Source organism: Mastacembelus armatus, chromosome 11, assembly GCF_900324485.2.
Source record: "Mastacembelus armatus chromosome 11, fMasArm1.2, whole genome shotgun sequence".
NCBI lineage: Eukaryota > Metazoa > Chordata > Actinopteri > Synbranchiformes > Mastacembelidae > Mastacembelus > Mastacembelus armatus.
The window spans coordinates 12,331,371-12,392,262 of record NC_046643.1 but is presented as its reverse complement, the minus strand read 5'-3'; the positions used below and the strand labels follow the sequence as shown (position 1 = coordinate 12,392,262).

The 60,892-nt window shown below is 40.4% G+C and overlaps 2 protein-coding genes across 4 annotated transcripts; one reads left to right on the top strand and one right to left on the bottom strand.

Moving 5' to 3' along the window:
• Positions 1 to 5,383: 5,383 nt before the first annotated feature.
• tpd52 (tumor protein D52) lies at positions 5,384 to 20,896 on the bottom strand. Of its 2 annotated transcripts, XM_026299636.1 has the most exons (6): positions 20,760 to 20,896; positions 10,811 to 10,938; positions 10,129 to 10,277; positions 9,550 to 9,651; positions 7,512 to 7,560; positions 5,384 to 7,299 (listed from the first exon to the last, which is right to left on the bottom strand). In XM_026299636.1, the coding sequence occupies exons 1-6, from the start codon at positions 20,776 to 20,778 to the stop codon at positions 7,183 to 7,185; spliced, it is 564 nt and encodes a 187-aa protein (XP_026155421.1). In that variant the 5' UTR covers positions 20,779 to 20,896; the 3' UTR covers positions 5,384 to 7,182. The 2 variants fall into 2 exon arrangements, with proteins under 2 accessions (XP_026155421.1, XP_026155422.1); XM_026299637.1 differs by lacking the exons at positions 5,384 to 7,299; positions 7,512 to 7,560 and having other exon boundaries at positions 9,546 to 9,651.
• A 1,917-nt stretch (positions 20,897 to 22,813) lies between these two features.
• On the top strand, positions 22,814 to 39,498 carry zbtb10 (zinc finger and BTB domain containing 10). Of its 2 annotated transcripts, XM_026299963.1 has the most exons (5): positions 22,814 to 23,735; positions 30,202 to 31,228; positions 35,492 to 35,557; positions 37,411 to 37,586; positions 38,254 to 39,498. In XM_026299963.1, the coding sequence occupies exons 1-5, from the start codon at positions 23,061 to 23,063 to the stop codon at positions 38,542 to 38,544; spliced, it is 2,235 nt and encodes a 744-aa protein (XP_026155748.1). In that variant the 5' UTR covers positions 22,814 to 23,060; the 3' UTR covers positions 38,545 to 39,498. The 2 variants fall into 2 exon arrangements, with proteins under 2 accessions (XP_026155748.1, XP_026155749.1); XM_026299964.1 differs by lacking the exon at positions 35,492 to 35,557.
• Positions 39,499 to 60,892: the final 21,394 nt, after the last annotated feature.

Here is a 60,892-nt window from a genome sequence, read left to right as displayed (position 1 = left end):
GACTCATTATTTCAGGCCGTTTGTGCCACAGCTCCTTCAGTTTTCTCTTTAATATGCAACTCAGAGAGTGGCGACCGACCCCTCTCTTTAAACGGAATCATCTCATTGGCTGTTTTTTTTTTTTTTTTTTTTTTTTTTCTGATAACAATCATGTGGACCTCAAGAACTCAATGACTGTCGCACTGGATTTTTACACTCTTTTTTCAAACAGTATATATACTATATGCTCTGGTCTAACTGTATTTTTAATACTGCATGTGCATGCAAAAAAGGAAATAATGGAATACATGACTTTATATAAATGTGCTCTATTTGTGCTGTGGCGTCCATGGCAGGGGTTGAAGCCGCTGGTGTCGCCTCAATATACCTTCGTTTTGCTCAAAATTGCACATTACATCGTGGTTTTCAAAATGTAAGTTTGGGATAAGAAAAGAAGCCGCTGTCTCGTGTCTTGAATTCCACACAAACAGTGTGAAAGTAGATGTGATTCCCCCATTGGCACGGACCAATTTGTCATAGTCTGAGTGCAGCTCTCTCCATCCTTGTTGAGTGTGTATTAGCAGTTAGGTGGTCCTAGGAGAGTTTGGCATGATGCTTGTGGAAGACAGATCACTAGAGGAGGCTGTACACTAAACCCTGCAGTGATGGGAAGTGTGCCAGCAGGAGTTATAAAGAAGTCTAAAAGTGTAAAGTCTCAGTCGTTCTTCCTCCACCTGCATCCCCGGCCCTCAGACAGCTCAACTGGAAACACAGAGAGCGCTTTAAATGGATAATATTTTCCATTTGTGTCTAATTAAAGGAATCAGGTGAAGAAAATGTGTAAATCTGGACACAAAGTTTGTTACTTTGGCTTTGTTGTGGCTGTAATTGACTAAGGAGGCTTTCAGGCTCTTCTCCCTGGCGTGGTTGGCACAGTATGTTGCGTTTTATATCTTTTTTGAAACCTCTAAATGTAAATGTTTGATATGTGTTTCCAGACTGTAAACTAAATCACAGATGCAACACATTGTCCTTCTCTAGATCTGTTCATGGACAGCGCATTAGGTGACACAGCTGGGTTAAAATGATCTTCTCTGACATAAACAGGGACAACGGCTGGGGGCTATTATTTCTGTGCTGCGGTTCACAGAATATTATTTCTTAAACAGGGTCAGACCAGTGTCAAAATATTGAGGAAAATTAAACGGATAGTTCAACATTTTGGGGAAATACACGATTTCCTGCTGAGAGTAAAGTGAGAATGCCAATACAAGTCCAGTGTCTGTATGTTGAATATGAAGCGGGTTAGTTTAACTTAACATGAGTACTGGGCTAAGATTGACTGGCTGCTACGTCCAGCTGCATATTTACTGTACGATCAGGTGACTGTTACTCTCAGTCAGAACTCATAAGCATATTTCCCTAAAATATGAAATTATTCCTTTGATGTGGCGTTCAGGTGACCACTCAGTGCAGGACACCAAAGCAAAGAAATACATTTTTTACACATGTAATGTCATTGTCAAATCTCTACACTGATCCCAATTCCAACAAAAGCAATTGTTTTGCAGCTGACATATACTGTACCTTTGAAAGTCCAGGGAAATTTTTTCTCCACTGCACTGGTGTGATCCCCTAGAGTTTGTCTCCTTCAATCAGCATCATTTAATTCACAATTCTGGTTCAGAAACATCAACCCTGCAGGGGGGTGTTTCATTCTGCTAAAGGTTGAAGAATTATTTACCATGCCAGAGTGCTCTGATATCTCAAATGCTGTCAGCTCTAATAGGAATACCTGTCTCCCAGAGCCTCTCTTTGCCATTCTACTTGTTTTATATTTATGTGGAGAAAATAAGTCTGGGAGCTGGTTTAGAAATATGGGATGAGCTCCAGCATCTCTCCCGCAGGCCTGCTTCCTCTGGGTCATCAGGAGTAACTTTACCTTTTTATGAACCTGGTGTCTCGTGGCTGTGGGGTGAATGAGAAAATGTTTATCACTCTGCACTGAAAAGAAACTGAAAATGGGAAAGAGCTGATGTGACATTTGGTCGGATATTTTTAAATTGGCGAAGCTATGCTTGTTTCCAGTCCACCTTTCATGCATCTGTATCATTTATATCAGTCTGCATCATTTATCAAGCAGAATATTTTAAAAAAGTGCTCAAATATACATTTAGACATCCCAGCTGCAAACGTTTGTCCTATGTTTGATCTTCTCATAGATACCTTCTGGGCAGGTCTTCTTTCACCGCACTCATGTGTTTGCTAATATTACACACCCCGAACCCCTCCACACCTACACACACAAGCATATTATAAGTGGAAGAGGTGTGAAAGCCAACTATGGCATCAGGGTGGTGTGTGCCCATGCTGCTGAACATATGTCCCTGTGGCTTTAGCGCTCGTCCTGTGATGATGTGAAAATCTCGCTGGTGGAAGCTGCTCGTGTCTCCAGGCCTCTGGGCCAAACACACAGCTTCACCAAGGAGTTTGCTAGCATCAAATATAGGCTATGTCTGTGTGTGTGTGTGTATGTGTGTGTGTGTGTGCAGCATGAGATGTTGGAGTGTGTGTTTTGAATGACCACCCAAGGTATATCCCATCTGCTCAGTGTAGCATTTACACCTCCTCCTGTGTGTGAGCTTTGTGTGAGCACAAAAAAAACTCAGTGTGTGTGTGTGTGTGTGTGTGTGTCTGTGTGTATTTGTGTGCTTTTGCTCCCTACATAGACTAATCAAGCCATTCCTACAGCCATAAATGCACATATTCCAGTGTGCAAGCTGTCATACCTCATGTATTATCAACTAATACATTAACAAACCTCCACCCTGCCTGTGTGCTCTATTATCATAAACAGTGGCATCGCACTCCATCAAATGACCAACATGGAAAACAAGGGATTTCACGTTTATGATACCAAACACTAGGTCACATTACATCTGGTTCCAGCTCATTTTACGTGACGGCAGTGTTTGTGGTGACGCTTTCCAAGCTGTAGACACCTGTCGTACGCAGGTCTGGCTGCTGCTCTGAGGTGTCTGAGCAGCAGGGTCTAAGAGCTGAGAAATCAAGGGATCAGTGAGTGATGTTTGGTTTCCTAGTGGAGCGCAGGGAGCTGTTCATGTGTAGTTGCGTGTCCAAGTCATTGAATAATTGATGAGGACGATGAGACACATGCACACAGGCTCCATCTGGGACCTCAGTTAATAAGAATTGTTGCTGTCCATGAAAAACAGTAGCTTCCCTTCGCTGTGGGGACAGAGCAGTAAGAGGCTCATATGGATCAGGTTTACATAAGCAATATAGCTTTTTCCATCTGAAAACCCAAGACAAAGAGAGATTTCTTTGGTTGCACCAGCAGATTATAAAATTGAAACAGGCTGAACAGATTCTGAGCAGTTCGCTACACAGCAGAAACATCTCAAATGTCACATGACCTGTTTTTTTTTTTTTAATAGAGCTGAACATGGAAAAAAAAAACACAATAGCTTGATCCTCATTTTGCATTGCTATTATAGAGAGCATGACGAATGACTCCCTGTTCTTTGCAAAAAGTTTCAATTTTTAATTAGAATTTTTATACTTTGTGGAATCTCATTAGATTTATTGCAAAGTGTCTGATGAGACTTTTGATACCGCTCTCGTGATTGTAGCCTAAATGTGAAGCTACAGTTGGCAGCTGGTTGGGGGGTGGATTTTGTTACTTTTGGACAGAGGCAGGCTAATCATTTTCAGCAGTGTCCAGTCTGTACTAAGCTGTTCTGACTGGCTGCTGGCTGTAGCATAACTAAACATAACTCTCAACAAAACAAACAAACAAAAAAACTAATGACAGCTAGTTCCTAAATAGGCAAACTAGTCCTTTAAACTATACATCAAGGTGCATCCACACTGCCAGTATGCACAGATGGTAAATCATTTTGAGATTTTTTTTTTTTTTTTTTAATTCTTTCAGAGCTCACATGCACCAAATAGTGTTTGAAGTGAATGTTCTCTTTCTGCACATTTAAAAGAAGGCCGGCCGCATCATAATACACACACAAACAGCTGTCAGCTTCAAACACTGCTTCTATATATGGGATTCTTTATTATTAATACAACACACCACACAAAGCTCTTGCAATATGTATCTACTCTATCACAATTACTCTACTGCACCAATGATGCTTTGTTATATTCTTTTCCACAATATTATCAAATGAATTCTATGATTATATGATGATTTTTTTCAAAAGAGAAGAATCAATGCACACTGACTGTTAACTCCTGTACCAGTTTAGGATTTTTTTTTTTTTTTTTTCTGATCCTCTCTCCGTGTGTAGAAACTGCCATTGTTCTTGTTGTATAAATGGTGTTTACTGGCAAGTTGCGTTCTGGTGCTGTTGTTGTTTGACTCGGTGTACAGTTTTAGCACGTCTCTAGAGTTATCTGACTAGAAGACTCTGGAGGCGTCTGGTTATAACTGAATAAAGGTTTTTTTGGCAGCTGTTTGGTAGCTGTTGTCTCTGGGTCTTTTCTCATCTCTGCTAAGTAAAAACAAACAATAAAAAATTCCATTGTAGTCAGATTTTATGTTTTGGTAAAGAAAAACCTTTTCATCATTTTATGGCAATGATGAGTTGACATCACCAGGGGTGGAGATGTAACTAAGTGCATTTATTGTAGTATTATATCTAATATCTCATTATGGAAAGTAAACCAGTTTAATTTCCACCCTTATCTGTGAACACATTTCTTTCATAAGACCCATTGGACTAACTGATGGTTCCTTGCTGAATATTACTGTAATGAATTGTACTTCTGCTTTTGCTTCCACTTTAAACGGGATGTTGGCATTTCCCCAGGGGCTTTACACATACTTCTTTTACAGTATGTTGTAAAGCATTAAAACCCCTGATTGGGTTCAAACAAAGAGCCCACTATCATTAGGTTTAGATTTAACTCATGATATGTGACAAGAAACCTGTCCAGCCCTGTCTATCCCAGACCAGCAAGAGGAGCAAAGACAGGAAAGTCTTGTGAAACAACTGAAACAACTTTGGCATCTGGGCATTAGCTAAAAATACTTTTATCTACTCAGTATTCTCTAGAAAGCTGGCTTCCACAGAGCTCTGCTAAATTTGACCACCAGCTGATAACAATGAGCTCATCAGGCTTTTCTTGTTCTTGGCTGCCCTCTTGTGTTCAAAGAAAACACTGCAGCTGAGTGATGTTTAGGTTTCCTAAAGCGTAATTCAAATGTGTGTTTTACCATATTAAATGCACTGATGTGTTAAAAATGTCACATATATCCAGATAATCAACAACACACTGGTGGGTCGCACTTGAGGAACACCACTTGTAATCAAATAGGATTCCCATTTTTACCCCATCAATGTTATATGTAAAGAATTTTAACACTAAGTCAGGTTACTACAGATATACTTTTATTAGAGTACATTTTAATCCACTGTTCCAGCTAGAAAGTGATGTTACATGAAGACACAGGATATTGTACTAATGTTAAAATGCCAATGTTGTCAAGGCTGAGTCAAAACAGCAACCACTGTTGTGTCAGGGTTGGTACAAAATCCCCCTTTGATCCCTGATGGTTAAAACCTCTGTCTGAATCACATTCATGTTGAGCCGGTTGTCCACCACCAGGGGAAGACTTGCACCAGGCTAACTGTGCACACCACAGAGGAAGTGTCCTCTGTTTGTTTACTAGAGGAAACCTTGGCTGTGTTCAGATTGGCTCTGTTTGCCCTTCAAGTTTTATTTAACCACCATCAGTAGCCCAGTGCATTTTAGGCAACTACAAAAGTGTCTGGTGAGACAAATCGTTCAGTAGTTTCTAGGATTTAATCATATGAAGCAGCATGAGATTGTAAAGACAACTCAGGGAAATAGTTCTGTGATTGAAAATGTTAACGCTGATAAGACCTCATTCATACATTTAACATTAGGAGATGCTGGGTCTGTATGAAAGAAGCATTTTGAGCAAATACTGTATATAATCTTGCAGTTTGTTAAGACACTTTTTTTTTTACTATTTTGCGCAATTTCGTACAAAATTTCCAAACAACAAACTCACAGCACATTATAAGGTGGGGATCACTTTCTCTATTCCATTATTATCCTGTATCAAGGTACAAACTAACATCTGTAAAATATTCTCTTGCCCTGGGAGAGGCTAGGTACCTCCCTGATAGCAACAATGGACAAGTGTTAAAATATTGATTCTGGCCATAGAAGAGACACATTTGTTTCACTCTCACCTCAGGTCAAGGTTAAGCCTTGACTGTGTGTTTGCTCGGCCTTTGCTGATCTTGGCCATTTTCCCGGAACTACTAAGTGTGGACATCATTTTCTGACAAGATTCTTAACAATGGAAAAAAGGAATGGCTTTTATTCTGAAATGTGCTTTGAAGTATTGGCAGTACTACTTTAGAGCTGTGTAACTCATCAGTAGCTCAGTGTTGTACTTATATGACACAAACAGGCATTCTAACAGTGTTAGACTACTTTATGATTGTGATGTCCTAAAATGATCATAATTATAGTTACGAAAACAGAAATCATGCATTATAAATTGGCCCCAAAAATGTAACCCATAGTAAACCAAGGAAGTCCTTAACATAACAACTCTTAACATATAACAGGGGCCATGCAGAAGCAGGAAGCCAACAACTGCCTGTTTCACATACTAAAAAAAAATGTAAATGGTTCTCTCTTCAAGTTCATACATTTCATCTCTCGATATTCATACTTTCACAACTCAAACATAAAAATGTGAATCATTGTTAATTTGATAAAGATACCAATATACTGACAGCATGTAACATGTTTGGTATCTGAGCTTTGCTGGTTAGACAAAGGCGAACAAATGAGGAGTAGAGGAGCAGATAGTAAGGAGAAAAGGAAAGTCCTGTAGCAGGGAGGATTTCTCCCACAGCCAACCAGAATAGATTCACAAATACAGCCAGCACGAGACCACATGCCAGCACCCATCCCATGTTTTCAGTTTCTACACCAGCTAAGGGCGTGCAAGTGTCAGACAAAAAGACTAGGCAATTAGATAACAAGAAAGGCTGATGTGAGTCATTTGTTTCCAATAAAAGGAAACTGGCACATAAGGGTCTAACAGGCAAGTGCTGACAGTTCAGGGGCTAGGGGGTCAAGTGAGGAGGGGTAGGTAGAGGTCAGCAGGGGTTAGGCAGGGTCTCAGTGCATCTCCTGGGTGGGCGAGGCGTCCGGCTGGTTGACCAAGGGCTCACTGGTTGAGCTGCCGTTGTCCTGGTCGCCTGGGTTGTCAGCAGATGCTGGTGCAGTCATCTTAGTCTGAAGCAAAGGGAGGAATTATATTTATTTTACCCCCCATGACACAATTCCTATGATGTGGAATACTAAGGGTTAAAATGCACAAATTCAATGAAAGTAAATTAGTGAATACATTAATGGCCCACTTATATACGCTATCTCACTGCCACATCAACAATTTAAAAATGCACATGCCTCACAGCATGGCCTAAGTGCTGTTTCTAATCTATTACCTTCAGTGTCTCCACTTTTTCCTCAAATGACTTGAAAGTTGGTGCATTCCTGTGAAAGAAACATAAAAGAGTTGGTGACAAGATCTCAGGTGGAGCTCCACTGATTAAACTGAGCTGACATGCACTCAGACAAAGGTTCTAGAAAATAAAAGGGCAGACAAGTAAAGAAAAAGCAGCAGTGAATCCACTGTACTATTAAGCCCCTGTTATCTGATGCATGATACACACAATGTAGGATTGTCCAAAAATGGCCCCATTCTTTTCTTTCTGCTCAAAAGGTGCTAAGAGGTGTTGATTTTCATGAAAACAAAATCAAGACAATACAGAATAGAAGAGACAAGAAAAGAGGTTAATCTGTTTAAACAATGAGCAACAACTGTTTTTTAAGCAAAAATGACAAAAAAAAAAAACAAACTCTAGTTCTGGTGTCTCAAAATATGAATATTTAGTTTTTCATTAGTTTACAATGTTGCAAAAATGTTTGTTTTTTTCACAAATTAATCAGATCAACAATCCACAAATGCAGTGACATAACTGCAGCTCTAATCTCACACAAACAGACCATCAAAGAATTTGCAGAGACTGGGTTAAAAGAGGGGTAGAGAGACGTTTCTTTAGATGGGTGTTTCCACACAGCTAATCGATGCTGACTTTTATCTCAGGTTTTCTGACAAGATTTTTGCTGGACCTCTGTGAGCCTGACGAAAGCGTGGTCTGGTTACACAAGATTATTAAACCTGCAGCTTCACTGATAGCGGATAAAGTGGTTCTTCACTCTTAGTATCCTCAAGCTGCATACACAGACCATTTTCTATGCAAACTACAACACGACTAAAGCCAAAGACGTTTCTATTTTCTAGTGCTGCATAAAATGTTGTTTAACCTTTACCTCTTTTATGTTTTATTCAACACTTGTAGCTCAGGGGGCACTGATGTGTCTGTCACATTAATACAAACTAGTGTGGGTCTCCTTACCTCATGGCAGGCATACTAGCCGAGTGTTGTAATGAGCGCATGCTATCCGACAGCATTATGAAGGAGAGAGGGGGCATTAGTGATGGTCGTAGCATAGTAAAGACAGTTTTCACACAGAAGGAACAAGAGAACAGACACAGGGACAATGAGCACATACTCTACCAAGTGTATGAATCCTATAAATCCTACTTTATCCTGTTAAGATCGATTGGGTATTAACACCATGGGTGTGTGCTAATCCTTTGCATTATTGGGCAACATCTTGTCATCACAGCATGCACACAAAACTGCTACAAAGCACGTACACACATAAATGCACATGACCCCTCTGATCCCTGTTATGTCACCCCCTCACTACCCGTACCCCACCCCCCAAACTAGTTGTGATCAGGCTCATCTGTCAGGCTGCACTTCTCAGCACACTGCAGCTTTGGAGGGGCCTAATAATCTTGTTTGCAGCTCATTAATCCAGAGAGAAGAAGGATGACAGGGGGAGAGGAGAGATTAGGATTTGGGGAAGGAGATCAACAAGCCATTTCTCCAAGGGAACAATCTGTTGTTTGTGTTTAAGCCTTGTTTAACCAGGAAATATTAACAATAATTAGATGCCACTGGTGCTTTGGAAGTTGTATTCAAGGAGTTCTTATTTTGAAATAACTACAGCAGATAATATTAAGTGCTGGTATGTTGTCATTGCACAAATCCAGATAGACAGCTTAACAGAAACGATGCTACAGGTTAAACAAGGATTATGCCTTGGCTATACATTAAACTGCTGCATCTTTCCCTACAACCTGAAAATGCTGTGGCACATAATGAACAACTTTGCAGAAATTCTGATAAACAGCAGTGTTATTGTGTTATTTATTTAAAAATGTGTAGTTTTGGTATGAAATTGTTTTTAAATTTCTTGTCGTATTTGTAGTAGCATGGCTGATACTGACACTACTCAGCTTTCTGAGGGCAGCTTTTGGCCAGGTGGCCTGAAAAAGTTGCAGTAAAATTATGGCTAATTAGGATTTTGTGATAAAGTTTCTGAATGTGCATTCTTTTGATGTCTCACCTGACATCCTCAAACTTTCTGCTGATGGCTGAGCCAACATTGGTGAAAGCTGCTGTGGCCTTCAGACCCGCCTGAGAGAGCGTTTCAGATGTCCTCCTATAGCTGAAAGAAAGAGAAGGCAAGAGGAGTGTTTAACAGGAACAATAGAGGCTATGAGAGTGATAAAAAAAAAAGACTGAAGACAGGCATCATGGTCAGAACTAAACTTCAATGTCTTTTTCATTTTCAAAAGCCTGAATCAGAATGCTGTTCATTTCCTATAATGTAAAACTCCCAACATAGGCCACAGGCAGCCTGATGTCATTCTCCTCATTGTTCACAAGGGAAAGTACTTTTTTCTCAACAGGGCTGACAGTTAGCCATATTTTCAGGGCATTCAGATAAAGAATAGAAATGAGAAATAATCTCATTACCAAATCAGTGATTCATATCTTGGGAGAAATGGTGGATAATGAAGCTGTTCACACGGGTTCAGCTCAAAAGGTGTCTGATAAAGTGTGTACTGGGAATGATTGTAAATCAACTGGTACGGGATCCTAACGAGAAACCTATGTAACAAGTGAAACAGGTCAAACTTACGCTGTGGAGGTAGTGACATCCTGCCAGGTTTTGGTGATGTTCTGTTTCAGCTCATTGAGAGGTGTGATGCCCAGCTTCCGCTTAATGTCTGCCAGCAGCTTCTCCTTGGCTGCCAGCACATTGGATAGAGTCTGGATCTCCTCCTCTACCTGGACACAGACACACACAGACACTTTGACCTGTGTGACATTTGAGGTTCCAAATCCACCCTTAGTAAGCTTAACCCTTACCCTGCTTTAATTGATCCAGTGCCACTGAAGAACCAAAAGAAAGAACCAAATACAGAAAGGTGAACTAAAACATAACGTTTCCAAAAAAAAAAAAAAAAGTTACAATTACGTGCTTGAAAAACAATTTCATACTATTTTGATAATAGTGATATGTGGATTTTCTACTTTTTCTCATCTAATATTATAATGTACTGTGACCTTTTAAAGAAAATAATCAATACATTAATTGGTAATAATAATAATAATCACTAACTTGCCATTTCCAAATCCCACAGCCTATTCCGTATATAAGGTAAAAAGACGCTGTTTGTCAGTGGACCGGTTCCAAAATTTAAGGCCAACTACTGTCAACCACTTTCTATTCTAACCCTTCTTCACTATTTGCAGGGACAGTTCTCTTTAAAAACAACAGGTTGTGTCCATCTGATCGTTAATCCCTGATCCCTCCTGACCTTGACCAACTCTTCCTGTAGCTCTTGCCGCTCCTCCTCTGTCATGGCGGGTGCAGGAAACGAGGGGCCCAGGGACGTCATTGCATCTTCTCCCACCTCTGGGACTGATTCTGCATGCTGCTGGGGACCTGGGAGGAAAAATAAGGAATTATCTGAAGTAATATTTTGTTAAAGATGTGTTGGTATGTTGGTGTATGACAACAAACAGCTGGCATTAGAAGTGATACTGATGTTGTTTGGCAACCTGTCAAGCTGTTTCTCTGGAGGATGAGGACAAAAACGGAAGTTGGGAGTAGATGAATATGAAACATGCCACATAGCATATGCTTTTAGATGATAGTCAAGAGGATTCAAAACACAAGCATTCCTTCTTACTGTTCAATTGCACAAAACATTCTCCATCTCATATTTTTACTTCACACACATATACAGTACACAGTGTAACCACTTGTCTTTGATTTTGACACAGCTGTGTCCAGTAGGAGCAGCAGTGCATCAATAATACCAAGAACTTTCTAGATGGAGACATACTGGGCTCAGACAGCGTGAGAGAACACAAGAGCAGAGGGGTTGTTAGGATCTGTCAGTCAAAAGGACATCAGCGGATGAGGATGTTCCAGGCCAGAAGTGAGCTGGAGTAAGGGGCCCCAAACTGTCATTTTTCTTTTCATCTGGTCTTTCCTTTTATTTCAAGGATTCAGGGTAGAAGTAAAAATAGGATAGTATTAGAAAAAGAAGAAAGGGTTAATCTAACAGCTTTATAAAACCATGCAAAGGGAAGGAGACAAAAAAGGAACTGTTGAGAAAGAAATAGGAGAAGAGGCGGCCACAGAACTAGAACAACTTGTAAAGGTCATTTAAAGGTCCAACGTAATATTTAGAGCGATCTATTAGCTGAAATGGAATAGTAGTATTATTAAATGTGTTGCCATTAGTGTGTAATCATCAGAGAATACCAATTGTTGCATTTTCTTAATCTGAGAATGAGACTTTTAAATCTACATAGGGAGCAGGTCTCCTTTCACGGAGGAAGCCATGTTGCGCTACCTCGTTTCTACAGTAGCCCAGAACGGACAAACCGAACACTTATCACCCTCACCACTAGATGTCACTAAATCTTTCACATTTTTCACATTCCCCCTTTAGGTCATGCTCAGATTAGAAAACAAACAACTACTGGGCTGCTACAGATGCAGGTCTCATAACTAAACTCACTATATTTATCCATATTCACATCATATCATTCACAGGTATGCAGCAGTAGCTTAACAACACATTGCAATGCAGCCTTTCATTGACTGGCTTCCATCCAATTGCATCTGTTACCACACCTAGCAATGATGAGAAGCTGTACTGACACAACCTACAGTCCATAACCTGCAAAGTGACAAATAAAACCGCTGCAGGTCAGCAAAGACAAACATCCTATAATGCTATTTTGAGAGAAATGTTTTACTATAAATGAATGCCAAATTATCAAAAGAAATGTCACTTCAAATTAATTCCACACACTAGTAGCTCCTTCCTAAGACTTGTTACCCTGTTACCATTTTTTTCACTCAGCTAACCCCATATCCTCTCCTCCCACCTCATTCCAAACACTTGGCAGCCATTCCTTCTGTCATGTCACTCCCAGTGCGTTTTAGCTAAGACAACTGACTGTTTGAAGAGGACAGAGATACCCAAATCACAAGAAACTGGCAATATATATCCCCACGAAGACTACAACGGAATTTTCTCAGAACTCTCTGGAGAGCTGCAAGTAAAATAACTTTCCATAGCCGTCCAATCACCTGTAAACTGTGTTAACATAAGCTGGGCTGTGCCATTACTCATTTAATTAATGTTAATGCAATAGGAAGTGTTTACTGGCTAAGTACAAGTCCAAATATTTACATGTTAACACATGCTGAAGTGAAAAATGCAACTGGAAGCCAGCTTAATTTTACAGAGGAAATAGGGGAAGGTTTTTAGTAATTAGGTGAGAAGTACACAGGAAATTCTCATTTCAGACCTGAGGCCTGAAACCACCCCCGCTGTTCCTCAGACTTGTTATGCATCATCTTCCCTGAAGCTCTTTTCCCCTCATATCTCTCACTTTCTTGTCTTACATTTGTCCTTTTCCTGTTACTGGTGATACAGCAACACCACACACACACCTGCTTACAAAGCCATAATTGTGTAATGGACACTTCCCCATGTAACGGCTCTGCATCTTTCACTAATAGGGTAGCTTTCCTTTATTTTTACATTTATTTTGATAATATACATTATACTGTTCTCAAAATGAGTTTCTTGCTGGTCTGCTTCAAACACAGAATTTATAAGATTAAAGTTAAAGCCCAGCAGAAACACATTAGTTATGTTTGTAGTTTCTGTAGCAAATTCCAGCAGGTATATGTGAGTATAGGCATAAGTTTGTCTTGCTACAGCAAACTGAATAACCACCCACATTACAGTACATGATCACCAAACTCGCTGTCAGCAAGTAAAATTGTTAAAACAGTGAAGACCCAATTACAAAACTTTTTTAGCTGTAAAATCAAAAATTTCACCTCAGTCCAAACACAAACCAAAACACTGAAAACACACACACACACTTTTGGATATCTTGTTATTACATAAATATTCAGACTGGAAAGACGTCTGGTATTATGATGTTTTAAAAAAAGCGAGAGACAAAAGTGTTTGCCTGCCTAATGTACAGAGTAGCTATAAAATTACATAATCGAAACTGCAACTGAAATAAAATGACAATCATTTAGAAACTGTTTGCCTGAAAAATCAGCTAAATGAAAGTAAACAGACACACATCTACATCCAAAACTACCATTTATCATTGGTCCCACTTCCTTTCTATTTTTTGTCATTATGTTCAGTACACACACGTACAGCACTCACATCCTCCCTGCGGCCTGTTCCTTAACTCCTTGTGATTACCTCTGGTTTTGACAGCTGGCGAGCTGGGTGGTGTTTCACTGTAGGCCGGAGAGAGGTAGAGGTAACTGGTGTTGACTCCTTGTTCAAAGTCAAACGGAGAGTGGTATTCCTCAAGAGGCTCCATGTTTACAGCTTGCAGTGTGTTGTTGATTGCTGAGGCTGCCACCTCCCTGCCACCAGCACCACCTAAGCAAAACCAGTCAAGTGCTGATTGTCTGCATGTGATCCAGGCGCGGTGCCGGCTGCCTCTGTGTCTCCTTGTTTACAGCGTCCTGGACTCTTGTGGAGTGTGTGTGCGTTAGACAGACACACTCCCTGTCCAAGTGTGTGAGTGTACGTGAGGCGGAGGTTTTGTATTGGCTTTCAGGTAGTCAGAAGGGCAGAGTGAGAGTATTGTGAAGCTGGTTTTCCATTTTCTATCTGTGCATCAGGCCAAGGCGTTGTGAACACTCTCCTCCTTCCTTGCTGTTAATAAATTACCTGTCCCGTCAGGCAAGTGTTGTGCACACACACACACCCTCACCCTTCCTCTCCACTGTAATCCCAAAGGTCAATTCTCAGTCCATTCCTCAAACATTTTACATCAGTGTCATTTTCAGTTAATAGCTACTGTTACCAGAACTAGTGCTGCAGTGATATTCAACGACACTGTTTTAAATAATCTCGGCTTGCTCTTTCAATTCACTCCGTCACTTGTTTCCAATCATCAAGCCTGTCATCCAAGGAGGGACTAAAAGTGGTCCCATTTGTGTGGGCTGGTCATGTGATGTGTGTGGGGGGGCATTAGATGAAAAGTATAATCTGCAGTGTCCCAGATTACAGTGAAGCGCTAATCCAGGGGAGCCAGTCCAGCTTGTAGCAGGAGTAATGCTAGTAAGCTAGAATGGAGGGGAGAGGATGCCAGATGCTACACCATGATTTGTGTGTACAAAACTGTACATGTACACATACCATTGCCTGTACATGTGTTTTCATTATCAATTAATCTGACAAATATTTTCTCAGTGAATTGATTAATGCAATAAAAAAAAGTCACAGTTATCTTATAACACCAGTGGCATATTCAGATTTATTTTTATCTGTTATTTTTACTTGGCAAAAATATCAATCTAATATTTTTTGGAAATGCTTTAAGCAGACAATTTTATGTTACAGTAAACTCTTTTAGACAGATAGGACATTAAGCATTGGAGTGTGTTTAAGCACCGGCCAATACTCCCAACACTGCAGTGAAGTGGAAAAGGTATCCTCGTGACACAGCAGCACTAAAGTAATAACTAAGGGTGTTTGCATGCCCTCAAAGAGCTAGAGCACTTTGAGAGAGGTAATAAAAATGAGAAATCAGGTAGTCTCATGACAGAGAAAGTATAGTGGAGGCAGGATCTTGCAAGATCATACTCTGGGTTTCAGTTTGCACCACTAGAAATGCAAAGTTATGTTGTTATGACAACATCTAAATGAATATTTAAAGGATAATGACAGCCACTAATCCTTGCAAACATTGACTCAAACAGTCAAATGGGAAACAATTAGTAGGTCAGTACACGTTAGTACAGAAATCTTCCATAATGAATGCACACAGAGTTCCCTTAAGCCCTCCTCAGCCATCATTCCTCTGTTGTTAAGAGCCACATGAACATGTTTATGTTATCTTATCCAGGAAATACCTAGACCTAAGGCAGACAGACAGGACACTCTTCTGGAAAAATTGAACCACTTGGGGGGAGAAATTCCAAACTCAACTATGTCAAAGTGAAGACAATGAAATTTTCAATTTCAGTTGTATGTAATGTAGAATTCATCATATTAATGGGAACTAAAGCAATTTCAGAGGGGATTCTTAAGTGCTGCGTATTCAATGAATGCCTTTTGCCTATGCCTACTGCTTATGTTGTTGATTTATTGTATATAACACTCTCATAATTCACAAGAAAAAAAATGATATAACAGCACTGGCAGAGGATAACTAATAAATATCTATATAAAGTCCAGCACAATGAAATTTAGAGGCTGCAGGCCATACAGGGCAGACTAATGTGCCCTAATATGCAGAGTCAGGCTCCATCGCTTCCACTCAGCAAGGTCAACCCTGGAAGTGATATACACACAGTCACTCATTGCAAACTATCAAGTGTCAACATGAACATGCACTAAAATACACCCTCTTGTTCCTCAGCTTTGTTGTGCTTGATTCAGTTTTTTTTTTAGGAGATTAAATGTGTAAAACTGTTGCTAATGGGAGTTTACCACATGGATATATCAAAAGGTCTAAGCACACGTCACCCTATGGGTCCTACCCCATTAACGAGAATCCCTCTTTACAGTAAAAGGTTAAAACTTCTTCTTCATGGACTATTCTGATCAAGACAATACAGTGGGAAAATGCTTGTTAATGATGACATAAATGATGCTTTTCACATCTTAGTTGATACTTAGACTGGACAGTGCTTCCTACCAGTTTAGCTCAACATTACTTCCACTCTGCTGCGCTCGTCACCAATGAAGCCACTGATTCATGAGAGACACTGGATTCATGTGATACTTGTTTGAAGGAAAACTGGTATGCCTGAACTGGGTAAAAACTGACAGTACTGAATATTATAAATGCCTTAAAAGTCTTTGAAAATAAATTCTGACCAAAATTTCAATGTATTCATAGATCAAAGTGTTATTGCTTTACAGGCCAAAACTGATAAGAACACCAAACACAACCCAAGTCGCCCGTCCGCCCAGACTGTAACCTGAAGCAAACAGCCGTTTTTAAGTGGTTAATGAAGCGCAGCGTGAGATCAATTACATTACAATTCATGGCGTACTCTGTCACATGCTAAAAATAAGAATCACAAGACATGGACGACCGTGGGACCAGCGAGAGTGTCCACAAAGTTCCCATGAGATATAAATCATACGACAAAGGGCAACGTGTGGCTTCACCTCAGACTGAAGACAAATACTGTATATGCACAGTACAGTACATCAATAACCAAATATGAACCTCTTTCCTTACTGTACACTTACATCTTTATCTCAATGCTACAATTTCCTTCATCTCATAAATATGCTAATCTAGGCTCTATGCAGCAGTGTCGTAAACAGTTGTTAGCTTAGCTTAGCATAAGGAGTGGAAACGGGTAGAAACTCTTAGCTAGGCTTTGTCCAAAAGTAACAAATTTCACCCACTATCACCTCCTAAGCTCTCATATTCACACACTATCTCATCAGTCAGGTAGTGTGAAAACAACACTGTGGTTTTACTGGAGGTGCCAGTGTAAACAAAGCTACCTGGCTGTTACATATAGAAAGATGTATATTACTCAAAATGTTGAATCCTTTGTGATAAGAGTTTGTGTGCACAGTCCTCCAACTGTCATTAATATTTTATCAAATTAAACGCATATTAAAAACCTGGACAGCCTTGTTTTACAATATTTCTGATAATAACAACTAAGCTGAGGAGGAAATAGCACATAACTCATAAGAGGAGACTTACTTATAAAAAGGGTAACAGACAATAAAGGGGCGTAGAAAATGGGGTTGCAAGAATTTCCAGTCTTTTGGGAATTAGTATTTAGGCCTACAGCAGTATTTTGCATATCTCATTTATCAACGTGTGCATTTCTGAAAAAAGAGTGAATTACAAATTAATTAGAAGTGTTTCAGGAATGGTTTCTACACTCACAATGTTCTCTTTTTCTCTCTGCAATGTCATGCTGGAAGAGAATCTGTGTGATATCAGATCTAACAAACAGATGAGAGCTCAGCTAGGCCAAATCTTAAGTTAATAAAAATGTTTCCATTCAAACGTACCGAAAACAGAAGAATTAAGTGGCCTGATGACGGTAGCATTTGATCAGTAGATTTTTCAGAAAATATGCCTTGATCCACATCAAATCCTTTAAGAGCTCTTTTCAAAACACCTCATGATAACCACAACTGCTGACAGACATGAAATTCTAGGTGTACTTATTGTTTTAACAAACATTGAGTTACACCTACATTTACACAAGAAAACTGTGAGCTATATTTGATCTACTATGTTGACATGAAATTAAACAGTATTTAGTGTGTACTGTATTATAACACCTCATGACAAACTTTTAAATTTGTGCACAGATGCTGTTGTATTAATCAATCAAATTGCATAAGTATGCTTTTGTAGACTAACTTAATGTGCCACAAACTTTACAGCTATCACAGTACACAAATATTCAGTTACGTAATAAGGCAAATGCACTTTGTACTATAGTTAAATAAGACGTTAAAACAAAGATGGGTGATAAATTAATAATTTAATTTACCAACTCTTATTTTGTCCATGTTTACATATCGAGATGCTGTGGATCATACCTATCCTCATAACAAATCTGTCACAACATGCAATATTAAACATACAGTATGTGAACATATTTTGAAAGTTGTTTTTTTTTTTTCAGTCTAGTGAAGCACACTCTTAATGTGAACAAGTACATAATTGTACATACAAGGATGGGGGGGATGTTGACTGCGATAGCCGAAAGCATCACTTAAATCTAATAAGGCAAAAATGTTGGCTCATAGTCAGTCTCATTACAAAACTGAGTTGAAACACAAGATTGGTTCATACGACTGACTGTCACATTTTTCAACTTTTGATTTGAACCAAAACCAGGGAGATAGAATCAGGAAGCAGAAAATACCCGAAACAGACTAGACAACTTCCAAACAATAAAAAGACACAGATTATTTTGACTTTTTTGTCATGCTAATTAAAAATCGTGGACCTGTTGTAATATAATATAAAATACATCATGAGATATGAGCTTTCAAGGATAGTACAACTCGATCATGAGGCTTTACTATGAAATGTATTGCTTATTCCTAACAGTTACAGAAATAAAAATGCAAAAACTGAACTTTTTTTTTTCCTCTACCTCTATCAGTGCCTAATCACTAAGTGGAATAAACAGATTAAACAAAACAAAGATTTTAAAAAGGGAAAGATCTGTAATAATGTGTTTCAAACAGCCTTTTTAGCTTGAAATACTGACTGAGCAGGCTGAAATCCAACAGGTGACAGTGAGATGCAGGTACCGATTGTGTCAGGATACAACAAGCCTAGATACCTGCATGAAGGTGTGACAATAAAATTAACTTCACTACCAGGTGCCATGATAGTACAACTATATAAAAAGAGAACTTATTAGTTCCTATGATAATATTTACTGGGATACAATGATAACTAGGAAGGGTTTAAATGTACTTCTGCTAGCAGATAAAGCAAATACCCCAGCCCTGTAGTAAACAACACTTTAATTTGTATTGCACATAATAATTAATACATATTTCTGCAGTTTCTCTTGATGCATCAACAACTGAGACAGTAGCTACTGGAAACCAGTAATGCTGCACAAATAAGTCATATGGTGATTTAGATAACAGTCAACAGTAGTACTAAGCACTATGGCCATAACACATTTTTTTCTAACTGTGTTAAGGCATGGTTTGGTTCAAGGCCATATAAGGGAACCTACAGAGCTACAAAAAGACAAGACATTGTTGCCTGAATTGCTGCCTGAGTTGCCTGAAATAATGTATCATGGTAAGGGAAAACCTTAAAGTATATACATGGCACAGGAATCTTAAACAACAAAAGAGGAACCATGGTCACAAGACAGGTTTGCCCTCAAAAACTGTGACTCAGAAAATTGTTCTTATGATACCATCAAGATGAAAATACATCCCAACTAAATGAAACAAAACCAAACATTAAAATTGACTTTACCAACTTGACATTTTGATATTGGTAGCAGTATGGCAAAGTATTTCTCTTATTTGTGTCAACCCCCAACATATATACAAAGACTGATAGAATTTTCTTTACTGACAAAGGCAGAAAACACAGAAAACAGAATATACAGACATCAGGAAATGCAATTTCTGCTGAGGTGAAAACTGAAGTTTTACTGAAGGGAAATTAGGTCAGAGCTGCACTTTTGAGGTTGAGCACCAATCACTTGCTTACACAATAACTGCAATATCTAGGTTTTTGATACTGAAGTACAAGGTAGGAGTGTTTTTGATCACCTAAAAAGATTACATATAAGCCTCATTTGCTACAGTTTTCTTGTACTGCATCAAAAACACAGCCACTTTCCTAAAACACAGCAGCTGCAATAGGTAAGCTTACAAACCTGTGTAAAGACAAGGAATGTGGGGTAGAAATAGGAAAGAGCAGATGGCTGCCTTGCAGGAATGGGAAATGTCTAAGGTGGGTGTAGGAAGGTGGATTGGCAGGTAGAATGCATTCACAGCATACCTATGGTTCACACACTCACCTCTTTTCTTTGCATTACCACGCTTGGCAGTCCAACACATATGTCTATGTCTGTTTGACCTCACTAACAAACCTCACAATCTTCCATACTAAGCAGAAAAGGAACATAATACTTTTAAACAAAACTTATGCATTTATATTCCAATTAAAAAAAAACATTAACAATAATAGAGAAGTGTGAGGACACATATAGTGTAAACACTTGATGTTGTGGAACATGCAATGAGCTGTCAAACAGGGTGTAACCTATTTGCACGGGTTAAGTTCTGTTATAAACATTTTTCCCTAAATTTGAAAATCCAAGAATAATTCATAGACGCGTCCGTGTGTTTTATTTTAACAACTGCAAGCCATGTGTATCTTTCAAAGAAAACTTCCTCGTTCATATTTTACTGAAGTAGATCATCATCTGGCATGTTGAAACAAATGCTGTGTAATATTGTACTTCCGCGTTATTTTTTGGCAAACGCAGGCCCACTATGAGAACAAAATAGATATTTTTTTGCAAAAGATGTATTTTCTTGGTAAAGCAAACAAAGATTCACTTAATCTAGTGTGAAAAGTAGCATATGTTCACAATAGACTAACTTTTGTCACTGCGCAAAGTTAGCTACGCTGGTAAGTTTTACGTGAAACAAGTCTTTTGAACACATTTTCGGCAACATAGTCGGAGAGACATTTCAGCAAGTCAGTTACCTTTCTCGTTATCCTCCATTGTTGGGCGTTGTTTCTAGTAGTTGTACGTCCACAGTGTGCAGGTTGTCCACTTGGCTGCTGCAGGACCTTCCTGTTCTCTCTCTCACGTTGCCAGGCAGCCCGCCGTGCGGGGTGGGGCCCGCCCTGACGTCATCACGTCGCAGTGTAAACAGAAAATAGCACGTGGATGAAGTTTCTGCACCATCAATAAGGCAGAGGGGCGACACGTCATTAGTTTTGTTTTTGTATTGAACAACACAAACTTGTAAACAATATAAAATGCACACTTTGTTTTAGATCCTTTCATGCTGTTTATTTACGTACTTTCTTTGAAAGAACTTATGCATTATAACCTACAGTGGCAGGCCTATATATTTACTCTGTTTATTTTCATTTTGTTAATTTTATTGGCTAAATGTTATATTCATAAATTCACTGAAAACAATAACCAAATGTTATTCAAAAGATTAATATTCAATAATTATTTATACAAACCATATAATATTTATGGTTAATGTGTTGATCAAATCTTGTATCTCTTTATTTATGTCAATAAATAATAGAAACAATCAATAAGCCGACAAACCTAAACAGGTATCTGTCATATTTCAGTTATATATGGACAATTACACTGATCTACTTGTGTAACTACAACATACGTAATATTTTGATCTATCTAATCTAAACTAAATAAAAACAAAAATATTAAAACGTAACACATAATAATAATGGGAACAATGTTTGGAATTCAGCCTTTATATGTCAAAAAATGCATAAATTGGTTTGTTGTTCTGATATTAGGCTACTGGATGCATTTTTGTTTATTTCACATTTCTGTATTTTCTATTTAATATAGGCTATTTGTTTTGGCAGTCACCTATACACTAACCTATACTAAACTGAATCAAGTTTAGTGGGTGCATTATCAGTTTTGTGTTTTATGTTTTGTGTCTTATAATAGACTTTTTGGAATTTGAAGATGGCCTATACGTTAAGAAGTTCATACTAAACTGGACTATTCGTATAGTTTAAAAAACAAAATACAAGCCATTATTTGTTCCAAGCTTGGGGCATAACAGTGGCAAAAACCTCTTTACTGTTACCCCTTTCTTCATACACTATTTGTACCTGGCAGGCCTTATTACGTCCTTAGAAATGTAATCATTGCATTGGGATATACAACCCCCCAATCTTATTGTAATCAAAACCTGGGTTAAACCCCAGTCTTGTTCACACTGTGTGTAAAGCCTTTAATTGGACAGCATGAAACTATACACCCAACTATGTCAAGCATTATGCACACATACACACTCAACAGAAAGAGAGAGACGTTCACATGAACCAGTGCCACCTGCTGGACCTAACACTGATGACAGGGAATAGTAAAACTGGAGATACATGTTGACACTATATTAGAATACTTTACTTTAGGCTATAACATCTCACTGGTCTCTGGGGGAGGCCAATTTCACATTTTAATCATTACACATTATATAAACTCTTTGAACCCACACTTTTTTGATTAGCTTTTATCCTACCTACCTGTTTTATTTATTGATGATTATTTATAATTTAACACATATATCATTTGGAAAACAAAAACTGTAAACAAAACCTACTACAAAGTATAATAGCATGGAGACATATGCCTATTTATTTAAAATACTACAGTATCGGAATGTTAATATAATCTTTATAGATCATTCATGTGTTATAAAAATATTTTCTCTAATATTATATAATGTATCTTTTGTAAAATAAATCAATTAAAACTACAGACTCACTACAAATTCTTATGGAATTGCTATAGAGATATTATGAGCATGTTGGTAATGCCGCTGAGTATACTTAGTATAAAGGCTAAGTGGGGCACACAAGTCAGTGTTAATGGGCTGGGAAGACACGCAAAGTCAAAGACGAGAAGCTTGCGGAAAATGGGTGCAGCCTTCAAACACAAAAGACCCCTTGCTGATCAACAGCACCCCCATCTTCCTTTAAAAGCCGCCCCCTCCCTCTCCAACCCCTTTTCTCTGGTCGAAGTGCATTGTGGGGAGGAAAGTCGTTGCCATTCGACCTCTGCGGGGCCTGCGCGGACGCAGCGAGAACCCTGAAATTCATTATGCGTTTAAAACCTTTATTTATTTCCGCATAACCTACATACTCTCACCGGGAGGGCCAAAGCGGAGAAAAGAAACGACGACGGTCCATTTCTTTCGGAAAACACGCCGTGTATACAGACTTTGTTTTTGTCGGAGGGGGATACTGTAGAGAAAGTGAAGATTCTGATATATATTAAGAAAAATGTCCGGTGAGAGAAACCGCAGGTCGTTGGCTTTCCGAGGAGGTGGATTAGCTGGGTTAACGGGCTCCAGCGGCTCTGGTGGGGGGAACTGTAACAGCTGGGAGGCCCTGGCCTGTCAAGACCGACATTTTAACGGGAATAGGCCGGATCAAGAGGAGGACAGGGATCTGGGGGCAAAAGGACAATCGCAGAAGAGAGTGGAGGGCGCTGGGTCTGTCAGCGATAGCACGGAACCCGAGGCGGAGGAAGAAGAGGACCCGGAAGGGGGCAGTTGGGCAGCCGGAGACGGAGACGACCGTGCCGCCTCGGTGGAAACGGGGGACGGGTTCAGCGAGGGGAATAGCTTGACGGTAGGGAACGGTCCCAACAACTCCGACGGCCAGGAGTCTGGAAGCGGTGCGACGGGAGGCGAGACAGGATCCAGGAAATCTGCGGTGGAGATGAGACCGCAGACGTTGCTTCAGAAACACTCACTATTCCATGCTTCGTGGTTGCAAGAATTTCCATGGCTCAAATTCTGCCAGGAGACTGGACTTATGTCCTGTTCTTGGTGTCACAACATTGCCACTAAAAACAGCGACGAGCTTGTTAATGGCAGTCGCAACTACAAACGGGCCTTGCTGCTGAGACATCACCTGTCTTCTGAGCACGGCAGAAATGACCCCACCAAACAGGTAACGTTAGCTCCACTCTATGAGGCTTTCGCTTATTTGCCTGCGCAGGAACAAACACATTTTGTCACAGCGTACATTATTAGTCGTCCTGTTTACGACGTGTAACGCCGGTTTTATCAACTTCCAAAATACTACGGCTGAGAAAGGAGGCTATTACTTAATTAACGCTAGCTAGCAGCAGCCTGCTAACCTGAGCTAACAACTAGCATAGCTGACTAGCCGCTTGTAGCGTCGCTGTCTAGCCAGAGGTAGACGGTCAGGGACGGTGGTGGAAAGCCCCTAGCAAGGATAATGTCTACTAACTGAGTTACTGCATGGCAAACACAATGAACCACTGTGAATGACACAACCTCTAAAATGTCAGTGACTGTCCATTCACCGGTCTAATACACACAGACCTGCTCCTGTATGACACCTGCTAGCCACTACCACACCGGAGGCTGTTTCTCATAGTGACGGGTTAATTACATGTCAGAAAGAATAGTTATTTATTTTGAACGCACTAAAAGCTATTTAATAAGTAATGGACGTTGGTGGTCTTGTAGAATAGTTGTTTTGTATGCACTCTCTACAACAAACCCCTTTGGTGCAGTGGCAGCTGTCTTGATTGCTAGCTTGCTAGAGGTCACACAATAGCAAGAGCTCGACCCTAGAAGCCTTTGGGGAACCGCACCCCTACCCAACCCCCCGCCTCTCGGCCTCTCATGCAGTTCCGCTGGCTCGGAGTCCCGGGTGACCTCGGCATGGTTCTTCCTCCTCCACCTCCTCCTCCCTTTGGGTCGCTAAATTAGAGCCATTGTGTTAGAATGACCCCCCAAAAGCCATAGATGGTGTCACTTGCAGGGCTGGACAAGAGGAGAAGAGTAAATCATGTTGCCTTGAGCCGGACAGTTTTCCTGACCTATATGTAACTTAATGAATAGGCTTTAATTAGATATCAGTGAATAGAATGACACTGCATCACCTGACCATGTCCTCCACAATTTTCTGAGTTAATGGGCTCTATTGCTATTGCTTAGGGGCATGTCTTATGATTAAGGATGAAGACAAGGGTACACAAGACTAAAGCCATATGTGAAATGTTTTGTTTAAGGAAACTGGCTTTATATTTGGTGAATTCTTGTCTTTATTGATGTGCATAAGTTTTTTTTTCCATTATTTTTATAGCAGCAGAGGCAACATTTCTACAGTTCAGTGACCTCATAAAAGCAAGGAGTGAATGTTTACCCATTCAGGTGTCAAAGGACATTTCTCCCATTATTCCAACTTTAAAAAAAAAAACCTGTTACTTGTTGTTCACTGTACAATGCCACGTCTGACCTCGTATCTTGAGAGTGGTCTGTGATGTCAGGGGAATTAAGTGTGGGATGTTATTTGACTCTAACTTGTGAGCGAAGAGGATTGCACTACTACATTTAGTTCTTTCCTTTGTGCACGTAATCACTAATCAGAATGACTTAGAGAACCACTAACTTGTACACATGCCTAATTGGTAAGGAGAGCTATAAGAGTGGATTAGGGGTTTGGTGTGGCTTTTCCCTAGTAACGAGACCCCAGATACTACATTGGGAGGTTATCCAGGCCATTTCCCCATATAGGGTAGAGCTGTGAAGACAAAGTCCCTGCATTACTCAAAGTTTACTCTGATTTGTTTTAAAACATTGATTTTTATTTGGATCTAGTGATTTGATTCTCCATAAGTTATTTTTTTAAACTGCCTCTTGAATAAACAAAATGTAACTACATACAGTACTGTTGAAATAATGAGCTGCAGTGTAGGTTAAGGTAGGTTGCAGTGTGAGGAGTACACTAAAGGATAAACATGGTGTTAGAAAGCAACATCTTGTTCTATTCACCTATTCCTGACATTAGTCAGGCCTCTGCTCCATTTGTTAACGCTAACTCAATTAGGTCTAGTAGACCAGGGCAGCTGTGGTAAATGTGGGTCTCTTTGGAGAAGGGGGGCTGTTGTCCTTAATTCTTTATGCACTGTCTTGTGTTCGAATTGTTCCCCATGCTCCCTAGTTAAAGTAGACCATTGGTTCATGTGATCAGATATGAGATCACATGTATTTTCCTGTATAAGTTAATTTTGTCTAGTAACCATTTTTTCTTCTGTTGACTCATTGGTTAAAGGTTATGACGAGGAAACTAGATTATTTTTATACATATGCATATGACTAGTGCCTTCCAAACATGTTAAACCTCCATTGGTTGTCAGAGTAATCCCTTATTAGCTACATAAAAAGACACTGTTCTACGGTTTTGTAGGTGCATCATAACATACAGTTGTTGTTGCATAGCAATTGCATTAGTTTCTGTTTCAGTTCTCTCCACAGCCAGTCTCGCCATACACTCCCTCTTTCTCACTCACCCACTCCTACGCTTTCTTTTTATCCTTTGTTTGAGCCTCAGTAACAAATTAGATTCCCTTCTCAAATAGAGACACCTGTTCACCAAAGCTCAGCAATCTCTTACCTATGTTCAACTCAGGTGACAATAGGGAACATGTAGTCAGTCCAAATAATGTATGTTGACCCAAAACAAATGTTTTACCTGTTAACTGTCTGTCTAAATGGGGTGCAAGATAAGGTAGTACAGCACTTTATTGATTCATGAGGAGTATTCAGCTATAAGAAGTCTATACATGCTTTTCACCCACTTAAGCATGAGTCTCTTCGCATAGGGAAGGGGACCTATCTGTTGCGGTCTGCCGTCTGCCAAATAGATGGGATGTTTATTGGGGTCCACAGGTCACAGGAATGGGGTGGAGTGGAGCCAGAGGGAGAATTCTTCTAGTTGAATCTGTCAGTGGCTCTGCCCTCCCCTTGTTTTCTTCCCCACCCTCTCTCTGCTTCTTCTGTCAGAGCATTGTTAGGAGGCCGCGAGACACTCAGTGCAGCCCTCCCACACCTTAGGCCAAACTCACACTGCGGTATTGTTCTAGCATCTGGGGACAGACGGCTTGAGTGTACAGGGGGGACCGAGGGAAGGATACAGTAGATGTATGGAGTTGGGGAAGGACCAATGGAGATGGCCTTAGGGCAGGGCTGGTCATGGGACTGGATCGGTGGTGGGTGGGGGTTGATAAGGGAGGGGACAGAGGCAAACATGTATGCGTAAAAGGTAAACAAAAACTGGCTCCAGCAGGTCATTATGTTGCATGGGGACAGTGCTGTATCACATGATCTGTTAGAGGTGTGTCTGAGTGTTTGACATGGATCGGATAGCCTTAGGACTTTGTGGTTTGTTTGGGTTTGTGGTTTATTTTTTGTGAAAGCACTATATTCTTCAAGTTACACTGTATCTTGGCTGTAGTCACTGCTTCAATAAGCCTAAATTTATGGCCATCTTGGTTTATTTAATCCACCTGTAAATCTGTTCTTATTGGCCATTCACTGTAGATTTTGAAGCCTTTGTGTTTGACAAAGATTAAAGGATTCTTCTTTCCCAGAACAATCTTGGATTCTCTTGCCCTCTCTTTTTGCCTTTATTCTTCCATCCCTGCCATGTCTGGCTCAAATAAAAAATATAGCCACGTCATAACTGGAGAAGGTTGATATTGTCCCCACATTTGCTGTTGGCTCAAGCTGGTTTTGCCTCAAGCATCTGCTGTGCAGAATTGGTCTGCTGGTTCTCCAAGCTCACAGTTCACACGTGGCACATCTGGAGAATGGATGCCGCTGCTTATGAGGCTGGTATAGAACAGCTTATACAGTACCAGACTATCCTAGCCTGACTCCAGTAAGTGCAAACATAAAACTTAGTTCTGAACAGGCAGGCAAAGTTTTACCTCTTTGGTTCATTGCCCACCTGTAAGTAAAAGATAATGTCTGTGGAGGGTCATGGGTTTTAGGGGTGATGGCTAAATGGTTGAATTGCTAATCTACTTCCCGGGTACCAAGAGTCAGAGTAAGCCTTGCCATCCTTTGACTGTAGATGTGTGTTTGAAGGTATTTTTGTTTCAGGATGCTAAATATAATTCTTCTTCATTAAGTTGAAAGTTTTTTAGGTCTAAATGTGTCAAAAGAGGAGAGCATTAGATAAAATCAAAGCAGAAAAAGCTGTTTATGTCCACCAATAATCTGACTTGAAAGCTCAATCAACTCATCTTGCTATGATAGGACACTTGTCATTTATCAGACCCAACCACAATAGCATAATGACCATACCCCTCCAGAGGCTTTGATGTGTATATCATGGAATAATTTTTCTCCCTCTCCTCATCCTCTTTGCCTCACCCTGAACCCTAGCTTTTCTGTGCTTGCGAGTGGGAGCTGCAGTGTAATAAGAGAGTTGAGTGCCGAACCCTTTCACAAAGGCCTACAGTGAGTGGACAATGAGCCTCGGGGAGAACAGACTATTGTAAAGTCTAAAATGGGGTGACCCAGCTCCTTCTCTCTACTGTGCTCGCTTTTCGTCCCCCTCTGCTTCACATTTTCTTCTCCGCCCTTTTTCTCGAGGCTCAAGGTCTTGCTGCCTCATGCTCTCACTCGCTTCTTTGTGATTGTGTTATCAGGCTTTCTCTTTTATAGTCCAACCATTTCTCATCATCATCTTTTCACACTCATTTCTATCAACTCTTTTGCTGCCTTCAGAACTCCTCACTTCACATTTTATTTTTTCTGTCCTTTCATCCGCCTTTTATTTCTTCTAGCCTGCAGAGCATGTCCACTTTCGTTCTGTCTCTCTATTCCACACTCTGCCTTTCATTTCATCCCATCTCTGCATCTCTCCCCCTCCAGCTGTGGCAGAGGATGATAAGCCCCCCTTTACTATCCTGTGTGCCCAGGCTGTGCTGGACAAGAGCTGCAGTGTGGAGGGAATAGGGATAGGGGGTGGGGGTGGGGTGGGGGCTGGGTCTGGGTGGGGACCTCAGAGAAATGGATTTAATCTGAATTACTCAAGCTGAAACCCCAGCTCTGTGTATGTGTAGGCAGCTTGGTTTGTGTGTGTGTGTGTGTGTGTGTGTGTGTGTGTGTGTGTGTGTGTGTGTGTGTGTGCGCGCGCGCACACGTGCACGTGCGCAGAAGAGATGGTGGTGGGTGGGGCCAAAAATGCAGGGCTCAAGCAATGTGAATTATTCTGGATTAGGACATCTGTGCAATTCTAAAATGAGGTGGGGAGATATGCTACTGCGTTTGTGCTGTGTGGGAAAACTACAATATAGTCTTCTGTACATTCTGGCTGAATATAAATTCTTGTTTTGTTTTTTTTTGTTGTTTATTGGGCTGGCTATTGTGTTCGGGAGTACCTACCTCAATCCAGGTTATGTGGGTCATACACATTATTAGGTACACCAGGCAAACACTAATATAGTCTAATACAACAGTCCTACAACAAGTCTCTGCTTTGTAAAGATAAGGTTGAGTTTTTGTTGAGTTGTGGTTTGAACTACATGATCATTTGGGAAGATGAAGTTTGTGCAGCTCTTTAAATGTACTACATCATAGGTAGCGGGTGCTTTGATTCTGTAGTATACACTGATTGATATTAATGTGAGTGAACATAATAATAAAGACACCTATCAATGTATTGCAATACAATTTAATTCTATCAGCTGGGATCGGCTCCAGCTTCCTCGCCACCCTCTAACAGAGAAGAGGTTATAGCTAATGCACGGACAGATGCATGTGTATGTACTCCCCTCACTTCTGCGCCGTACCAGGCTGGCCCTTTGCCCTGTTAAGCGGGAGCAGGGGAGGAGGAGTAGTGATGTTACTGGGTAGATCAATGCCTCTGCCAGTTTCCCTCCCATCCTACAGCCAGCTTGTGGCCTGTTTTGGACACTTGTCAGTGTGTTACAAATCTAATTATTGCCCCTTTCTGCCTTAAAAAGGGGGATTACTTTTGTGTATGGAAGCTAAATGTGTGTGAAATCCTGAATCTTGCAAAGCAGCTTTTCTACCCTTGCGTTGGAAGTCACATTGAGCAAAGTATTGTTTGTAGGCTCACTGTTCTGTGTTCTTTTTTTTGCTTGTGTCTCCACCAACTAAAGTACAGCAGCAAGATCTGTTGTCTTTAGGGTGAAGGTGTCACAGCTGTTTTAAACATTTGATTGATTGTTTACCTACTATGAACATAACTGTGGCCTTTCAGTCTAAAGTTACAGATACCAACAAGTTTGGACACTTTCTTGAGGGTTGTTGGAAAATGTAGGAAATCATTAATTAAAATATAAATAGAAAAGCCACCTTGTGGGAAAGTAAAATAGTTCCTAGAAAGCAGGGCCTGCTTCATTCCCTGTTTCCCACCTTGTCCACAGTAGAAGCCTGTCAAACCTGTTTCACCCCTAGAGCAGGTGATTTAGTCTCACAGCGGGAATCCCGTCTGTGCATGTGTTTTGTAAAAACAGAGTTGCAGGAAGGGAAAATATACTTGTAAGTGCATTGTGCCTGCTTTTGCATGTAACTTGTGTGACCACACAAATCTTATACGTTAACTTTTCTTTTTCTTTCACCTGAAGGAGACAGTGAGGCCCTCAGACAACACCAGCCCTTCCACTAACTGTTTAGAAGAAGACTACCGCAACAAGCCCAATGAGAACTCCTACTGTTACCAGCTTCTCCAGGAGCTGGACAAGCAACGCAAAAGTGGCATCCTTTGTGACGTCAATATAGTTGTCTCGGGTCAGGTGTTCCGTGCACACAAAAACATCCTGGTGGCTGGCAGCCGCTACTTCAAAACCCTCTACTGTCTGACCAAGAGTGAGGCCCAGGACCAAGCCACGGTCACACACCTGGATGTTGCTGCTGTGCAGGGCTTCTCAGTTATCCTCGACTTTCTCTACTCCGGGAATCTGCTGCTTACAAGCCAAAATGCCATTGAGGTGATGTCTGTTGCTAGCTACCTTCAGATGACAGAGGTTGTACAGTCATGTAGGGCTTTCATAAAGGATGCCCTGAATATTAGCATCAAGCAGGAGGCTCCTGATTCAGTAGTGGTGGACTACAACAAGAGGCAGATGGTGGCCAGAGAGGGACAGAGAGGACCAGACCGGAAGCCAAGCAACTTTTGGGCTACAAGCATCCTGTCAAAGCTGTCGATCAAAGCCAGCAACAGCCAAGGAAAAGAAGGCATGGAGGAAGACGAAAGTAGCCGGGTGAAGGAAGAGACCAGTGATATAGAGGTGACAGTGGGTAGTGAGGGCTGTGCCCTGTTGACCCCTGGAGCCTCTGGCAGCTGGACCCATAACAATGACAACTCATCTGATTCAGCAGAGACCAATGAAACACGGGTGGTGAGTGGTCAAGCGCAGGTCTTCGTCTGGAACGAGCCAGCCACCGGTGGCGCTGCAGCAGCACCGGCAGCAATAAAGCGAGAGGCAACCGATGCTGCAGCTGGAAGTGGGCGGAGGAAAAAACAAGCTACCACACGGCGTTTTGTCTACAACTTCCCACCAGAGCCTGAAGAGGGATTCGATGAGGGGATGTTCATCCAGCCCTCAGCATCCTACCCGAAAGAGGATTTCTCCTCCCTCTCTGAAAATGCTGGTGAGACACACATTTGCACATGAAACACACATCATATGCTATATACTCCCAGGACCTTTCTCTGTAATACATATGTAGCTTGATAGATCGCTTGTGAATTTCATCTTCCTTTTTGTCGCACTATTTCTCTCTAAATCTGAGCTGCTGAGGCAGCTTTGTTATGGTAAAGTAATGCACCTTTGTTACAAATGAGTCTTAACTTAAATGGCAAATCTGTATTATATGAAATACATATTTTCCTGCTTTGTCTGTAAAGCTCTATTAAGACACAATAGTTGGGGTTGTACAGGATGTTATGTAGTTGTAGTAACTTCTTATAATGACCAATCCTGCCAGATCTATTCTTTGACAAGGAAATGCCAAAGAAATCCCAGAAATGTTCTGAAAGAAATTTAATGATGGGAAATAATTAGAACCCTTTTTTGTTTACCCCTTGGCTTAAAAGTAGGAATACCAATATCAGTCATGGGCCTTTATTTGCCCGTTTACCCAATTTTGTAACTGCTTGGTGTACGGATTATGTCTATATAAACCTATCCTAGCAGTGCTGCTAGTTCGAGACACAATAAACACTCATGTAGTGTCTTTATCTCTCTGCCCATTGCCCCACCCACTTGTCGCATTCATGTTGTCCTTATTCCAGCATTTTATTGAAGCTAAATGGTGCTGACAGAAGTCTTTTATATCAAAAGCTCCTCGAGCTTCCACTCACATCCCACTCATTAACATAGCTGCTTGTTCCATATTACAAGTGCAGGATTGGATTGTGTTGTATGTCATTTTATGAAAGATTTAATATTTGATATTGCCATATGTATGTACCGTTAATTAAAATGAAATTCTGAAAGTTTGAACAATGGATGTTTTCACACAATACAATACCCCAACAAGCAGTCAATAGGGTTTATTAAAATAACTCTCATGGTCATGGCCTGAGTATTGATCCTTATTTTCTGTCCTTGATCCTCTAAGGTTTTGCAGAATTTTAATATGGTGCTGGAACATTATGCTGTTTCTTTAGGGCAGCATGGCCTCATTTATACAAATTGCTTGTCACCATATTGTGACAGATGCAATCCTGTCACACCCAGGAACACCTGCTTAGATTCTAAGAAACTAAGCTGTGGCTCTGGTGCTGGCATGATTACTAGTTTACACAATCAAATTATTGACCACAACACAAAAGTGTGGATTTTAAGGTCCTGCTGTTAGACCTTGGAGCAGGGGTATTGTCTTATCCAGCTTCTATCCAGCTATGCATAGCCAAAAAAATGACTCACTCCCAGCCATCGTCACCACTAATCACTCCCAAGGAGAAGGGGCTTACAAAAGTGACGCCCACCTGGAGTGCTTTGTATCAGCACGGAGTTATTGCCACATTGCTGCTGAGACTTGTTTTAAAGACAAGATGTAACAAAGTTTTGTTCATTTAATTCTTTCTCACTTTAACATATTCATGTCAGCTATCATGTTTTAGAGCACAAACCACCTATTTATTTATGAAATCACATAATTTGTCTTGTCCTTAACTTGAACTTTAGACCATCACAATATGATGATGGCAACAACACTGATTCACTTTGACATTTTAAAGTGTCTCATTAAATTTTTCAGGACAAAACGTGCTCTCCCTTCAGTCTTCTTGCTGTCTCTTTACCCTTTAATACCTTCCTCTTTCAATGGTTTAATCCATTGCTCCATCCATCCTATCCATATACAATGTAGTGCTCTCAGTAATCTCCTCTCTCAGCTCTTACTTTCTCCTTCTGCTGGCCCCATTAAGCATGGTACTCAATATAACCATAATGATATCACATGTTAAGTGGCGTGGTATGGCTGGGGAGGGGATGTGTGAGCCATAGTGTGTGTAGAGACAGAGAGAGAGGTACATTTTGTATGGGTGTGTATGTGAGAGAAACCCTCTCTAATGCAGGATAATGAAGAAAGCAGGGGAAACATTTCTTCCCCCAGGCCTCCCTAAATGCGCTTGAATGCTCTTAGTGCCTCCAACTTCTCTTAGGGCTCTTTCAGTGTGTGCAGAAAGTGATTCAGGGTGTTGTAATAGCCCAGATAGATGCTCACTGAAACTTTAGTTTGTGTTCTAATCTCTAATAATTTTTCTACATGTATCTTTGTTGTTTAGTTCAGTGTCTGTATTTAATATATACAATTTTGTCAAATTAAGGTGTGGTTAAGATTCTGTAGTCTATTAGTCACAGTAAAAGGTTTCAGGACAGTTGTTTATCCCTAAACTACAGCTGTGTGTTCACCAGTCCATTTCCCTCAAATGGTAGAATATCACTCATTGAACACTCATACAGAATTGCAAGTCTAACCCCTTTTAGATTATTGTTGTAAATTTGCCTCAAACCACTTCGTCTGAATAAATAAAATAATTTATATCCATCCATTATCTATACCCGCTTATTCCTATTTAGGGTCATAGGGGTCTGCTGGAATCTAAAATAATTTCTATGGTTTAAATAAGTAATGAATAAATATTTTTTTAATTGTAATTTATTTTATGAGGAAATGTATTAATTTATTTGTGTAGCCAGACAAACAGAAAGGGGGAAAATAGAACGATAGAGCCACATATATCTACAAAAAAGAAACAGGGAGCAGTTGTTTACATATTTTTCTCCTTGACCTGCTATTTTCTGTAATTATTCTCTGTTGCAGGCCGCTCGTGTAAAATCTGCGTTTTTCTTGACTAGGGTCTTATAGAATGAGGTTGCAGTTAATAAAGTGGGAAAGTGGTATTCTTGAAGTACATCTGGGTAGAAAGGTGCTGTTCTAGTTATATGTGGCGGGTCAGGACACTCAAAACCATATTAATATTATTTTATTCCACACTTCCCAGAATGTACATGGAAAGGTTGGCCCAGTGCTGTTTATGGACAAAAAAGTCATTTGTCCAAGTGTTCAATTTGTGATGGCGTTTCCCACACTCTCCCTGCAATCTAGATGTAGTTAGCCTTGGATTGCACACAGTGCTCATTTGTTGTGACTCTCTGCATGTGTGTGTCACATAATATCTGAAATGTTAGTAGTACTGTTCTAAAATATTGCTTTATAGATTAGATACAATAATGTATGCAACTATTAGTGTACAATGTCTACTACAAGTTCTTAGAGTGACCATGTGATAAACCTAACAGCTCTTATGAACAATTAGTTGTTGTTTGAGCCTTTGAACATCCACCAATATCAGTTGGTCTAGTTTCCCACAGTGATGTCACTCAGTTGGCCTTCACTTTGCTTCAGTTTGGTCACTGTGGTCATGCTCCATTGATAGAAACATAGTAGTCCAAATGGTGCTGTTCTTTCTGTTGCTTTGTTAGTTATCCCCTTTCCGAGTGTGAATTCATCAAAAAGGAAAAAATGGTGATTGCAGAGGCATTTGGTGCTAGAGGTAAACACTTTGCAAAGTCACAGGAAGGTTGGTGTTGTGGAAAATAAAAACAGCTGAAAGTGGAGGGTGGTTTCAAGTCTCCAACTTCTTTGCCATTGTTGCTTGCTCCTACCTCGTTGAGTGCACAGCCAACATTCATGGCCAGTAAATTCTTGGGTCTTCTCCAAACAACATAGTTGGATTGTTTAAAGGGTGGGTGCTGCACACAGACACACACAGAGCAGGTGAAATGCATTTGCATACACACTAGTCTCTGTTAAAGTGTGCACACAAACACACACACCCATGCATTACAACCCCCGCCCCCCCCGAATCCCTGGGAGGTGCAAAGCTGCCAGGGGCTGTTCCTTCCCTCCCTAATCCACTCTAATGCACTGGGGTTGTCCTCGCTATTCCAAATATTGACCCAGGGAGAATGGACACACATACACGCACACACTCTAACATGGGTGTGTCTTTAATGGGCTCTAAGCATTGATGCTGAAGGAACCGGACACACACACACACACACACACACACACACACACACACACACACAGGTGCTCACACACGTGCTGCACACAAAAGCTGAGCGTAAGCTGAGCCGGTGTGAGGGCCCGAGTCTGTCACTCTCTAATTAACCCCATCACTGCTGGAGTCCTGGTTACACCATCCTCTGGAACACACAGCTTTACATATAATGTGTGTGCCGGCTCTATGTTGTTAACTGAAACTTCCATTGTTTCATAATGGGGGGTGGTTAGTTATGTACACAGGGTGACGTGAGGTGTGCACCCCCAGGCTCTCAACCACCTCTCATCTCTCTTTGTCCCTCTCACTTCTCTTGCCCCCTCCTCCCCCTTTCCCAGAGCTGGCCAATCAGATCCAGTATAGCATCATCCAAGACTTACAGCAAGGGGAGTCCTGGGAAAATGGTAAGATGCGCGATTGAAGACACAAATGCTGCTTGTTTTTCTTGAATGGCGATCACCGTTAATCAACATGCGCAACTCTGCTTCCTCATTTAAAACAACCCCTTCTCCATCTGCCTGCTGCTGCTGCTTGATTCTAGCTGGAGTGTGTGTGTCCACTGGGTCCATAAGCCACACGTGATCATGGCTCTTCTCTTTACTTCGTTGTTTTCCCTGGCCAATACACGTCACTGAATCGAACTTGAAAATTTACTTGCAAATTTTCTGTTCTTTAAATTCTCTGTGAACTTGAATTGACATTAAACTGCACTTTGATGTGCGAGTATTTTATCAGTTGTGTGTTATTTTTTTTATGTTCTATGTGGAAAAATATATAAGACAATGAGCACTGCATATAGTATGTACTGTATACAAATAAGCACTTATGATTTGTTGGCATAATGAGACTTTTTTTAATCCAAAATGAAATTGGCTCCTAAAAGGTCACAGGCACAGGATAAAGCGGGTGTCAAGTGCTAGGAAGGAAAGGAAGCTCTAAACAGACTACAGTCCCATGCCAGAAAGGTTGTATGTTAACCCATATAACTGGGGAAAAATAGCTTTATATACAATGACAAGTGAAAATGTGATTTCACCCAATATCTCTAAAAGCAGAAATGAACAGCTTATTGCATGTCCAGAAGGTGCTACTGTGCTGTGTACAACATACACGCACAGAGGGAATCCACAGGTGACCTGCTTCTCATCAGCCCTCCTCCCCTTAGCAACCTGCCCTGACAACGCTGTGTTGTGGGCTCCTTGGCTCAAACAAAAAGCCCAACCCTGTTCCCCCACTCTCAGCGGTGAAGATTAGCTCTCTCTTTGGAACCTTTTCCAAATCAATAGATGATTTATTTATTTGTAAGTCCAGCTGTCCTCGGTTTTTGTTAGCATAAACAGGGTTATTGAAATTAGTGCCAGGGTGACGACAGTGTGATTTCTTACTCTTGCACAATGAAAGTAAAAGCACGTTAATACCTGCAGTTCTGGTTCTTAGTTAGTATACGTAATTAGTACCTAAACACATCTTTTACATGTTTTTTTTTTTTTTGTTTTTTTTTGGGCCTTTTCTGATATTCCTAGATGTCAGGAGCTGATAATCACATGTTACCACATACTCAGATGCATGTCCACTTGCAGAAGATTGTTCTAGATTTTGTAATAGCTTTGGGGTTTTTTGTACAGTAGTTGCACAGTTGGCATAGTCTCTAAATAAATAAGCCTGAGTAGTTTATCGCTTGCATAGCAGAAAACATTCCAGTTGCAATCACAGCTATTGCATTGCCAAAGTTTCTTACACTCAGCTGTAACATGTTGCTGCTATACATTCACTGCTAATATGTCCCTATGTCCATATCCTTTCTAACACTGCCATGGTGAGACCTTGAATATCATTAAATTGAACAGCGCAGAAGCACCAGTTACATAGCAACCGTCACAGAGCTGGATTGTGAAGTTGTACATGGCTGTCACTATACTCGGCTGTCTTTACAGTTTAACAAACTTCCATAGCTTTGAGTAAATGAGCTTTCTGCAACACATCGTCTCTAAAGGTTACCATATCCTAACCCTGTACTTTGGTTCCTGACACACCCTCTCTCATCAGAGGAACTACAGATGTAAATGTAGCTTTTATGATAAATGACTCGCTCCATGTCAAGTTTGTTAAACTAACTTTGAAGAACAAAACAGCAGTTTTTGTTTTTTTTTTTTTTTTTGTAAATCCAAAAACAAATCTTAAATGGGGTACTACTAAATCTGCCTCTTTTTGACCTTTCATTGCACCTGCATGTTTGTGTTTTTCTGTCTCCACCCAGGTGAGTCCTCACATGTAGCCCTCAATAAGCTCAAGTGCCCCCACTGTAACTACATCGCCAAGCACCGGCGCACGCTCAAGAGGCACCTGATCATCCACTCAGGCGTGCGCTCCTTCAGCTGCGACATATGTGGCAAACTGTTCACGCGCCGCGAGCATGTAAAGAGACATTCCCTGGTGAGTGCACACATGTAAATTCACAGCATCCTTGCTTTTACCACTATGAAATGGTGCCTTCTCTAACCAAATGCTACAGCATTTTGACCCTTCTTACATCACTGCACTCCACAGTGCATCTTGCAGCTTTTGCTCAAGGGAGTGAATGCAGTAAGAAGTAGAAGTTTTTGGCTTTGTAATGCAGGGAGTGTTTTAGGGTCTCTCACGAAGTGGTACAAAAATGTATTTTTGAGATGACCCACCTTACTGGTGTTTAAAAATAAAAACAGTGTTTTTCAGTATTGGTGTTCATTTATGTACAAGGTATTCCTGTAAAAACAAAAATGTAGTTGTCCCTTAGTGACTGAAAGACAATTTTGGGAAATATCCTTTTTTGCTTTGAGAGAACTAAATGAGACAAATGATACCATGTTGGAAGGATAAGTATGTAGCTGCTGTTCAGAGTTGCCTAGTTTATTACATAGAGTGGAAACAGACATGGTTCTGTCCAAAGGTACTAAAGTTTATCTTCAAGCACCTTTAAAGCTCATTAATTAACACATTGCACATTATTTGTTAGACCTTTACAAATGAATGTGGAAAAACACAATTCAGCGTGCAGTTTTTATGTTAGGCTAACTAGCTGCTTGTGGTTGGTCCTCTCATTATCTATTTTTCCTTATTGCAGGTGCACAAGAAGGACAAAAAGTACAAGTGCATGGTGTGCAAGAAGATCTTCATGCTTGCGGCCAGTGTCGGCATCCGTCACGGTTCACGGCGCTACGGTGTGTGCGCAGACTGCGCTGACTCCCACCAGTCCACTCAGGAGGGTCTGGAGGCCATGGAGGGCATGGAGTTTTCTCGTGACGAAGACTTCGAAGGCGAGGAAGGGGAGGACCTGGAGGGAGAGGAGCCTGCCGACAATGACCAATCAAACTGGGGTGAGGGCAACGCTGGTGCTGCCGCAGAAGAGGACTAAGAATTTTCGCAAGCTTGAGAAACAAAATTTAAAAAAAAAAAAAAGTTGATGTTTAATATATATGTAAACAAAAACTAGCTGGTAAACAATCAACTCCAAAGTGCTATCAAACCCTGAGGTTACTTAATTGTGCAAGTATATGACAAAGAGATAGATTTAAAAAGAAAAAGCTTTGGTAGAGTGGGAACTCTAAGATGTACAGATTTTGTTATTGTTAAAGGGTGTCCACCTCTGAACCCAGAGCCCACAAGTGAAAGATTCTAATGACGACTAATAAGATAAATCAGGTTTTTGGTGATGTATTTTTATTTACTGTTTTCTGGGGACGAGTTGGGCTGGGTGAGGTAGTTTTTGAGTTGGGGTAGGCCAATCATCTAACAAAAATGTTAATTATTTAATTTATGAAGAGAGGTTATTATGGTCTTATCAAATTCTATAATTTTTATTTCTGTTGTTTTTGTCTGTAGCAGTGGCACAGTAATAGCTGTTGCTTTCTGCTTCGTCTGAGAGTCTATTGCTTGGTGCTTGTAGAAGTACAGAGAAGAAGAGCATTATTGCCGACAGGAAGATTTTTAACTTGCTCTGTAGATCTCGTTTAGATGTGCTAATTATTATATTATCCTTTTCCTTCTTTTCCTTTCCCTGCACAAATCTTGGAACCAAAAATCTGTTTTGTGACTCTAATGTATCACAGCCATATTTATAATTAATTTAAGAGGGCTGTGATATTGTGCCAAACAGACCGCACACTAAGATTTAGCAGGAAACAAAAACTACTGAATACGCTTAAAAAAAAAAAAAAAAAAAACTAAAAAAATCAAGACAACGTGAGGGTTTTTGTAAGCGGGAAAAAAGATGAATTAAAAAAAAGCGAAAGTACAAGGGGAAATGTTATTGCTAGCTTTATACAAATCACGGCGTCACAGTAACACTTTATTATTATTATTATTATTATTATTATTAAACAAAAGCATTTGACTTTCACTTAAAGCTTGAATTTTGCCAAATGATGAAACGTTTGGTGCTGTAATGCTTGTCGCAGAATACTGGACCTACAGGCTATATATGATGTTTATAATCATAAAGCTTAAACTGACTCAGTTATACATATGTAATCAGCTTAAACTATAGAACACTGTTGTGCTACGGCGACTATCAGGTATGCTTTGCCATTGTTTTTAAGCTTTTTATTTTATTTAATGCACACACACCATTTTGTAGGACTACCGGCAGTACTTGTAATCGACATTTTGAGGACCTAAGTGAACATCAATACCTGTCAACGTTTGTTTATATTTGGTACTGAGTTATATAATAAATACAGTATATATATTTTGAATCACTTGAACGTTGGTTGTGAGGGGGAAGAAGTGTGATGTTTGAAAGAACTCCATTTTTCATGTGTAAAAGGTATAAAAAATGTCATTGGTTTAATTTGATGTAAGTTTTTTTTTTTTTTTTTCCTTAAGGGTCTGCCAGGTAGAAAAACACTTTGTTCCACAAAAAGTGAAGCTCTATGGCGCCTCATAGACATGCACTTACTTTTGCGTTCATTAAAATAATTTTCTTTTTATGTTTCTTGCTTCCCCAAAAGCGGGTCTGAATGGAACTATATAAGAACTGTTGTGTCTTTCTTCCAATGCACAACTTTTTTTATTAGACATTTTGTTTTTGTTATTTAATATTATATATTGACTCCAAAATGCAATCAAGACTGTTAATTTCTATTTGTCCAACCAAAATTGTTTTTTTTTTAATTATTGTTGAAATTTAATGTATGAGAAAAGCCAGGTGAAAATGTAGAGTAGAAAATCCTTGCTTGTGTCTGTAATTGTTGAGATTTTTAAATGTTTTTATGCTACAGAATCATTCACTTTACCCTAGATACACATTTTAATTTTGTCTTGTCCACAGATGTTTCCTTTCTCCTTCGTTATTTCATTAAGCACATATTTTCTAAAGAAACACGGATTGTTTGCGGGTTAAAACCTTGGGACAGCAGTATCTGTTCATATGCAGTGGAATATACAGTATGTACTGAAGTGCTAATGATACAGAAGATGTGTAACTTCCCTTTACTCTGAGTGGAAGAAAATATATTTTAATTCATAGAGATATACATCCTCTTCGTGTCACTTTTACCTTCAAATCACTGTGGGAGGGGTTATATTACGGATATATATATATATATATATATATATATATGTATGTGGAGAATATATGAGATAAATATATATATATATATGAAGAATATATTATTTAACTAGTGGATTTACTTAATGGAACACATTGACAGTCAGCTGCAAACCTCCTTATGTGGTGGTTTATTTCCGTGAACTTTAACCTTTTGCTTTGTGTGCTTGTTCATCACAACATCCTGTTGTCTTGTTTGTTCTTTTGATACTATTTACCATCCTACTGATTTTACTGTAATGAATGAAACTCAAAAACTATGATGTATCGTTTTCAATTTTATGCTGTATTTGTTATATGGACAAAAAAAAAAAACGAAAAAAAAATCAAGCAAAAACACTACAGATGTAAAGCAGAGGTTTTTTTCCCCAGCTGTATTTTTTTACGCTGTTGCAAAAGGTTGTATTTTTCAATTTCTCTCGAACTTTAACAGTGATGCAAAACTCGGGCCGCGCCTCAGTGCCCTCTGAACACGAAGCAAATTCAGGTTACTCTTTTTACGTTTTTATCAAAGGTTTTCAAAGATGGAACTACATTCTCCTTTTTTCTGTCTGAATTGTACTACTGTTCCTCTCTATATTACATTTTAAGAATAAAACTTTGATATTGCTTTAACCTTTTTGTGCATTTGTTCTCCTTTGTAGTGACACCTTTGCTCTTCGGAAGATTGGGGGGGGGGGCGGACCCACTGCTTCTTTTTCACCTTATTCTAAAACTGATTTTTTGGCTGCATAAGTATAAATGTGTACATGTAGTTAGGGTACTATAAGACCTTTAAGTAAAGGTACAACAGTATAAAAGTCTTAAATAAATCAGCTAAATGTACTTAAAGTATTCAGAGTAAAAGTACTTACTCTCCTGTGCTGGTGGACAAGATGGGACTGCTTTATATACTTTGTTTAGTGTTTTCACTAGTCATTTTGAGAAATATTGGGTAATTTTGCCTCAGTTGAGTGTATGAAACCAGTGTTGAAATGTCTTTTTTATTTTGTTGGAGCTGCTTACAACTCAGATGACTAGCACTTCTTCTTTTTATAAGTGGTCACAGGTCAGAAAGGCTGTGAGCCAATAGTTTAATCTTTGGAATTGGATGTGTTTTTTATATATGTATATTTTCTTTATAGATACAAACTCGTAACACAAAAAGTAGTCCACAGTTGTCAAGCTTCTCAAAACTGAAATTAGCAAAGTACTTTAGTATGTAAATAGATTTCAAAATAAAATGAAAATGGTCAAAAACTAAAGCAGCAGAGGTTTTTCTATTATAGGTGAAGCTCAAAAATCATACAGCCACTACATTTCCCATAATACAACTCAAAGAAAATTCCCCACTAAATGTCAGTTACTGTCAAATCCCACAGCTGCTCTTTGCAGCACAGGATTTACTGTCAATCCCAAAGTGATGGCATGTTCAGAGGTATTTTATAGCTCGCTTCCAAAGAAAATGTTATGCAACTGCTATCGCTGGCTGACTAGTGCTTCTCAGGGTGACTAAGCTAAACTCCATGTGTCCGGCTGCTAACTCTTTGGAATTGCAAAATACCAGCTTGCATGGTGAGACACTTCATACTGACGCACCTGTGGTTAGGGTTTAACAACAGGGTGATGTGAAGCAGACAGTCCTGCTAATGACATGACATTTTCAGAGTGACAAGTTACAGTGTGGTTTCTGCTCCCAGATTTACTCTCAACCAATCTCTGGAGGAAGAAAAAAAGAGACTGGTAACATATTATATTGTTCTTTTTAAAGATCCAGCAACCTCTGATTTTCTCTCCAGGCAGTCCGACTCAAGAATGTGAATTCTTGACTTCACATGATGCATGTGTGGATGGTTATACATGTTCTACACCATGACCTCACCCTCCTTCATCCAAAAGACACTGTGCTGCCACCTGCTGATAAGTCTCAGATTTAAAAAAAAAAAAAAAATCATTTGGCTTTTAGTTTCTACTGACACCAGGTGGCAGTACTTCTCTGTACAATCTCCTTCAAGTTTATGGCCCCAGTTATTAACTCAGACTACTGATAGAAGAACTGATTGATGCATTGATGAAATTTAAGTCTTGTGTCATTGAGACTGTGAGTTTTCATATTTGGCAACTGCTTCTGCCCGCACAGTCAAATATCACTAAGGCCTTAAATTAATGGTTAAATCGTGTTTGTTGGTGAATATGTGATGCAAGATGAAAGACAGATGTGCATGAACATAGAGACAAATAAATGTAACACAAATATTGTATAATACCCAGGACAGGAAAGTCAGAAACTGCTACTCAGGTAGTTGTGTAAACACATTAGATATTCCCCTTTGCTAAGCGATATGATGAGCAACTTTCATTATGCAGTTTTGTCAAACAGGACTATATACGGGTTTACCAGGTCAGATTACCTCATCTGATGGTACAGGTTTCTGCTGCAGTTGGTCTGACCTTATCTGACTCCAGCAAAGTCCACCGATTTGGCTTTAGACTGAAAAACACACAGTAACAAATGGAAAGAATGCATTAAAAGTACAATCTACTGATGTGTGTTTGTCACACTCATTTTATTTGGTACTCGCTGTTCTCTAAGTTTGAACTGGGCTCGGTTTATTATAGTGTGTTTATTTCCTCATGGGCATGAGCGCTGCTGTGTGTTTGAGTGTGTCTGTACACACGCAGGAGCAGTCATCAAACACTGGCCTTGTGGGTAACCACACACTGCTCAATTCTTTTGTTTGTGTGTGTGTTTGTGTGTGTGTGTGTGTGTGTGTGTGTGTGTGTGTGTGTGCGCGCGCATGAGTCTCCTTCCCATTCACAGGCCCTTTTGTGTGGGTGTCTGTCAGCGGTGTTGTCTGCAGGCAGGCCCCCATTGTTTTGAACCACTGCTCCTTATTGACACAGGGCCCCTGGCGCTTCGTGTTCCCATGGCCCCCAAGCCACGACGGACGGAAGGCTGAAACCGGAGCCCCGGACCTGAGGAGAGGTTTGTTGAGTTTGTTTGCACTCCCCTTTCTCTACCCTGGTGCTCCTGGAGCTCATGTCCACATGGAATGGGAAAAACGGATGGTGGCATAGTGCAAGTGTGTGTGTGGATTGTAGTAAGAGGAAGTCTGAGGGGGGGGTGTGTGTATGAGTGTGTGGTGGGTTGGACATTAACATCTAAGGTGAAAATCTAAGGTGGAAAGCAATCATGTAGCCACAGCTGCAGCTGTTGACAGGGGAGCCCCGTTGTGTAGGCATGAAGTGTGTATGTGACTGTGCGGTGTCATTTTCACCTTCACGGCCAATCAGTGCCTTGCTGTCCTCTGTGATAGTTTAATGCTTCACAGTAAGACACTTGGAGGTCAAGGGGGGAACAAACAGCAATGGAGAAGATTATTCTCTGATCGCTATTATCTCCTGCTGTGACCTGCTGTGACCTGGCACTGGTGTTGAGACAAATCTGGTTCCCATGTGCAAAGTGTTCCCAGCAGGGCGGTTTAATACTGAACGGGCCTGCATTTACACTGCGGCTTTAAAGTTGACTTTAGTGTCACAGTACAACAGTTTGTAGAAATGAATCCATGTCATTTAAGACAACCAGACATTTAAATTTTCTATCTGTCTGACTTTCTCATTTTTCTACCATTAAAGGGGCAGTCCTCCAATTTTAGACATAAAGGTCATTTATTAGTTATAAAAAATACTTTTCAGCCTGTTGCCAGGGTGACTGCACCCGGGTCATTTTGAAGGATGAGAGACTTTAACAGCCATATTAGTGTTGTATTATGGGAAGTCTAGGCTTCAGGGTTTTTGTAGCTTAACACGTATAACATTGCAGTGTGCTTCATCAACCTTTATTAATTCAGGAATACTAAATGATAGGAGTACCTCTGGGATACCTGCTGTATAAAAAATATATATATACATATTTATACATGGAAATGCTGCATTGATCCTTCTATCTGGCTGTGTGTACAATGGAGCCTGGGGCAGCAAAATGTTTATGGCAGGAGGAGATCTATACACTGTTTTTCTGTCAGGCTCTTGTTGTGTAAATCTGGCAGGGGCACACAAATAAACACACACACACACACACATACACAGAGATGGAGAGGCATTACCATGTAAAAACAGGAAATTAAGATGTGGAGAGTTTACTGGCTCGTATTTTGGTGGCCTTTGTCACCCTTTTTTTATTTGTGTGTGGGGCCACTATTTCTACGCCAAGGCTATCACAATCCATGTACACAAACACACACACCAACACACTCAAATTTTGTGGCAGGGTTTGTGCCAGGTGTAAACTTACACCCTCGGGCTTCGCTCTCTCTGGTGTCCACAGGTGACAGAAATGCGTGCGTGTGTTTTTAATCCTGTTTACAGATGTGTATCTGCAGATGTGTATCTGTGCTTCTGATTACGACACATGCACACTGTCATGTTGTGTTCATATTTGCTGTTTATTTGTGGGATCACATAGTTCTTCTTTGATGTCATATTTCCGTGTGTGGGATTTGCCTGCATCTGTTCCTGTCTGTGTGTTTGTTTATAAGCGTCTGTCGGTGCGTTGTGTGGGAGAGCATGTGTGTGAGAATGTGTACATGTACCGTATCATTTGTGCGTGTGTCCCAGCGCATCTGTGGTGTCAAGAAGTGACAACACGTGTGTGTCTGTGTGTGTGTGTGTGTGTGCGTGTGTTTGCATGTGTGTGTCTAAGGGAAGGTGCTGGTTCCCACAGCTCAGATCTAATTCAGCTGTAACTCAATCTCCGTGTGAGTGCTGCTCCTGCAGTGCTCTCCTCTCCCTCTGGAGTGTGTGTATGAGTGTATATACACATGTGTGTGTGTGTGTGTGTGTGTGTGTGAGATGAGTAGACATTTCCCCTCACAGCCCCCTTAGGATCAGTTTACTGTGTCAGTGCCAGGGCTTGACAGCAGCAGAAACCACAATCTCACACACACACACACACACACACACACACACACACACACATAAACACAAAACCAGGACACCTTCTACTTAACCATTCAGATATTTAGGAAGTTAGGGATATGATTCATGTGTGTGTATGCATGTTTGCTTATGTGTGTGTGCTCTTTCTGGAGGGGATGACACATCGTTCCAACAAACAGACAAAAACAACAAAAAACGTTAAACTAACAGTTTGTCAAAAAAAATAAATAAATAAAAAAGATGTTTTATAAAAAGACCCAGTTATTCATATATTTGCTTCATTTTGTGATTGGTATTAGCAGTTTCTGTAAAGTCTATTATGGGTCAAAAATCATAAAACATAAATTCACCTGTTAGACAATGGCATTTCTGAGTATCTGAGCTTGTTCTTATTCAGTAATATCAGCTGTTGTTGGCTGAGACATGTCATAAATATTCTGATCTATTAATTTATCAGTTGCATATATGTTTCTGCAGAATGTCACATTAATGTGAAATAATAAGAATAGAAGCTCGTCCTGATTAATTAAAAAAAAAAAAAAAATCACATACTGACTTTTCTGACTTATTAAAACATGTTGTTCATTCATGCTTCAGTGTCTGGTTGATTATTCTCAAAATTTTGTTGCTTCTCCTTATTAAACCAGAAAAATGGAGGCAAAAATTCAAGTTAGTTGGCATTTGGATTTTTCTTTCATATACCAAGGAATCAAACATTTTCAGAAATTTGAATTCAAATGTCTATATTATATTTAGGCCTGGCAGGTGTTCATAGCAAATATTTTAAACACTATTCTGAATCACTTCCCTTTGTAAAGTGTAGGCTGTTAAATTTTAGATAATCACAGCAGCAATGCTTGTAAAGTAGCTCATTTAGAAATTAAACTAAATACATAATCTTGAAAAAAAAAATTCAACCTTAAAAACCTTTTGTTTTTCTGGGATCATGATACTGTAAATGCAATAATTCAATCTGAGCACACAATTTCTGATTTGAAAATTTGATTTAAGTTTTGGAACTGCCCAATTTCCTGTAACACGTAGGTCTACATGCTATGTAACGGTTTATTTAAACAAGGAAGGCAACATGATATGACTTGGGTGGATGACAGTGTTGTGGAGAATGTTTATCCATGTCTGCTACCCAGCAGCAGACTTGTGTAAAGTTTCTTTTGGCGTGCTGTGTCTGCAGAGGAAAGAAAACGAGGAGGCAAGGAGAGAGGGAGTGAAAGCTGGAGAGGGCTGCTACAGAAGAAAAAACAAATCCAAACAGATGTGAGCAAGTGTGGGAGTGCTCTGTGTGTGGGTGTGTGTCTGTCTGATTATATGAGTTGGAAGGACAAATTTTTAAAAAAAATTTGAAGGATAAGGCAGGCAGGGTGTGTGTGAAAATGGCTGAGAGCATGTGGGAGTGTTTGTGTGAAAACAAATGTGCGCGTATGTTTGTGTGTACATGCCATTGTTCATGCAAATAGTGGTGCCCCGTGAGTTTTAGTGGTGTTTATACCAGTGTTTATACAGTCGCCGGTGTGCATTCAGCACTTTGTTGTCATTGTTTTCATGCACATGAGTGTGTGTGGATTGCGGACCGACTGCAGAGCATGTGGCACATCAGGCAGGAGGAATGCTTAACACACACACACACACAGACCAGTGAACTGTGACATCAAATGTTCAGGCTTTGGCTTACTGGCAACAAATATTCATCATTTAAAAAATAATCTTCTAAGCTACCATATGAAAAACTCTTACATTACATAATTTCCTAATTACCTGGCATAAGGTACAGGGGAATTTTGTTGTCATAGAGAAATATTTTCAAAAGAAAAGCTCAGTTTAATCTCCAGTGAAGATTCATTTATTGTTAGTTGAAATGTATGTTTGCCTGCAGAGAAATTAGAAAGTTTTTCATGCTCATTTGACTTGCTGTGCACTGTACAATCAACTGAAAGTAGTTAATTGGAGCTGTACCATTAACTGACATCTAAGAATAATTTACAGCATATGGAAAACTTATTGAACAATATATTTGTTTATTAAAAGTGCATTTCCTCTGATAGAAGTGTGTGAGTGCAAGGCAAGATGACTCTGTATTTACATGTTTGAAACAACACCCTACATCCTGAGATACACACAGACCCTTCTTATAACTAGGGCTGAGTGTGTGTGTGTGTGTGTGTGTGTGTGTGTGTGCGTGTGTGTGTGTGCGTGTGTGTATAAAGACTTTACATGCAGTTGTATCTGGTCACAGAGGCGGCATTACTGTAGGACCCAACAATGACTAGAGCCAAGATGTCTGCTTGATTGGTTTTTAACAGACCCACCCAAGAGATTGTTGTCCAGCCCAATTGGCTCCCAATTGTGTGTGTTTGTGTGTGTGTTTGTGTATGCATTGAAGTTGCCAGGTTCAGTATCCCCTGGGTCACCAAGCCCTATATTCAGGCCAGTGTTATCCTTCAGGGCACCACTTCCTGCAGCGGTTATTCACTATAGAGCAGCAGCCACTCAATACAGAGCCAATTACTGAACAGAACAATCAGAGAAATGAAAGGCCGACAACACGCACGCATGGGGCCGAGACACAAACACACCAGAAGCAGGTGTAAACAATAATGTGAAACCTTTGCTCCTGCCCTCTTCCTCTGAGTAAGAACTTGAACATCACACACTCTCCCTCTGTGATTCACACAGAATTATACAAACACACATACTGGGTCTTTCATTTATTTATTTGTCTGACAGTGTCATTATCCATGAACAGGTTTGAAAGTACAATTTGTTCATCTTTCGTATGAAAGTATTACTTTTAAAAATATTTCCTTTGGTTATTTTCCTTTTCTGAAAAGATGAGACACGAGGTTTGTTCAGATTATAATGTCTGTTTAATGTCGACTTTAATTGTTAAGAAAATCTTTTTTATTTATCCCAAGTGTGAAACAGTTGCTGCCAAATTTGCTGGTTTAAACTCAATGACAGGTGTGAGCACTGTGACCCCGCTCTATTATTTTAGCACATTTCAACATAATAAAAAGAAATTCATGTCTTCACAAGGAGAGTGTGTAGCATTTGTGTTGATATTGTGTGTGTTATTTTAAAACAGAGACTTACATTCATTGTGGCTTCATATATATATATATATGAAAGAAGGAACACGAGAAGCTGGAGAAATACCAAGGGCTGAAAGAAGAGCTAGAAAGGATGTGGAAGGTGAAGGCAACAGTGGTCCCCGTGGTAATCGGCACCCTCGGGGCTGTGACCCCCAAACTGGGAGAGTGGCTCCAACAGATCCCAGGAACAACATCAGAGATCTCAGTCCAGAAGAGCGCAGTGCTAGGAACAGCTAAGATACTGCGAAGAACCCTCAAACTCCCAGGCCTCTGGTAGAGGACCCAAGATTGAGGAAGACACACACACCCATAGGGGTGAGACGGGAAAAAAAAAAAATATATATATATATACATATATATATATATATATATGTATATATATATATATATATATAATAGTCTCAGGAGGAGGATTTATGTAGTAAAGTAGTGGCTGAAATCAAAAGCCACATTTAATGAAATTAGTTTTTGGGTTTTTTTTTTTTCCTGGGAACGACAGAGGAGACAGAAAAGAACAAGGTTTTTGCTGAACACTGAGTCACAAGTCAACTTGTTTCTCTTCTGAAGGCCCAGAGGCTGCTTTCCCAGTGTCTGCTCCGTGCCAGGCGTCCCTGCACACAAGCACACACAAAAGCAAACCTCATCACGCCTACACATTTACATCTGCAGACGTATACTGATAGCATCCAAGCAGACATGCACGCACACATCTGAACGTACGCACACACATACCTCCACGTGCTCAGACACAGGTATACTCAAGCACTCACACAGACACAGACACACACATACACACACATACACGCACGCACACAGACACACATACATGTTGAGGAGCTCCTGTTTTCCCACCAGCTCCAGCTTGTGGGAAAATCCTTGCTGGTCAGTAATTGATTCCGCCCTGCCAGCTCCATTAGTTTGCAGCACAGTCTCTCTCTCACACACACACACACACACACACACACACACAGGATGAGATAAAGGCTGCCCAGATGTGCTGTCCTCCTATTCATTCTGCTGCTTCTCTCGCTCTTTCTTTTTTTTTTACTTTTTTGTTTGTTTTTGGAATATATTTCTTTTCTTTCTTGCCATTTATTTGTCTGGTTACCACCATTTTTGTTTATTTATTTATTTATTATTTTGCCCTGTTATTTTTATTGAAAATGGCAACTACCACTTTTGTAACACTGAAAAATTACAGGTTTGGCTCTTTCAGCAAATACTTCCAAAACAAAATTTGCTTACATTCCAATGCAAAAGCTCTTTAGCAGCTGTAGGAATTAAAAGTCTTGGAGGAGGTCAGAGGATGTTGGTGTCTTTAGCACTTACCTTTGTGATTTTAACCCAAACCGTAATCTTTGCCTAATCTTGTCCAAGTTGTTTTTTGTGCCTAAACCTAACCAACCCTTAAACATCCACAATGCAAGTGTACACCCGTATGCTTTTCAACACATAAACAGCCTCACACACTGTTACACAGACACAGTGACATAGACGCAAAACAACTACACACACCCACAAAAACAATTGCCACTTTTGCTTATCATCGCTGTTTCAACCCCTCCCGTTTATTATCACACAGCCTGAGGCAGCATCCAGTCTGGCTTCCATTCAGGACTTCCTATCCCCGATGAACAGCCATTTACCATTCAGCTCACCGCTATCAATTACCATCATAGCCATTATTACCATGACTCCTCTACTTCAAAGGCCCCATCAAAGCCGTCTCATCAGGGAGAACTTTCACATGGGATTAGGATTTTATTTTGATGTTTTCATGTACGAAAACAGCAAACAAAGATAGCTGCTTTAACTTTGACATTTATTTTCATTCCAAAATGAGTTATCTTCTGTGTGAAACATGTGACGCCCTGGTCATGTCAGGAGACTGATAATTTGAGAAGAAAGAGAGTTGAAAGTTAAGACTTTCATTAATATGGTAGACACCCAGTATAATAGTTTGGAGGTTTAAATACGTATTTTTATGAATTTTATTTATGTAGTACATTGTTTCTGTTGGGGTAGCACAGTGGATGAGAGGGTCCCACTGTTGCCTCTCAGCAAGAAGGTTCCTGGTTTGAAACCCAGCAGGGGCCTTTCTGTGTGGAGTTTGCATGTTCACCCTGTGCTTGTGTGGGTTTTCTCCAGGTACTCTGGTTTCCTCCCACACTATATAATTTTATTACTATATATTTATGTGAAAGTGTATGTTTGTGTGTGTGTGTGTGTGTCATCACTCCTCTACATGTGACAGTTGTACATATATGAGTTTAGACATCTGAGCATACACAGTGAAAGTAGAGCGCTGCCTGTGTCTGACAGGGTGTGCATGATGTTGAGGGAGGGTGGGTAGTAATTATGTCAATTATAGTGCTGTCATGGCAAGGTCTCACACACACACACACACACACACAAACACACACACGCCTGCCAGTGCTCTCCATTTGTTGGCCGTGAAATATTAATCACTGTCAGCTGCCAACATGACAAGAAAAGGATGCAGAACATGAAACCTTCCATGCCACACACATGCACACATGCATAAACCTGCATCCCACAGACATGTACACATTCACATGCATATCAGTAACAGGTTTTTCACCACACGTACACACCAGCCCCCACCTCCTCCATTCCTTATCAGTCTGGGCTCCTCTCGCCTGGGCATCTGTGGCTCTGAGGGTCCCAGCTGTCTCGCGGATTATAAGCTTTCACGAATGATCTTGGAGGTCAGTGCAATCATTGATCCATTAGAATTAGCCTGACGAGGGTAAAGACAGATTTATTTCTTCACTATACCTGAGCACCACTGTGCTTAATCGAGTCAAAGAACATCTGTGTCTTCATGGAAAGGGTCAAGAACCATGTTTTCTTTCTCAGTGACAAACCAAAAAAATATTTTACCTCTTAAGAAAATGTCATATTCTTTACATTATCACTCAAAGTGTATTAAAGAAACCCATAAACTTAGGAATGTATTTTTTACCTCTTACTTGAAAAGAAAAACGTTTCAGATTTGATGTTGTTTTGTTTTTAAATGTTTTGTCAAAATTGCTGTATCTGGCAGTCAGTCTGGCGGTCAGTGCCAATGTCAGAAATAGAAGAACTGATAAAAAGTAAGAAAGAAGTGAGGGCATGGAGGGCATGGTGGCAGACAATATGTTAGTATCAGAGTTGTGTGAGTCACAATTTCTGTAGACGTAAAATCCAACTAAGTGGACAAACAGTCAGCAAAAGGTTGCTGCTTTCAGCTTCTGTGAGCTGGCTTTAACTAAAACCTGCGGCTGCCTGGAAAAGAGGAAAAATGCAGTTGTCACTGCAAAAACCAACACCCTGCTTTGGGAAAATAGTGAGCACTAATGTTCACAATTTGTAGTTAATGAGCTAAAACATGAAACACACTGCGCTCAAAGTCTCTAGTACACTGTAGGCCAATGTCTCTGTGGCACCTAGAAAAACACTCAGAGTGTGCAAAGCCACATGGACAGTTGACCGCTGAGGACTGTGGCATATACTGTACCTCCACATGTCCCCATGTCACAGCATGTGCCATGGGAACCACCAGGGCTGTTTTAAATTACGGGCCTAACCACTGGTCTCTTCAGCCGGGGGGGTTCCTGGATAGTTGGCATTCCTTCACTGACTCAGGGCTGTGAGAACCAAAAGACGCAGGCAGATATTTCTTAGGTCTTTAAAGGCTGGAAAAACTGAGTGTGTTTTAACTGTATGTGTTTGCCTGCACACTTACAGAGAAGCCTTTGCATCTTTGACTGTTTTTGTGTAACTGAGTACTGCAGCTACTGTGCATACTTTTTTATAAACCTTTCTGTTGACTACTGTCCATGTGTCCATGTGCACGTAACATTATCATAAACTCCGACAGATGCGAGTAGAAAAAACACTGCAGAATCTGCTCCTTCACTGCTTATATTTTGGACTTTTAGCGTCTTTCGGCCAAAAAAGCCATCACCACTCCAAACACTTTAGATTCTGAGTTCTATGACCCCATGCTCACCATGTGAGCTCAACAGGTGTAGAACAGCTGCTGTTGAGGGAAGAGGTTTAGACAAAGTTCAATTAGACTCATCAGGCTCTTTTTGGCTCTTTGCTACATTAAACATTAACTCGTCATTACAGCAGAGGTCTGTGCACATTAATGCTCAGATGTTTCTGTTCTGTGTGTTTTGTCCACTTACATTACATTGACATTCCTTCCTGAGTGTTGTTGGTGTCTTCACAATGACAGTGTTAACCATCACTGAGTCGGGTATGTGGCCTTCTGTGGTGAGTGGTAAAATGGGCTGAGCGTGGCCACTTTACGATGCTGTCAGTGGTTAAAGGTCACCATGCAGCAACAGCCGCAGTTGCTACGTCCCCTCACGCAAAGGGCCTCTCCTCCGTGGCTGTTCCCCATTACTGCTTGCATGTGGCTGAACGGGAGCGGCAGCGAGTGTGTTCCAATGCATGTGACGATAATGTCTTGCTCAAAATCAGTGCTCACAAAAAAAGTCTCCAGTTTGAACATGTTTGTGTGTGTGTGTGTGTGTGTGTGTGTGAGGCAAATGGTAGCCAGAGCAACCAGAAACATGGCCTTGTGAGAGGCCTCCTGTTTAAATTGAATTATACCGTGTGTGTACGTTTGCGTGTCGGTGCGTTCCCCCACCTTCGCTTCAGCTCTTTGAACTGTTGGCATTCGGAATTCAAAGCTTCCTCCCTTTCTTCCTGATGAAAATATGCCGACCTTCATTTGTTTTTCTTACCAGTCTTCTTTTGGAGGCCACATCTCCACACCTGGGGCGACAAAACAATTTCAAACCCCAAACTTCAAAAACACACGTCAAACACAGTCGTGGAGCCTTGACACAGTCCCTTCAAGCCTTTTCACTTGTCCTTCCATTAGGTTGGGAAACATTTTGTGACAAATTTGAAGGGCAGATATTGAGCGCAGGTGCAGGTGAGGTTTCGTTGCTGGAACTGTGTTTCCTGCCAGGTGGACAGCAGTATACAGGTGAGATTAATATTACGCTTTTCTGTGTACTTTGTAAAGCTCTTTTGGCACCTAGAGACGCAGTGTGTATGGAGTGTTTGAAGTTACCACTCTACCCAAAGGGCAAACCATCTAGACCCACAGCTCTCCCACTTTAACTCCACTGCGGCTGCATGTAGGATCTTGAATCGGGTTGAATTGCTCTCTATGGAAGTGCCAATATGTTGAAACTCGACTCATGACTGATAAAAACGCATGTATTGCTGCAGGCTGCATTTGGGTCATTAAACAGAAAATGTTTTATTACCCATGGATAGAAAACCCTTTGATAAAATATTAAATAAAAAGTTATGGGCGTGAATGGTTAAATGGCTGTTTTATCACGTAATCAAAAGCTGACAGGTGGCTTTTTACAGCTAAGCCACACCGCACGTCAAATAGGACGGGTGCAAAACGGGTTGATTGTTAACATGTTGGAAGGCAGCATCAGAAAGGCATTCAGGCCTAAGTCTCAATGCTTTAGTGTTAAACTGTGTTGTAATCCCACAGTGTTTAGCCCTGATCCAACTGGATTTAGTCTGCTAGAGCCGAGCAGCGGTGCAGGTGCCGGCTGATAAGACCTGGGATTCACACAGATGATGAGAAAGTAGAAGGGGGGAGATGAGGCAGAGAACAGACTGGTCTTGGTGAAAATGCCAGAAGTAAATCCTCAGTTGTTCCTGCTCAGAACATACATATAATTAATAATGTGATCATTTCAGACAACAAATTAAAGGTTACGCTATCACTTCATTGTAAATTGGAGTAGTTGATTTAGTAAAAAAAATATATATATATATTATTCCTACATAAATATGTCTTACTCTTATAAAGTTTTTACAAAGTTATTGAATGTGAAAAACACTTGACACCAAGTACTTGGTGCCAAAATGAATTCCAAAGAATTAATTCCCTCAAAGTGTATATGAATAAAACCTGAAGGATACAAGTTGTCCCGACCAATGCATAGTTTTTGGTGATTTTATCTGGTAAAGATCATTTATGGTGTGTAATTGAGAATATGAATGTAAATCAGAAGACTATAAAAGACAGGAGAAGATAAAGAAGGAAGAAAAGGGAAAGAAAAGGCGATAATAGCGGATAAAAAGTGCAATCTGAGAAAACTGAAAGGACAAAGAGAGAAGAGAGAACAGAAACTCCAGGGCATCTTTCCCATCCCTTTCAGAAACTGTATTGTAGACAGTAATCCCATGTTATGACAGTGACATAGTCCATGTCTCTCTCCTTCCCACAGGTTGGAGGGGATGAGTCAGACAGTGAGGAAAACAAAGCAGCAGGCAGGAACCTGCAAGGATTACGCTCTCATCTTGGGGGAAACTAGACACTGCAACTGGAGCTACTGCAGCCTGCTCACTGACAACATCCACTGTCCTGTGGTGTGTGTGTGTGTGTGTGTGTGTGTGTGCGTATTTTAGGGAACCAAGTCAACCAAATAAAACTGCATTTTTAATACTTTGTCATAGCCCAAGAACAGAACAAATGAGCTTTAGACTACTAACATGTATTGTTACTATACTGTATATCAAATCCCTGATATTTCTTTTCCTCTGTGCCACAGAGCCTGGGGAATAACTTTCTTCATTACAAAATGGGAAATGGGCACTGTAGTTTATTTTGAGTCAGACTCTTAGACACTATCACGCTGACGTAAATCCTCTCTGTGGCGAACGTGTATCAATCTGCAGCTGAAAAATAGTTCAATGCAGGATTTCCCCGTTTGAGTAATGTCTGCTACAGACACTAAAATGCCCAGCTGTTTTAGGAAGCTACCTAATCTTTTTATAAATGAAAGTAAATATTTCAGGTAGAGTTTTCTGCATTTTGTAAAATGTCATTATATGCATCGTCCACTGTGTTAAAATTGTGTTTTCATTTAAGATTAGAGCATAGCACATTATTTTACAATATTTGAGATAATTTTGTCATTTGTAGCACCAGTAGATTGGATATTTTTAATTCACACTACACAAAGTGTATCATTGTCATGCAGCTCATCAGCTTTGTGCTAAAAATTACTCCTTAAATCAAACCTACTATTTTTTCATTTCATACATATTTATAGTTTTCATGGATGACTGGATGTAAATGCTGACGTCTGTGAATATTTTATGGGAGTAGCATAGATAATTGATGCCCTCTCTGTAAATTTTGGGTTCATCATCATTGTATCTAGCATAGCAAAGGACAATACCAAAAACAAAACATCCCATTTTCCTCTGTGAGAATGAACCTCTGTCACAAGCTCTCCCAGGTTTGCTGCTTTTTGGAACACTGAAATAACCTAGGCTCACAGAAATAGCTGAATAAACTATGAGGCAGCAGCTCTGCAGGGTTTGCAGACCCATATGGCTCTTAAGGAACGGGGCTTTCCAGTGTGGTTTGTGAAGTGGACACACACACACACACACATGCACATTCTCCATGGTGCATTAGGGTCATGCTGGTCTTATGTAAAACACTGCTACCCACAGAGAACCACAGGGCCTGGGGCCAACCTGCTCTGATGTTCACATGTACTGAAGTGTGTGTGTTTCCAGAGGTTTTTCTAGCAGCTATGGAGTATGTGGTAGATTGTGAGTGACTGTGTGTTTGTTTTGTTTTGGTGTAAGATGCTTGGCCAGTGAAGGAGCTGTGGTGGGAGTAATATGATGGTGCTGGTTATGAGATCCTCACATCACCTTAGCCCCAAACTCTAATATCTTCCTGGAGTCCTCCGCACTTTGGACTGTCTTTGTGGTCTGTGTGTTTGTGTGTGAATGTGTGTGTGTTGGATAGAGACTACTTGTACTCCCCTGTCCCCCTGTCTCCTCCTCTCAGCCAGTAAGTCTGGGACCCGAAGGAAAAGGCCAATTATAAAAAACCCCTCTCTCCATCTTTGTTCTGTAGGCATAAACCACTTCTTTGCTTTTTTGTTTTCATTCTTTCCCCTTCTGTGGCTTTCTGACATTCCTCGTCCATTCCCACCGTCCCCTTAAAACCCCCCACTCCACCCCGTTACTCACGCACACATGCAAGCTCACTCTTTTGGCTCATGCCAGTTTTTTCTATCTTCGCAGGCGACAGTTCCCAAAGTCTTAAAATAGCCCCCCATGCTTCCTGGTCCTTCATCAGCACCATATCTTATCATATTTGAAAGAAAAGCTGGGTGGAGATGCTTGCGAAACTGTCTGTTGCTATGGTAACAGCTTTATCCCGGGGTTAATTTGAAGTTGTTTGTCTTTTGCTCGAAAAGCCTATATCATGTCCATATTTCGTAAGTAACCATTTTCACACATAATTGCAGCCATCACGTTATCTCGTGCAAATTGGGGTGAAGTAATGTGGCTTATCTGTTTTGCTGCATCCACTTTAAATCAAACTCCTCTGAGTTTGCAGCAGCTTTTACAGCAGATAACTCATTATCCAGTTAGCAACCAAGCTTTTTTTAATTCCCCTTCAACAAAGTCTTTATTAACCTAAAAGATTTACAGTCCTGAGAACATCAGTGAGGAGAAAATAGAATGAAGCTCGAAAGGCTTTTGTGACCTGAGTTCTATTTGGCCGCACGGTTTGATGAGGCCTTGATGAGCTCAAACTGTGAAGACCGTAAGGAAAAAATAGCAGGCTGCTCTGATGTGCTTACAGCTGCTCTGTGCGTACTCTCGCTGTACATCTCTTAATCACACGTGGACCAGTAGGGAGTATCACACTCAGACGCACATGCCCTCTCCCACACACAGCACCCGTCTCTTCATGTGTCATATGTGAGAACACACTTTCTTCTTCTCTCTCCCACACTCAGGCTCACTCTCCTTGTCTCAGTCTCACATAAACACACACACACACACACTCGCAGAGCTAGAATCGCAGCTCAGTGTCCAGCTCTGGGCGGTGTTCCCATCCCCATGGCCTTTCCCAGCACAGACAATGCTTTGTGTCCCACAAAGGAAGCTCTCATCTAGGCTCTGGGGCCCTGTTTGGCCCTCGGCACCCCCCAACCACCCCCCCACCCGCAGACCCCAGAAAGGCCCCTTGAGCCCACCCCACCACAACCTGCTAAGGTGCCAAGAGGAACATCTGTGTGATTTGGGTGAAGAGACCTTGCTGAAGTTCTCACACTGAGAGGAAGAGTGTTGCTTATATTCCTCTGTGTGTGATGTTTTGTGTGTGTGTATGTGTGTGTCAGTGTTCATGTGAGCACAACCTCCTGGGTCCTGGGAGTCTCCCAGTTCAGATAATAAATGGTGTGAGAGGAAAGACAGAGTGTGTTGCCAGACCTTCCCAGTCAATGAACCACGTGTCCCAGCAGCCCCACTGCCAAGCACAGACTCTGTAATGAGGTCACACTAACAAGAACGAATAGATGAGGGGAGACGAGACCAGGAAAGATCATGAGTGATCAAGGCAATGGATTGATGGATGGATGGATATATTCATGGACTGATATATTCATGAATGGATTGCTGGTATAGTTATGTTAAAAATAAACATTTGTTTATTCTAGAGAAGATCTGATAAAACAATCTTCCATCAGTGCAGAGTGTGGACATGCTTCCATTTATTACACTGAGAACTGAACTGAGCCTTTGCCTCTGAATATTTAGTCAGTGTTGACGAGAACGAGATGATGAGGAAACAAATGGCCTCGTTATTGCCACATGAACCATGAGTCAAAGTTAGCTTAATAAAGTGTTGAATTGACTGCGGTAAGATTTTAATTGTTAATGTTTCTCTGGGAAATGTTGGAGGTCAAACTGTCAGTTTCTACAAAAAGTTTGTGGTGATTTATTGATTCAGCATGTGGAGGTGGTTTTGGTTTGCTGGATTTGTTCTCTCTGTATATAAACTAACTTCACATTCATTCAAGTAGCTATTTTATCCTATTTTCATTCCTGAATCAGCTGATTGATCATGAACTAAAACTTTTATGGTTATATCACCAGACACGTTCCTCACACATAGTAACAATTTACAATTTGTGTTTACTCTTAATAATCCTTTGTGTGATTTACTCTACTTGTCATGCTTAAATAAAACAAACCAGCAAACAGGTAATCTTCTAGGAGTATTCCCCAAAGGTTCCCATTTGTTCATGTTTTTTTTAATTTTTTTTTTTTTGCAACCTTTTTTGCAAAAAACATTCTAGGAACGTTCTTCTGAGGCAGGATAGTTGCCTGTGATGATACGTATTGTAAATCATAGAGGCCCTGACCAATCAGTGTGATTATTTGTGTAATTATTTATGAGGAAACAAATGTACAGTCTGCTCGCCAGTTTAATTAATTTACCAGTTTCTCTATCATCAAGCTGTGATTTCATAAACAGGTCCACAGCAGACACTTCTAATCAGCTAATGAGGCTTGTTTTTTTAAACCCAAACATAACCTGTCTGTCATCTGTTGCTTTTTGGAGGTTTCGTCCATTATTTACTCTGCCAAGTTTTTGCTCCAAAGGACTAAGGACAGAAGGTTTTTTTTAATGCCCCAGAGGAAAATTTGTGATATTGGGTTATATAAGTAAAACAGACTTGACTTGATTTTCATTCATTCATTCTCTATAACGCTCAATCCAATTCAGGGTCACTGAGGGGTGGATCCACTCCCAGCTGACATTGGGTGAGAGGAGGGTTGCACCCTGGACAGATCGCCAGTCTGTGACTGGGCTGACACATAGAGACAGATGAACATTCACACTGACCCATACAGGCAATTTAGAGTCACCAATTATCCTCACTCTGACCTGCATGTCTTTGGACTGTGGGAGGAAGCAGGAGCACACAGAGAAAACCCACACAGACACAGGGAGAACATGCAAACTCCACACAGACGCCACACAGACACATTGTTGCTGCCTTTTAAACCTCTTGGCTACAGGTATTTTGCTTGTGCCCTGATTTTACTGAACCTGTCAGTTAATCTGTATGGAAAAATGTCACAATAATTCAAAACGAAAAAGGAAAGAAAAAAATTGATTGTGTGGAAATCAATTACAAGAACACCAGTTTGACATCACGACCCAGTTTATCTTGAAATGTGTTGAAAAGCTGCTGATTAGTTATGAGTCCCAATCGACATCCGTCCTCCTCATTCTGCTGTCATTAGCTAAATATATTTGGGGCGGGAAGCTGCTTCTGACAAAGCTGCATATGAGTGTGTGCCGTTATCTTTAAGGCTGGAGAAACTATGACTCAGTAAGTGAATCATTTAATAATTGACCTGCTTTTAAAATATACTCAGACTGCTTGTAATGATTTCTGCCCTTTGTTTTGTGTGAGTTTGTTGGTTGGTTTCATTTGGAAACATTTAGACACCCACTGCAGCTGCATCCCTGCACGGTCCACACCCTTACACACACACACACACACACACACACACACACTATCCATGTACAGGAAGTGACATCATGCACTTCCTGCAGCATGACGACAGCTTCTGAAGGACATTAGGGACACATCAGCTCTGTATAATCCACCAGCTGCTGCAGCTCCCACACCCATGAGCACACACACAAACATGCTTACAAACACAATGTGATTACTGCAAGTCAGTCTGAGAATAAATTTAAGCTTCATCGTCCGATTTCTTAACGTTATAAATCAAATATCACGTTTTACTTTATTTGTCATTTATGAACAATTGGTCAATATTTGTACAATACTTTCTGATATTGTGGGAAAACTGGTGATTTCTGTGTCATTATAGGAGCAGGGACACATGTATGTACATATTACCCTTACTTTTCCATTATATCTATTTCTGGTTTAACTTTGTCAAAAAATAAGATTCTGCATTTGGTTGAAGTTCACAAGTCCTGACTGGATGTTTTCTGTGTGCAATCTGTTCTTCTTATGCTAACTTAGATGTTCTCCAGATGTTCTGGTTCCCTTCGAAAACTAAGTCGAGTTATGCTAAGTTGATATTAATTTGATTGAATTTGTAAATGTTTATTTTAGCACTCTCCTGTCTTTTCCCCCATCTTTAAACTCTTTATTTTCTCTTTTCTCTTTAGTTCTACTGTACATAGAGCAGAATAAACATGACTGTATTAGTGGCTTCTGCACACATGCTGCCAGTAGGAGCTACACGTTTTACTCTATAACTGGCTA

Excerpts from the sequence above, each read along its gene's own strand:
- tpd52 (XM_026299636.1), bottom strand. Across the intron at positions 9,652-10,128 it reads GATGTCACTACCTCCACAGC|CTATAGGAGGACATCTGAAA; the intron begins GTAAGTTTGACC and ends TCTTTCTTTCAG. Across the intron at positions 7,300-7,511 it reads AAAAAGTGGAGACACTGAAG|ACTAAGATGACTGCACCAGC; the intron begins GTAATAGATTAG and ends CCTTTGCTTCAG.
- zbtb10 (XM_026299963.1), top strand. The coding sequence starts at position 23,061 with ATGTCCGGTGAGAGAAACCGCAGGTCGTTGGCTTTCCGAGGAGGTGGA. Across the intron at positions 23,736-30,201 it reads GAAATGACCCCACCAAACAG|GAGACAGTGAGGCCCTCAGA; the intron begins GTAACGTTAGCT and ends TTTCACCTGAAG. Across the intron at positions 31,229-35,491 it reads CTCCCTCTCTGAAAATGCTG|AGCTGGCCAATCAGATCCAG; the intron begins GTGAGACACACA and ends CCCCTTTCCCAG.